At 32.8% G+C, this 72,089-nt stretch overlaps 4 protein-coding genes across 5 annotated transcripts in view; 1 reads left to right on the forward strand and 3 right to left on the reverse strand.

The window, feature by feature from the left end:
- The window catches only part of LOC133198246 (uncharacterized), a 1,014-nt gene extending 785 nt beyond the window's left edge, over positions 1-229 (reverse strand). The window contains exon 1 of the mRNA XM_061334368.1: positions 1-229. This exon is cut by the window's left edge and continues 785 nt beyond it. Coding sequence (XP_061190352.1) covers positions 1-229 — 229 coding nt within the window.
- A 20,434-nt stretch (positions 230-20,663) lies between these two features.
- Positions 20,664-21,568, reverse strand: LOC133198247 (uncharacterized). Its single transcript, XM_061334370.1, has one exon. The coding sequence runs from the start codon at positions 21,168-21,170 to the stop codon at positions 20,664-20,666; it is 507 nt and encodes a 168-aa protein (XP_061190354.1). The 5' UTR covers positions 21,171-21,568.
- A 2,882-nt stretch (positions 21,569-24,450) lies between these two features.
- On the forward strand, positions 24,451-26,344 carry LOC133198734 (E3 ubiquitin-protein ligase TRIM45-like; the record flags this gene model as incomplete). Its single annotated transcript, XM_061334745.1, has 1 exon — positions 24,451-26,344. A coding segment is annotated over one exon (1,878 nt), but the record flags the coding sequence as incomplete, so codon positions are not given.
- Positions 26,345-30,920: 4,576 nt separating this feature from the next.
- LOC133199039 (coronin-2B-like) lies at positions 30,921-60,264 on the reverse strand. 2 transcript variants are annotated; one of them, XM_061334925.1, is made up of 14 exons: positions 60,070-60,264; positions 59,516-59,632; positions 58,900-59,049; positions 55,537-55,701; positions 55,066-55,191; positions 54,221-54,325; positions 52,931-53,027; positions 52,441-52,553; positions 51,479-51,592; positions 50,777-50,833; positions 50,141-50,328; positions 48,455-48,584; positions 37,049-37,138; positions 30,921-34,598 (listed from the first exon to the last, which is right to left on the reverse strand). In XM_061334925.1, exons 1-14 carry the CDS (start codon positions 60,262-60,264, stop codon positions 34,440-34,442), a joined length of 1,806 nt encoding a protein of 601 aa, XP_061190909.1. In that variant the 3' UTR covers positions 30,921-34,439. The 2 variants fall into 2 exon arrangements, with proteins under 2 accessions (XP_061190909.1, XP_061190910.1); XM_061334926.1 differs by lacking the exon at positions 37,049-37,138.
- Between the last annotated feature and the right edge of the window lie 11,825 nt (positions 60,265-72,089).

Below are 72,089 nucleotides of genomic sequence, written 5' to 3' on the forward strand. Positions count from 1 at the left end.
TAACACGTGCCTCCCCTAGACTTTTCAAATTCATGAGTAGGTTCAAAATAGGTAGTTTTCTTTCCACAATATTAACCTCTATCTGATAAAATTTGCAGCGGTTTAGTTCATTAAATGTCTTCCTGCCTTTGTAATACCTCATCACCAATTCAGTGTCATTATCTCCATTTTTAGCTCCATAGATATTTTTGGCACAGAACACCTTCCATTTTAACTTGATCAATTCCATTTGATCAAAAGCTCTGTATGGTTGTTAAGTACAAAAAAGACAACTGAAATCTATGCATACCTTAAACACTTTATTTTCCAATTCTTACCAAATGCTTGTTAAAGAAACCATTATATATCTGGCATGTCTTAACAACTGTTTGTTAAGAACACGAAAAATAAGCTGAAGGAATTCTTAAGTAAATGCTTGATAAATAAAATTAAGTAAAACTGTTACACTTTTATACAGAGTTTTAACAACTGTTTGTTAAGACTACCCAAAGAATTCCACAAGATATATTCTTAACAACTGGTTGTTAGAAAAGCAAAGGAAGACAAACAGAATAAAGTCTTAACAACTGCTTGTTAAGAATACCAAAAGAATTTCACAAGGTATATTCTTAACAACTGGTTGTTAGGAATGGATAGGAAGTCAAACAGAATAAAGTCTTAACAACTGCTTGTTAAGAATACAAAAAGAATTTCACAAGATATATTCTTAACAACTGGTTGTTAGAAATGGAAAGGAAGTCAAACGGAATAAAGTCTTAACAACTGCTTGTTAAGAATACAAAAAGAATTTCACAAGATATATTCTTAACAACTGGTCGTTAGAAATGGAAAGGAAGTCAAACCGAATAAAGCCTTAACAACTGCTTGTTAAGAATACCAAAAGAATTTCACAAGATATATTCTTAACAACTGGTTGTTAGAAATGGAAAGGAAGTCAAATAGAATAAAGTCTTAACAACTGCTTGTTAAGAATACCAAAAGAATTTCACAAGGTATATTCTTAACAACTGGTTGTTAGAAATGCAAAGGAAGACAAACAATAAAGTCTTAACAACTGCTTGTTAAGGATGCTAGAAGTAGGTTCCTGGAATCCTTTTAAAATTTGTTAGAGACCAGGACAAAAATTGATGATGAATGAAAATGAATGAAGAATAGCACATACAAGTTTAAAGAAATATTCTTAACAACCAGTTGTTAGAGGAATAAGGTTAGGCAACTCAGGAAACATAAGAAAAATGTCTTAACTTTAAAAAAAAAGATTCCTGATTCCTGAGTAAGTCTAAACCCTAACAACTGCTTGTTTAGAATCTAAGATAGCTTCACGAAAAGTCTTAACCCTAACAACTGCTTGTTAAATATAGCTTCATGAAGAAGTCTAAACAAACAGTTGTTAGAATACAAAGGGAAGTCAATTCAGAAAACTGAAAGACAAATGTCTTAACAACTGTTTGTTAAGAATTTCACAATTAAGTTAATATGTTTAATCAGTTATTTGCAAAGAAAATAAGTCTGAAAACAATTGATTGCTAAGAATAGAATATAAAGGTAATTATTCTTAATGATTGTTAGAGAGCCAAGGGAAAAAAATTTAGAAAACAAATTAGAAACAAGTCTTGATAACTGCTTGTCAAGAAAATCAGTTTTAGAAATATCGATTAACTGTTTTTAATTTAATTTAAAAACAAAACAGTCTTTAAAAATATGGCTGAAATATGGCTGAAATAAAAAAAAACCAATAAGATAAAAATAAACATATTCATATCTAAAATAACCATTTGTTATGGGTATCATTAACATTAGGTGAAAAGAATCTTTAAAAACTATTTGTTCAGAATATCAGAAATTAGTTCACGATATCCTCTTAATTTATTGGTCTAGAAAACCGAGATAAAAATTGTAAATTAATTACAATTTCTAGCAAGTGTCTGTTGAAAACATGATATACAAATTAAAGATGTATTCTAAACAACTCATAGGAGAAACTAGGTAAAGATCAGGAAACATAAGAGTATGAGGGCTGTTCGAAAATTATTGAGACAATTTCTTTTACTCCACAAAGGACAGTGATAAATTCATAAAAATTCGTCAACATTTTATAAAGAACAAATAAAAGAATTGTGCAAAATTTCTTATTTATAGGATAATTAAATAAGTTCCGGTGAAATTATAAATAAGTATATGTCTATTGACCTGGAGCAGCATCGCTACGTCACTTTAACGTCAGGTCTGCCGATATTTTCTTATTTTGAAATGATCGGGAAGCGTTTAATCTACTTTCTCTGTCATTGCATATAACATTCAAAAATTCAAACTGTCTCTTATAATTCTAAAACGATTCCTTAAAAAAATAAAATAAAACGTGTGCTGTTGCTACCCCAGTGTAAAATATACACGAAGTGTCATATACAGGTTGACTTAGTATCATGCAGTACCGAGTTATGCAACGCGGGTCAATGTTATTTAGTCCGTAATAATTGATGGTCGGCCGGAGCCTTTGTTTTTACTCTGGTTGAATTATTTGTAAGAAAAAAATATACCAATGAAAAAAAATAAAACCTTAGACATGTTTTATTGCGTTGTTATTGTTTTAGCAGGTCGTTTAGTCTGGACAAGAGTTCTCAATACCGCTACACAAAATTTTAGGTATGCTCGCTGCTCCGCTTTGATGTCAAAATCCGTTTTGTCGTCATTATCAGATTGCTATATCGCGCCTAAATTTTTTGTATGATCACCGTATTTCTGATCGAAATTCAAGAAAACTTGCACGAAATGAAGTCAAAATAAAAATGAAAAATTATATACATAATTTGAATTATTTTCTCTCTTACTATGGGTCCACTGGGAGTTTTAACGTTGGTGTTACATATTTTCAATATCGGATCTCGTGACTGCGCCGGGTACCCCTACCACTGACACATTTATATACCAATGAAAAGAGGAAATAAAATATTTTTAAAATGTTTCTTGCTTTTATTAATTCTTAGTGTTTGTCAAACGTATATGCAAATTTTCACCGAAAAACGTTCATTAGAAAGAAGAATATACACATTGTCTCAATAATTTCCGAACAGCCCTCGTAGCTTTATACAAGTCCTAACAACTTCATATTTGCTTCTTATTACGAATATCAAAGGCCACTTTATAAAAAAAAAGAAAAAAAAAAAAACAAGTAAGTGAACCAAGCCTATTCAGAAAACATTTTAACAAGTATTTGTTAAGTTAAATATACAGCTTAACAAATCATTGTCTTAATTTTTAATGTACATATCTTACCAAATAATTCTGTCAATAAAAGTTTCTGTCTGTGTTTCAGATTCATATTTTATGGTCAGGGATGGAACAATTTTTAAAGATAGATTCAATAGTAAAATAAGCCTTTTCTTGCTTCTAGGTATGCTTTGATCAATAAGGATTTATTTGAATAATTTTGTATTAAATTATATTTTTATAGACTGTTTTAATCATTGCAATCTTTCTCTTCTTTAGATGAATTAATATGAATAAAAAACACTGGAAAATTAATATAAAATTCAAGTTATTCGATTACTTCACTGAAACAACAAAACACATTCTTTTGTAATTTGTGCTTCACAATTCTTCTTAAAAGACTTCTTTCAGGAGTGCAACACAAATGTTCGAATTACCTATTATCAAATATGAATTAATAAAAAAAGTGAAGAGTAGAATGCTTCTGGATGACTTTTGATTGCATACAGTGCTTTCCAAATGATCGAAGTAATATACTGGTATCCTATAAAATATACTTTCAACTTCTAATTACAGTTTATTTAATACTTTTAGTTAGTTTGTGACATTAAAAGGGAACATCTTGTTTTTAAACTTGGTGTTGACAGAACTTTGAAATTTGGGGGTTTTATTTTAAATTTTACTATTATCAGGAGTGTAACAAAACAATTTTATATTTATCAATGATCTTTATCTCTCTTCTCCAAAAAGTAATTGCAGAAAAAGTTTGAGTATTTGTAGTTGAAATTGTTTTATCTATCAACAAATGAAAGATAGTTTTTGATATTTAAGGGCTAATTCACTGAAAAAAAACCCAACTTAAAACCATAGCTTAGATATATATAAAAAAGCAAATAATCATTTTTTGAACTCAAGAAACTATAAAGAACTTCTAATCATTTACAAAAAATATCAAAACAACGTATCCATTTACAAACTTTAATTTGAAACTGTAACTGACCTGTGTTATAAGACTTAAAACAAAATTTAGATATGAGGGGAAAAAATATCAGATATCAGGAGTACCAAAAAAGGTATAAATGTATAAGAATCACTGCAAAGTATTTTCTAAAAGAAAACTTGAATACCATACTCTTCTTTGTTTTGACTTAGATTTGAAACGTTTACTAAAAAGACAGGATGTTAATTAAAGAAATCATATGTGTATGATATTTCTTTCATATTAAAACTTTTCAAATCATAAAGGAAACAATAAATGTAAATTAAAAATCAAAAAATTAAATTTTTGCACACATACAGACAAAAATCAAGGTTTAAAGAATAAGAAAAAGAAAACTATAATTATAATACATAAATTTCAATTATCTGGTAATTTTTTTAAAAATATTTTTTGGAAACAATGCATCAAACAATCGATATTTTTTCTTGAGTGGATTTTTTTTATCATCGACGGAATGTTTTTGTTGTTTGTTAATTTGAACGCATATACCAAGCAAGGTCTAACATCGACATTGATTACTTGTCCAGTGCTCTGAAAGGAATTCTTTTTTCTTCTGAATATTGCTAGTTCCATTTTCTTCTCCACAGAGGTTGCGGATTTTGCAAACAGAAAGCTTTGTGGTAGATATCTTTGATAGGACCATGCCGTCTTTGTCATATTTTCGCCAATCTTCTCCAAGTTGTTTTGTGAAAACCTGTAAATAGTGTGAAATAAAAAAGTTTCACTTAAACTGAACTGTTTTTTTCACTATATGTGTCATTTAAATTTTTGTCAAAATGAAATGTCTGATGGAATAAATATAAATGAATGATTTCATTTTTTATGTTTATTTATACGAGTATATATAAAAAAGGTCTTGTTAAAAAATAAACTCGAAAAAAAGTAAAACCATTTGTCTGCATATATAAATTTGTAATTATTGCATGCAGATCAATAAACTCAAGCCCATTATCCGGCACATAGGAAATCGTCTAAAATCACTACACATTCATCTACATTGCTTCTGCTCTCTCTCATACTTTTGATAACTCTTCAGGCAAGCAAATAACGCTGACGTAAAGCATGTATCATTTGCTTTTATTTTTTCAGCCCCAGTAGTAGGCTGCCTTGTGGGTCTAGTCTTTAATACAATGAAAATTAAAAAAAAAAAAAAAAAAGCTTTCAGCTTTTGAAATAGGCATGTGGTTTGTTGTCGTCTTTAAATTTGTGGTATTTCAAAGCAAAAAAGGAGGGATGAGGGCGTTTCATCAATAGAAAAAACTGACCCATCAAATTGGAAAACAATTGGCAAAAATCCTATTCTATCAAGATGGAGGGGGGGGGGGGGTCATTCACATTTTCAGGAAAAGATTTAGAACAAAATCATGAGGAATTTCGTCATTGCTAAACAAAAAGAAAAGGGGGATACCAGTCTATGAATGAAGACCTTTATATCACAAAGACAAGAACTTTATTCTCATAAAACTAGTTACAGATGTAGAGAACAATAATTTAGACAAAAATATAGATGACAATGCACATTGCGTGGAAAAAATTAACCAGAACAGCGAACTCTCGAGATATTTTTTTGTATAAATTTACAGACCCTTATCAACTGTTTCTTTTTGCGATTTTAAACAGATTCGGATTCACAGTATAATGATAAGATAAATATAATGACCTTGCTTGTTTTAATATTGCATCAGTACAATTTAATAAATAATGAAACTCATCACCAATTTCATTACAATTACATAGGTCTCAGAGTCTTAATTCTCTAGGAACACCGTGCCATCTGCTTGTTTAAATAGGGAACCTAGTGTTATTAATTCTAAATTTCCAAAAAAAAATATCTCAGTAATTTCAATGGTAAAATGTCAAAATATTTCTCAAAGGATAATGCACTTTTAAATAACCTGTAAGTAAGTGTTTTTGGTGTTGGACATTTCACTAGACCATGATTGTTTAAATTGATCTATAAGAGTATGATATAATCTATTTTTTAACCATTTGACATTTATCATATATTTCCACATATATGATAAACCACATTCATTTAAGATTTGTTGTACAAATTTATTCGATGGTGTTTCATTTATATTATTTGACAATGGATATCTTCCCAATCACCGTATACCATTCAATTAGGAGTAGATTACTTCCACAATTAAGACATATTTACAAGATTTAAGATGTAGTTTTTCAATTAAAAAAGAAAACCCCATATTTTACAACCGTATTGCAAAATTGGTTTAAAAGCTTTATCGAAGAGGTCAAGCTTGCATTTTATAGATAAATCTTGTCCTTTACATTTACTAATTACTCCAGACTTTGCTCTTCTTGCTTTGTCATACTACTCTTTTATATTCATATTAAATGGCACAATTTTACAAAATATAACATCAAGATATCTGTATTGACTAGCGACTTCCAATTATGGTACTTCATTATATCAAAAAACAATACTGTGATTCACTTTACCTCTACCAAAAATAACAATTTTATTTTTGTTAATATTCACCTTTAAATGCCTTTTTAACAATATTTAGAAAAAAAATTCTAACTGATGCTGAAAATCATATTGGTCTAACAAGATATACAGTTTCATCAATAAGCTAGTATTCTATTCCATTTTATCTGACAATGTTGTTAAACCATTGACATCACTTACAACAAGAAATTCTTCTAAATCATTGAGATACAGTGAAAACAGAATATGTGACAAGTTATCACTCTGTCTTACCCCATTAGTACAAGGGAAAAAAATTTGAACTCTATTCATTACAAAATTCTTCAGACGTGATATTTTTGTACATATTTTTAATTATTCTAAAACACTTTCCATCTATATTACAAAATCTTCTTCCATAAACCTATATGCCAGAAAGAATCCAAAGCTTTTTCAAAGTCAATAAATGCACAATATAATTTCTTCAATAATTTGTAAATTTCTATTTTAGAATACAAATATAAATGATCCTGAGTGGAAAAATATTTGCAGAAGCCAGCTTGATTTCCCAATAAAAGAGAAATGTTTCTGTAGTAGTAGTAGTAGTAGTAGTAGTTTATTTATTATAGTGACATGTGTTACATGTAGTTCTTCAGAAGTAGATATTTTCCTATACATTTTTATTTATTGCAGTTCTCCAGAAGTAGATATTTTCCTATATATTTCTATATAAGACTTTGATCCTCCATTGTGGCGCCGCCCTACCCCCGGGGGTCATGATTTGAACAAAATAGAATCTACACTACCTGAGGATGCTTCCACATAAATATGATCAATCAGGGCTTTGCTTTTCCTGAGAAGATTTTTAAAATTTTTCCTATATATTTTTATGTAAAACTTTGATCCTCCATAGTGGCCCCACCTTACCCCCGGGGGTCATGATTTGAATAAATTTGAATCTACACTACCTGAGGATGCTTCCATATAAGTATGACCAATTAGGGCTTTGCTGTTCCTGAGAAGAAGATTTCTAAAGATTTTTTGTATATATTTCTATGTAAGACTTTGATCCTCCATTGTGGCCCCACCCTACCCCCGGGGGTCATGATTTGAACAGACTTGAATCTACACTACCTGAGGATGCTTCCTTATAAATATTACTTAACATGGCTTTGTTTTTCTTGAGAAAAAGTTTTTAAAAGTTTTTTTCCCTTTATATTTCTATGTAAAACTATGATCCTCCATTGTGGCCCCGCCCTACCCCCGGGGGTCATGATTTGAACAAACTTGAATCTACACTTCCTAGGATGCTTCCATATAAATATAACTCATCATGGCTTTGCTTTTCTTTAGAAGAAGATTTTTAAAGGTTTTTCCTATATATTTTTATGTAAAACTTTGATCCTCCAATGTGGCCCCGCCCTACCCCCAGGGGTATTGATTTGAAAAACCTTGAATCTACACTACCTGAGGATGCTTCCACATAAATATGATCAATCAGGGCTTTGCTGTTCCTGAGAAGAAGATTTTTTAAAATTTTTCCTATATATTTCTATGTAAAAATTTGATCCTCCATAGTGGCCCCATCCTACCCCCGGGGGTCATGATTTGAATAAATTTGAATCTACACTACCTGAGGATGCCTCCATATAAGTATGACCAATCAGGGCTTTGCTGCTCCTGAAAAGAAGATTTTTAAAGATTTTTCCTACATATTTCTATGTAAAATTTGATCCTCCATTGTGGCCCCGCCCTACCCCCGGGGGTCATGATTTGAACAAACTTGAATCTACACTACCTGAGGATGCTTCCTTATAAATATTACTCATCATGGCTTTGCTTTTCTTGAGAAAAAGATTTTTAAATTTTTTTTCCTTTATATTTCTATGAAACCTATGATCCTTCATTGTGGCCCCGCCCTACCTCCGGGGGTCATGATTTGAACAGACTTGAATCTACACTACCTGAGGATGCTTCCTTATAAATATTAATCATCATGGCTTTGCTTTTCTTGAGAAAAAGATTTTTAAAGTTTTTTTCCTATATATTTCTATGAAACATATGATCCTTCATTGTGGCCCCGCCCTACCCCCGGGGGTCATGATTTGAACAAACTTGAATCTACACTACCTGAGGATGCTTCCATATGAGTTTCATCTTTCCTGGTCCTGTGGTTCTTGAGAAGAAGATTTTTAAAAGATGCTATTAATTTTTCACTAATTCTTTATTATCTCCCCTTGAAAGAGGACGTGGCCCTTCATTTGAACAAATTTGAATCCCCTTCCCCCAAGGATACTCTGTGCCAAGTTTTGTTGAAATTGGCCCAGTAGTTCTAGAGAAGAAGATGAAAATGTGAAAAGTTTACAACAACGACGACAACGACAGACAACGGACAAATTTCGATCAGAACTCACTTGAGCCTTCGGCTCAGGTGAGCTAAAAAACCACTAATGTAAGTTAATATGATATAAAGAATTAAATAAAAAGGAATAAATAAAGGGGAAAATATATTTCGGTGTTTATTTTAGAGTGAAACGATAAACACCATGCGATTTTATGAACATTTATTTTATGAACAGTATGTCGGCACGATCTTAATGCCGTCAGCTAAAGTAACCGTATGCGTCTCTTTAAAGCACAAATCTGAATAATATTGGTATAATTTTATTTTACAGACATGAAATATTCTAAATAAAAAGAAATTAAAAGAGATAAGAATGTTCGCTAAACACGCTGAATTTCTTCTCTCGTGCATTTGACGGGTCAATAGATTACATGTTTAAGTATACTGTTAATTGCATCATGTGGGTGAATCGTAACTTATTTTTAGTGAAAAGGTAATTCGCTTTGCCGAAACGTGGTGTGCCAGTTTACATGCATGCATCACTTAAGAAATTGAAAACATTTCATGTATTTTTTTTTCTTCTGACAATTTCATTACCCGTAGATAAAATATTATATAAATGCTACGTTTGATTTAGTTTAAAAAATTGCAGGATTTTCCGATTTGTTTAGTTAATTTTCAATTTTTCATAAGCGTTTTAGCCATTTGCTTTCAACAATGCACGTTTAGTGGTTATTCACTACTAAATGTCAATATTTCAATATAATTTATTTATTTTATAATTTATTGTTTTACATAAAGACTATTTTCTGGAAAACTCTTAAAGAGAACTCAATATCTCTATTTCGTTACATTTTACTATTAACTTTCCAGTCTTTACAGAAGAAAGTGTTATTTGATAGACTGGACGTAATTTATAGTCTTTCGGGGGAGAAGCACCACGCACGTTTACAACAGTCATCACGAGAAGAAAGAACAGGATTTCATTAAACCACTTTGTGTTTGAAATGCCTCATTATTTCACTTTCACATGGGACCGTACGCGAAAGCGCATCGGTATGATAGGATTTTTCACCCGAACTGTAGTAAATGTTTCTTGATAAGAGTTCACAGTGAGATAGATATTTAGAGCATTGTGATCTTGCAATCTAAATAACAACTTTACAACAATTTAGTATAATGAAAAGTACACTTTGCATCTCATGATCTAATGCTGCACCAGAGAAATACATCTATTTCAAAATGTGCTTCTATTTAATCGCATTTACGTGTGTTCTGTTGAGATTTGCAAAATTAGCACTTGTTATTTTTACAAGTAAAGATGCGAAATTAATTAACATGATGAATATATATATATATATACATGTATAACATGATAAAATTGCTATTCATATTACGAGATATACATTTAACTTTTCAACAACGGATTTTGAATTTTGAATTTTAAAAACAGTGTGAAGGAGAGAGAGAGAGAGAGAGAGAGAGAGATGAAAATACTCGTCAACTCTCCGGGCCCATGAAATACACTAAATACAGATACATTCGAAGTTTGTTTTTAAATTAAAATTCAGAAGAGATTCGAGACCTATGGTGGGTAGATCAAAACATTTGTTTCTGTAACATTGATACACATAAATACAGTAATTGTCCATCTCTGGTAAAGGTATCACGAATCATGACTTAAAAGTGAATGGAGGGCAGGAAGGGGGGGGGGGGCTGTTAATCAAAACTTGCATACTAATTATTATTCAGTGAATTTATTATCATTAGAGGTCATGTCTCCATTAGAATAGACTGTTTAATTCTACTTTTAACACAAGATTTTCTCCTTGTTTGACTTCATTGTTCATATTTTAAAAGATTATCAATATATCAACGGCATCGTAGCATTGTATAAATTAAATGTTATTGTGTATGAACTAACGTTTTTTTTCTTTTAAACTGATTCCTATGTATTAAATTATCCAACAAATATTCCCCTCTCCCCCACTTTTTTTTCCAAACATACAAATTTGAAAAATGCGCATATCATGGAAACGGAAAAATCTAGACACTTTGAGAATGTAATTTTTTTAATTGGAATTATATAATGCATATGTGATCTTTGAAAGGAACTCTTCAGATTTCGCCGGTACAAAATAAAATATCGTGCATATGTTGAACTTTTGAATCGTTATATCAATCAATTCACATTTTTTTTAAATATATATAATTATATATATTTTCATAACAAATGTACAGATACTAGTATTTTTTGTTTGGTCAAATTAAAACATGCTTATTTTATGTGGGTGTCATGTCATTTCATGACTTTTTATGCCGGGTAAATAAAGAAATATATGTTAAGAAAAGTCTTCGATCCAAAGATACTTCACTATTACCCATCCCATAGCAACAGCAAGGAAATTAGAAAGTTGGTACAGTGAATATTTATCAGCCGTAGAAAATGAACCCTTTCAACTTGCTCCCACTCGGGAAAACACCGTGTATTTGATACTATCAGTAGAGCTATAAAACGAATAGATGATCCATTATTTTCATTCACTTAGGTAATTTGAGAGAATTTATCAATGAGTATGGAACTTTGAAAGTAATTGACTAGAAACTTGCAAGAATGCTGAAATTGCATGATCATTAAATTCTCAGTTGCTTTGACGTGGCATGTAACATTAATAAAGAAACTTTAAGTTGTATGTAACGAACGTCACAAAAATTATAGATCTTTCACGCTACTGTATTCTCGGGTGTCGCAAAATGCATGTACATGTTTTGTTAGAAGACGTAAGTATAAAGGATCTTGTTTAAACTCGTGTTTAATAATGAATAAATCATTAAAATAATACATTCATTAATTCTGTAGAAATTCCTCACATCAAACAGTAACATGTATATATTTTACAGTTATCAAAACTTTACATGTTATATATTTTAACCTATCCCTTTTACATGTAAAAAAAAGTTTCAACATATTTTATCAGTAATTAGTTGAGATTTTTATAAGTTAGATTGTCCTCTCCTATATACAAAGAATATAAACAAAAATGCGCGTTACACAAAAAATGTAAATAAATATCTTTAGAGTGCGGGGTATGAAATGGTTTATAAGAACAGAAAAATATTGCAGAGGGAAGAGGGTTGTAGAAGAAAGAGAAATGATCATCAAAATCATCAAAATCTTTTCATTTTATTTTAGATTTACTTGTGCAAAGCTTTAAAATGTTTGTTATTTAGGCGGCCCACAAATGGGTCCTCATGGAGGATAATATCAAGGGCTAATATTCATTTATTACATGTATTTCTTATGGTGTGAAATAAAGCGGATCTTAACTCATTGTACATTTTAAAATGCAGAAAATAAATCTCAGTGTTTTCGTTAATTAACCCACAGGAAGACTGCGTTTATCTAAAGGACTTATTTTAGATAAATCTGATCTTATATTTATACACTGATGGTAAATGATAAAGTTTTAGCGTAACAAGATTTCCTATTCCTTGAGAAATCGTTTATTTAAACCCAAATATATTTTTATTAAAATATTTTAAGTACGTCTTTCAGATTCTAGCATTTTATGCGATGTCAATTATGCGAGGAAAAAGTAACAGTTATTGGCGGAGTACCAGGCTATTCAATGTTAGGAAAATCTGACCCTTTGATGTCTGTGATGAGTGTTTCGGACATCTGTCTAAACAAGTTAAAGGCGACCGTCGAAATGATTGTAGTGCTGCCATTGGTAGAAATTAATGACAGGCTTCAGCCAGCCCATCGTATGCAAAATAAGATTAACATGGTAACATTTCCCGCGAAAACTTACACTCTTTCAGAAATTCTATTATCCTGTGTTCTGTTGAAATCTCCGAACGTTCTCTATACATTAAGGTAAGATATCTTTTAATTTCTATTTTTTTTTATGTAAAAGTAAATTAGATAGTTCATCGATTCATTAAAATCTCTTTAGTTCATGAGGGATCAAGCTTAAATAATTTTGAGGCTTCAGGTTGTACCACATTATCAAAATTTAGGACATCGTCTTAGCAAAATTGTAGAGCTTTAGATGTTAATTTATCATTTTAAATAGATAATTTAAAACAAACGTCGTGGAAGAAGTACTCCTGTTTACATTTTTTTAAAAACATTACTTTATATATAGATTTGTAGTATATCTCTATGATATATACATGCAGATAGCAAAATGTTCATTTTCACAGGCCACAGGTCATTACTTGACCTAATCACACTGCGCAATCATGCACGGATCTAGAAGGGGGGGGGGGCCCTGGAATTTGCAGAGTTATTAAATATATATACTATACCAAGTAAAATTGACCTTGGACCCCCCCCCCAAAAAAAAAAGATCCCTCCTCGAAAACGCGGATCTATGTGAAATTGGTATGAAAAGTCATAGCTATCTATGTGAAATGGGTATGAAAAGTCATAGGTATGAAGCTTTAAATGTCAACGACCCCCCCCCCCCCCCTTCACGAAATAGGTTTTTCACGTTTGGGAAAAGAGTTGAGTTTTTTCTTTTTCTTTTTTTTTGTCTGTTTGTTTGTCTGTTTTTTTAAAAATATATTTCTTGGATGGAAAAGGTTTTTTTTGAATGGGGTGGACGGGGGGTCCACCCCCCGGAAAAAATTCCTGGATCCGCGCCTGGCAATAATATCTACCAGTACATATAATGACTTGTTTTAGTTAACAATGAGCATGCTTTTCATGTATAAAAAATAGGAATGGGTATAGCAAAAAATTTCATATCGCGATATATCACTTCAATCCTTATCATGAACTACCATTTTTTTTACACAAGAAATTTGAAAATCTGTTGGAAAAATCAATGCATTGCAATCACCCCAGGAACAGCTGACAAACACTTCTGTCCCTGTTTCGGGCTGACACGCCATTGATTCAAAGGGGAATTCGTAAGGTATTTTGCTTCAGCCTTGTTTCGACGTAAAACTAGGGGAAAATTCTGGTGATTAGTGTTTTACATGTATCTGCACATTTAGAGTAAGATGGGGAGGTTTTCTGAAAAGGGAGAAGTAAGTTTAGACGTTTGAAAAATAATAAAGTCGTCATGTTACGTGGTAATTAGATTCTTGATTTTTCGGCGGTGGGTGGGGTGGGGTCAAGTAATAAATTTGAAATCATGTTCAACTCAGTAGGCAAAAAAGGTGTCGAGGCTCATAAAAAGTCTGTGGTGCTTAGTGCCAATACATGTATATAATTTCATAGGAAACTTGAACTGTGCACTTCGAATTAAAATGGACTTATATGTTAAGGTGATAGAAAAGGAATAACTTTACTGGTATTTTTTTGTGTGCAATTCTTTTAAGCTTTAATGAAAAAAAAAACTGTAGAATTTCAAGTTGACACACACACACACACACCTAAGCAACCTCCCACACAATCCCACACCCTCTCTCTCACACACACAGACACCCTCACACCCACACACCCACACTCGCAAACATTAAAATACCATCTACTGGCCGTTTATAGTACAACCATCTTCACATTAGGTAATATGTAATTATTGTATGTAAATAGATTAGATTCACTTACTTTGATCGTCAACAGTAACTTCTATGTCCTTGTCATCAGTATCACTGCTTCCTACAAAGAGGGAGTCTACTTTGCGTCGCAATTTGTGGGATCTTCTTTATAATAAAAAAAAAATTAACAAAAAATCCGTCGGCATAATTGTAGAATGGCTGAAACATATCACTGGAAATCGAAATATTTGCCCTCAATAGCGTATTCGAATTCGATTGGCTATATCCCCAAAAATCACCAATCAAATTAAGAATAACTGTTTGACATGCGCAGAAATAAAGGAGCGGAAGTTAAATACTCATTCAAACATTTTGTTGCAGATCGAGAAAAACATGTATTGAAGATGAAGATCTTTTGCATTCAAGTGAAACTGTCAATTCAGGACTAAGTAAGATATATGATTTTGACTTAAAAAGCATGTGCCATTTGTACAAAGTATTTAAGTTTTAAAGAATGATTGAATGTTAAAAAGTTAAATGTTCAGCATACATGTATTAAACAAATGAGAAATAATGATAAAAAAAAACCTGTAAAAGGGTGAATATATATACATATTTTTGGTCCTTTAATACTGGAAAATCGTAACGTTAAGACTAACAGGACCGGCATTTCTTCTAAATTATACCAACATTGTATGTACTTAATGAATTTTTTTAATCGAAAATTTATTTTCCTGTAAGTTTTAATTGATTAATTATCAACTGAATTGAATTTTTAAAATCCTATAGTATGCCGTTTTATTTAAATCTCTGAGCTTCCACATTATGAAGATATCTAGACTGAATGTGTGACGAGAATTTTTGATTGCGCATTCGATAACTTCGGATAATTCCCGGCGTTACTGACATGAAACAGCCGAGATGTGTCGAATGAGCAATTGTTAATCCATTCCTTACCCTTGAGGTTATTTTTATCAGTGTCCATATAACAAGAAGTAGTAAGGCTGATTTTTCCCATTAATATAATTTAATCCGCAACCATCGTTCTGTTCGCATCACGGAGTACACACATGTAATGAATAATGGTTCAAGGGATAATAACAACTGTGTAGATAGAAAAGACACTGCTAACTGCCCTGTTTTAAAATTATTTTCACAAATGCCGCTTTTCTAATTTTAAATTGACAAAATGTCAGAAATACTCAAGCTGTAGAAAGTAGTTACAAAGAAGTGTCATTAATATTCAAAATCTAAAGTAAGAAATAGGCTAATAAGTATTTTCACGTGCTTGATAAATATAAGAAAGAGTTAAGAATTTTTAGTAACCTTTTAACATCATACAAAACTTAAAATTTCATCAATTATTCTTTTACGGACACACGTCTTTTAAAAGTTATTTTTATTCAGTATATTTCAGGAATATCCATGGAAGCATTATTTTCTGTTGAACCCGCCCGTTTTAAGCAGATCGCTTTTCCATGAACGTATTTTTATATGCTACATGTATTTATATTATTCAATTCACTTACATTTAATATGTATATCCTAAAGACATGCATAGCAAAATTTGATCTATTACACCAGTATTAAGTTTCTTTCTGAAATGAGACACCCCCCCCCCCCCCGAAAAAAATCCGTCAAATCGATTAAAATTGGTACATCAAATTCCAGTCATTTGTTCTTTTTTTCATCATCTTCGCTTTTCTATTATTTCCTTTAAAATAGAAATTTACCAAAAAATCGGCATGCGATGATAATCCGTAAAACTTATGAATTATGTTTTATCGAATACAGCCCGAGTAATTAATAATAGTTCTATGACAGGGAAAGAATTTACGACTTTGTAATATTAAAATATAACCAAAATTGTTGTTATATGTAAACTGGAATAGAGTAGTCAGATCAATACACTGTGTTACCGACGAAAGATTAACCTGTTTCACCTTTCAACAGTAACCAATGAACTCGTCCGTTGACGGTTGTGGGAAATTCTACGAAAAGGAAAAGCAATCGTCGGTAACCAACGGGTGAATCACGTCGAATTTCTCTATCTTGTGGACTGGTTTTGATAATTTGAAATTTTGTTTTTGTTTCATTGATACCTAACAAACGTGTGAATATGTATTCAATATGCCCGGAATAGGTACTCAGAATAATCACCGTGTGTGTTGTGTGTGTGTGTTTAAATAATTGATGTGTAAAGTTTTTTTTTCATAAATAGATAAATTATTCAGTATGCTAACTATGCTTTCAAGTAAACATCATCTGTCTCCCTCAGCCGCGCTTACTCTTTCCTCGCATATTTAATAAGGCCACCTAAAAAATAATATTCGTTGGACTTCTCCTCACTCAAAATGAAATCGAAGTACCGATATTCTTCACTGTCAACCGGAACTAATCCATTTACTAAATAACAATGAAATGTAATGATTCATTGATATATCTCGTAATAAATGTATAATTTTGGTTACAGATTCTGATACCCTAAAAGAATATGAAGCAGTGAATGAAAGAATGGGATTGTCTTGTAGAGTTTTAAAAAAACGATCGAATTTATGTTATACTAGATGGCATCGACTAAGATTAAAAACCTAAGGTAATCTCTCTCTCTCTCTCGATATTAGGTAATCTTTATATATAACGGACTCTTAGATCTGTTATCATGACACAGAGAAAAGATAGGACTGGACAAATATTTCCTCATATTAAACAATACAAGTTTTTAAAGAAAAATCTGCCAAATCAAGTCTCATTGTCATAATATAATAATAGGAAGTGGTGCCATATAAATCTATGCTTTGATTTTTAAAACATATTAACAAATTACGTTCATATGAAAAATGATTGGTCTTTGTGAGGTAAAGCATTTCAACGCATCATGTAATTAATCTACAGTGTATTTCATACCCTATAAATGGAATTCGTTACAGGAACTATTATACAAAGTGACTTTACGCCCTAAAGTGGTAAAGAAACAATATTAAACTGCTATTTCTATTGACTTCTTCAAAATTGTCAAATGGACGATTTTTTACGCAGCAACTGGTTCACTAAGATGTCATAATTCTTTTCTTCTGCTGTAATAAAGCTTTCATTTTGTCAATTGAATGAGGATATTTGAAATAATAATCTGCCTGAGAATTATAATTTTATACGCTCATCTTAAGGCAGGGCATATTTTGTTATGGCGTTCATGTTTGTCCATATGTCTGTCTGTTTACTTTTTCGTGTCCGGCTCATAATTTTTATACTATGAGCATAAAATTAACAAACTTTGTCAGCTGGTACATCTTGTGTAAAAGGTGTGTTTCACTCTAAAAATAGGTCATTGTGACCTTTAATTAAGATGTTATTGTCAAGAAAGGGGAAAATCCTGTCCGTCTCATTACTAGATAACTATTAGACCAAGAACCGTAATACATGTACTCGACCATTTGATGCATCTTAAATAGAGGGTTTGTCGCATCCTATTTAAAGGGCACTTTGACCTTCATTTAAGGCAAAATTTAAATATATATATATGTATGTCTTTACATTTTAAATTATACAGTCCAAAAAGATGTAAGAATATTGCAGATATTTAAAAAATGTTTCATCAAGAAAATACACAGTTTTTTCTCATTGCTAACTTTACAACAATTTTTAACAAATATAATAATGTTTTGTTTGTGTCAAAAACGAGAGAGAAATTCCACATTGGTGTAATTATCAAGCAGTAGTCAAGAAGAATTTTAATAACAAATTAGATGTTGAATTAGAGATAAATTAATGAGTTTCCTGTGAGGAATTAACTGGTAGAGCATCTCTGATCAGGCAGATGTTATCTAGATCTCTTGGGAATTAAGCAAAGGAATTTAATTGCTCAGTCTTGGATAAAATTATCCTTTTGTCTAGCCTCTTTCAAAATAAATCCGGTATAAAGTAATGAAAACTAATTTGAAATTGTACAATGTGAATTTTTTTTAATATTGTCCAGCAAATGACAATGGTATTAATTGCTTAGATAAAGACTTTTTGCAATACACAAAGTCTGGAAAAGGGAACAAATCTGATGGCAATTATGGCTGCTTAACGTCTATGAGAAATATTTGGGGGGGGGATATCCTGCAGGGTCTTGGTTTACTCATCTCTGGGACTTGTCCTAACCTCTTTTATTGGATATGTTTCCATTAGGAAGTACTGGCTCATTTTGCCACATTTTTAGAAAAAAATAAAGATACCAAAATGCAGTTTATTATTCATAGTTCTTACCTTTTTTTTAAGTATCTGAGGTCAAATTTCATGTTTACCCCATCACACTTCTCTGCCTAAATCTGTCCAGTATTATGCACAAATGTAATAAATTTGTTTGGTGAATGTAAAAATTCAATTAATGGTTTATTTGACAATATATAGAAAAAATATCAAAGAATATGAATTTTACCACTCAAATGATGTATATTTTTTACAGGGTATTACAGAAGAGGAATAGAATATTACACTGTGGCAGTTGTTGAATACTTGGGAGTAATAGAGAAGAACAAGTAAACCTACTGCAAGACTTTTTTAGGAAAACTCGATGAACAATTTATGTCTAATATTAATATGAATTTATTAATACTAAACTAAAAAGACACACAGAAAATTGCCAAAATTTCTTTAAATTTATCTGAATTGCCTTCTCTTAGCTCTCTAACAACCACTTGTTAAAGATATTTACTTTTTATATTACCGGTATAATTTAAGCAATGGGCGTTTAAGACTTGCAAATAAATCTTTTTTCAGACTTATTTTCTTAGCAAGTAACTGTTATCACATGTTATAAACATATAAATTTAATAATGAATTTCTTATCAAACTGTTGTTAAAAAGTTGTTTTCCTTTAAAGTTTTCTGAATTAACTTCCCTTGTTATTCTAACAACTAGTTGCTAAGACATTTTCAGGAAGCTATCTAAGATATTCTTAATTAGCAATTGTTAAGGTTAAGACTTTCTAGAAGCTATTTAAGATTTTCTTAACAAGCAGTTGTTAGGGTTTAGACTTATTCAGGAATCTACGATATTCTTAACAACCATTTATTAGGGTTTTAAAAGAATTGCATTAATTGAAACATAGCTTTCTTAACAAGCAGTTTTTAAGAAAATATCTTGAACATACTCCTAATCTTTTTATTAAAAAGTTAAATTAAGACATTTTTCCCAATGTTTCCTGAGTTGTCTAGCCTTGGTCCTCTAACAACTAGTTGTTAAGAAAAGAATATTTCATTAAACCTGTATGTGCTATATTTGCTTAATAATTTTAATTGATTGTCAATTGTCAATTTTTATCCCGGTTTTCTAGCAAATTTTAAAAGGATTCCATGGACCTACTTCTAGCACCCTTAACAAGCAGTTGTTAAGACTTTATTCCGTTTGACTTCCTTTCCATTTCTAACAACCAGTTGTTAAGAATATATCTTGTGAAATTCTTTTGGTATTCTTAACAAGCAGTTGTTAAGACTTTATTCCGTTTGACTTCCTTTCCATTTCTAACAACCAGTTGTTAAGAATATATCTTGTGAAATTCTTTTGGTATTCTTAACAAGCAGTTGTTAAGACTTTATTCTGTTTGTCTTCCATTGCATTTCTAACAACCAGTTGTTAAGAATATATCTTGTGAAATTCTTTTGGTATTCTTAACAAGCAGTTGTTAAGACTTTATTCTGTTTGACTTCTTATCCATTCCTAACAACCAGTTGTTAAGAATATACCTTGTGAAATTCTTTTGGTATTCTTAACAAGCAGTTGTTAAGACTTTATTCCGTTTGACTTCCTTTCCATTCCTAACAACCAGTTGTTAAGAATATACCTTGTGAAATTCTTTTGGTATTCTTAACAAGCAATTGTTAAGACTTTATTCTGTTTGTCTTCCATTGCATTTCTAACAACCAGTTGTTAAGAATATATCTTGTGGAATTCTTTGGGTAGTCTTAACAAACAGTTGTTAAAACTCTGTATAAAAGTGTAACAGTTTTACTTAATTTTATTTAACAAGCAATTACTTAAGAATTCCTTCAGCTTATTTTTCGTGTTCTTAACAAACAGTTGTTAAGACATGCCAGATATATAATGGTTTCTTTATCAAGCATTTGGTAAGAATTGGAAAATAAAGTGTTTAAAGTATGCATAGATTTCAGTTGTCTTTTTTGTACTTAACAACCATACAGAGCTTTTGATCAAATGGAATTGATCAAGTTAAAATGGAAGGTGTTACAGAAATTTGCGCACTGAATGCCATCCGTGAAAGCTTCTAAGCATTTTTCACATTCCTCTTTGCTTTTCTTTACAGCTTTGGACATTTTTGTTAGATAATCATTCTTTAAGCATTGCAGGTGATCAATAGCATCGTTGAAGGTTTTTTCAGTGTTCTCCGTACTGCGATCTGCACTGGCGTCTAGTTGTATGACAAACCTTTCTTGCTCCCATTTTGCATCAGATAATTTGTTTTCTAGAATTTGCACATCCTCCAATAATTTATCAGCCTTATCATTCAGTAATTTCCTTACAGTTTCTGCAGTTTTGTCCACGGTGTCAAAACTGTCACATTTCCTATGTTCCAAGCTAACACACATCGTGCAGCACAGCTTTTCGTGATCATTACAGAATAACTCTAACTTCTTATCTCCATGTTTTGCACAAATGTTCTCATGGACAGCTTTTGGTGTAAGATTCATCCCATTCATCTCTTTCAGTGGAATTATCACGTGATCACGCGTTGTCAAACCTCTTCTATGACTTTTTGTACATATTTTGCACAACTGTTCCACGCAGTATAAACAAAAATCGGTCGCATTCTCCTCTTCGTTCTCCCGCAAACATGCCTGACAAAATGTAATTTCTGAATTAACTGATAATTTTTCCAAAACATCATTCTCAGGAAAAAGTTCCGCCCACTCCTCAGGCCTATTAGTTTGGCCAATACAAGGAATGTAAGTACGACATAATGGGCAATTAAAACCCAGACGAGGTTCCGTAGCCTTGCACGCGCTAAGGATATTGGATGATAAACAACCATGACAAAACGAATGTGTGCATGGTAGATAACGCGGAATTTTGAACTTTTCAAAACAGATTGAACACACTGTCATTTCGTCGAAGTTGATACCCGAAGCCATCACTTAACACCCTGCAATCATGTAGCTTTTTTTCACAACGAGGCAAATGCAAACGTTCCTTCACTTTGGAAAGCTGTTCATGTATTAAGTACACTGTAAAAATTGTGTTTAGGAAATAAACACTTCTATTACATGTTTAGATCTAAACGTGTTTAGTATTGTGTTTAACAACTAAACACTTATGTCTAAAGATGTTTTATATCTAAACGCGTTTAGAAATTAAACACGTTTTACTGTAAAGTACAGAGTTATCGTCCCGGAAATGACACACCTATATTTGAATGTTAATTTGAGCGGCTATGTAAACAAAGAAAACGCAACAAGCTATGGTGATGTATCAATGAGAGTTATGACAACCCAATTCAAGGGATAACCATGATGAAATAGTGAAATACGTGAAAGGGCATCTTGTTGCTGCAATACATTAAAGGTTTGTTTTCTTCTTCTTTGCATTAATTAACCACGATGAGCAACGCAAATAAAGTTGACTTGGGATATTTTGAATTCGTTCATAGACTTGAAGGAGAAGAAATAATATTAAATGTCATTAAAAACATCTATATTTATATCTGTGTAGTTTCACTAAAATTTGAAGTTTTGTTTTTCTAAGTAATGTAAAATATCAGTGATAGTGTACTTTTTCTAAAATCTGGCTTTCTTTCCTACAGGCACCGTACGTAGTCCAGATCGAACTCAAAATACACGTATCAGAGTACCTGGTCTCATCTTCAAGTGCAATGTTGTTGTTCCATAATCAACACTTTGAAACTTCATTTGTTGAAGACTACTGTGCTAATTCGACAGTGTTTACAATTATCCTCGTGCATTCGAAATGGGTTACTTTCTGGCAGTTATTGATGGGATATAGATTATAATATGAGGTGCTTTGGGACTTGCTGAAAGTTCATAAAATTTGATATTTTGTTATTGACATGAGGAAAACTCTGCAGCCGATTCAAAATATAATGATTATAATAAATATATACATGTATATAAATATATATTTTGTATTTTTAGTTTAACAATTCTGTAATAAAGCCTTTTAGAAATATTCAATGAAGTTTTGATATTAAATTGTTAGCTTAATATTATTTTCTTAATAATTTTGAAGATTAAAAGTTTGTTATCTATGTGTACGTTATAAATTATGTGTCATTCTGATTGAATTGTTGAGACTAATCAAATCTATTCAGTTCTATCTCCTACATTATTTGTGTAAATTAAGTACATGTACATCGCACAGTGACCATTGCATTGTATAATTAAATACATATCCCAACGTTCAATGGCTTTATGGAAAATAATTAATATTGGTTACATATTTTGAAAATTTTGACAATTATGCGCATTTAAAAAAACATATGCTTTTTCTGCAGGTACAAATTAAACTTATGATGTGTTTAGATTTTAAACACATCTGCTGTTATGTGTTTAGAATTTAAACACTTGTGTTTATGTGTTTAGATATGTTTAAATTCTAAACACTTTCTAAGACATGTTTAGGAATTTTACATGTTTAGAAATTAAACATATAAAAAAGGAGGTGACAAGAAAGTGTTTAGAAAAGTGTTTGAATTGTAAACACATTTTTTACAGTGTATAGACTTGGTGAACATACTTGCCCAAAGTATTACACAAGCATTATAATATTTGAAATACGATTTTGTAATTGTAAGTCCGTAATGAGCGCTGTTATTTCAAATGCATGCGTTTTACCTTTTCTTGTCTTTCATAAAGATATAACATTATATAATTATTGCATGCAGTTGAGTGTAACATTGAAAATTTTCACCCCAAGAAAACCATTTTCGAGGGGTGAAAATTTTTAATGTTACACCCAACTACAATATTTATTATATTATACTGAATGTTTATACAAATACACATAACAGTAACCTTGCGCGCATAAATTCTATTTTTGGAACATCACCCGTCGTAAAGCAATGTTAACTGTTGCTACGCTGGAGGGCGTGGCTTCATCATTCAGCGGGTAAAAGTGTTTTTCAACAAATGTTTCTCCACGAATCAGATTCAACTAATTTACATGAAAGTATAATTATTCTGGAATATCGTAAGACTCCTTTGAAGATTGAATTCACGGAAAGTAATTAATGCTTGATATAAATATTAAGTTAAGAAAGGTCAATCATTTTAATGTTTGTAATTAAAAAAAAATTAAGTTTGCAATCCTGTATACATATACATATGATTACTAAGTATCTAACATTTCATTTCTTTAAGGAAAAAATTGAAGATCAGAAACATTGATCAAATTCATAACGTTTGTAAAGTGTAGCAGATAGTATATATGGAACTTATTCTGCCTCGCTAGTGAACTAGCTTTTTTGATTGGTGAGGTATTAAAGGCTAGAAATTTTTGGTATTTATGTGTAATATTCATCAAATTAAGAAATTAAATCTTTCAAGGTTATTCAATTTATTACTTTTAGTACGCATATCTATAGCTAAATAAATGTCTTGTCAATCGCACCAAACGCATCAAGGATATTAATTATTATCAGCTAGATCTGAGCTTCAGATCTCTGAAATAAATAATATAAACCAGCGCAATATTTCTTTAACAAGGTGTACAATTCTGTTCTGATATGCATATGTACATGACATGTATCATGCTTTGTTTCTACTGGTGGTGGGGGTGTTCAGGCAAAATAACGGATAGTTCGCACTCGCTACAAATTCAGTGTCCTCAGAATAAACCTATGCATCATTAGTGACTGTTTAAATGTTGGCCGACATCAGGATGAAATACTCAGAACACGCGTTCCCATACTATATAGGATTCGCTTCCTGTTCGACTGTTTCTAAACATACGATTTGATTTCAACGTATTCAAACTATGGCAACGCCGCTAAAAGACATTCCAATCGTTGAGGATGTGACTCTTTGCTCAATATGCTTCGAGAAGTTTAAAAAACCCAGGTACCTTCCTTGTTCTCATTCGTTTTGTCAAAGTTGTTTATCGTCCTATATTGTCAGCATTTGCGCGTCTACGGAACCACGTTTGGGATTTAACTGTCCATTATGCCGTGAGTACATTCCTTGTAAAGGCACTTTTGATAAGCCCGAAGAATTGGTAAACTTGTTCCCTGTGAATAACCTTTTGGAAAAAATTATTGAGAAAGGCGATCAGCTGAATTGCGAGTCCTGTCTTAGGGATAACGAGGAAGAAGAAGCTTCCGCCTATTGTGCCACGTGTATGGAAAATTTATGTCAAGTTTGTACAAAATGTCATAAGAAAGGTTTGGTCACGAAGGACCATAGACTGTACCTTCTCAGTGAAATAAAGTCATCAAGCATTGTTCCCGAATCGGTTTCAAACTTAACCTGTTCAAATCACAAAAACAGAGAGATAGAATTATTTTGCAACGATCACGAAAAACTATGCTGTACAATGTGTGTAAGCACGGAGCACAGAAAATGTGAAAGTGTTGATACTGTTGAAATAGCTGCATCAAATTTAAGAGAAAGTGGTAAACTTGGCGGTCTGTTAAATGACGTGAGGAATCTGGAGAAGAAACTCATAGGTTCCAAGGCTAGGCAAGAGAAAAACGTTACTGAAATAGAAGATACTGTGGATGACATCACGGAAAAAGCAGAAAAGGAGTTCAATACTATAGTTGATCATTTGGAGAAGCTTAAAAATGAGCTTTTACAAGACATTTCTGTAATAGGAAAACAAAATAAAGAAAAATTAAGGAAAAGTATAGAGATTGTTGCTGACGGAGTTCAATGTTCAAAGTCTTGTGGTGATAAGATTGAAAGAGCCATTGTGAAGGGTGGTGATGTTGAATTATTGATGGAATATTACTCAGCAAGGGCCACTCAAGACCAGATGAATTGTTTTCATTTTAAAGAGAAAAATATCAGCATATTAGAAAATAGATCCGAATTGTTGAAACAAATTAAAGACTTGAAAAGTCTATCACAGATAGAAACCCTTGAATTTGAACCAGATGTCTTTCCTGGGTACGAAAAGGAACTGTCTTTGAAAAGAGAATTTAGCCCGTCCAATGTTAATATTTGCAGCGGAACTTTTCTTTCAAATGGTTCATTTATTGTTGCAAATCATCTCTCAAATGGTGGGTGTAATATTTATGATAATGGTTTGACATGCATAAAAACTATTGCAGGACTTAGTGATCCTTTTGCAGCAGCTGAATATGGAACTGAGTTGTTTATTACTTGCCTTGGCACAAAATCTATTAAGGTTTTCTCTTCTTCTGATTACTCAGAAAAAAGAAGCATTAAATTAAATATTGACGTTTATGGAATAACTTGCAGAAATGGGGTGTTCTATTTGGCATGTGGAGACAAAATTATAAAGATCGATTCAAGTGGGGAAAGACTTAAAGAATACAAAACAGGGAAACGTGTTGTACACCTTCTTGGGTTGAATCGTGTTAATCTTATATACAGCAACAAGGAAAAGCACACAGTTACTGCGATAAATGAAGAGGGTGATGCTCTTTGGGAATACAAAGCATCTAATCTGAAACTTCCATATGGACTAGAAAGGGATAGTGATGATAACATTTTTGTTGCTGGTACAGAGAGTGAAAACATCCACATACTGTCCTACACTGGAGAGGCTATTAGAATTTTCGATTGTGTGCAGAAACCAATCTTTTTAGCCATAAATAAACAGATGCAGGTTTACTATGTTTGTAGTGAATATAAGAAAATTAAGGTTTATGAATTGAAATAAAGCTATAAAAACTTTATGAAGTTGTCAAAAACTGTTTGACTTAACGTTTTTTTTTTTCAAGTAAGATATATTCTGTGTACAAAATAACGAATTAAAATGCTCATTGCAATAGCAGAATTTTAACCAAAAAAACTAGACCCTTTTATCAACAAGTATTCGGAGACAAAATGATATAAAATGCTCTTTGCCATAGAATAAACACTCAATTACTTCATTGACTGATAAGGGTGATATTCTACGGGAATACAAAGCATCCAATCAAAAACAACTATATGGATTAGAAAAGAATAATGTTGAAAATATATTTGTTGCTGGTACAAAGATAACAAGCTAATTCAGAGGATTTGCTTAAGGAAAAAAGAAGAGGGTGGAAGAAATGGAAAAAAAAAAAACAAAAAAAAACTTGCAAATTGAGGAAGAAAAAGGTCAACCTTGACCTTACAAATTTTGTCCTTAAGACCACATAAATTTAAAGTGTAGATTTTCATCCTAATTTTTTTTTCTATTACTGTAAACACCTAAATAGCAATCTTCTAATACATTTTTTTTCATTGTAAATAGCAATACGGATATATAGATTTGATTTCTTATTCTTTGAAATGGTACAGAAGATTCTTTTTTTATATGAAATATTTATCACACTGTAATAATGATTTTATGAAAACGTTTGTTCACGACACCTATAACAGCTTGTATGAGATTGGGCGCGGATCCAAATACTTCGTGCATATTGGTGCTTTACGAGTTATTCATCACTTCTCATTGGCCTTTTTCTAAATATTTATTTTTCGTTTGACCAACAAATACTTGTTTTGTCTGAAAATATCAGATTTCCACTGTCCTTATAACGTCCAAGATTCGTTCTTGACCCATTCAATATTGACAAAATATTACACAACACATGGTGCCTAATTTAGCCTTTACTAAACAGCTCAAATGTTATCATGTAAAGTCCGCCGACAACCTCTGATATATGTAATAAACTAAATTATTACATTTTCAACAGTGAAATACTGCATGTAATTTATTTACTGAATAAAAGTGATATTCTGACACATTGTGAAAGGATATCAAAATGGTATTCTCACAGTGTGAGAATATCAGAAGTGCGGCAAAACTTACGATTTTCCTTCTCTTCATGAAAAGTGCTTTTAAAAAAAATTCCCGGCCTGTTATAAGATAGAGTTAATGAGCCATCATGACAGAGACTAATAGTTATACTGCCGAAGTTTTTCCAAATATGTCGTTAAAAATCCATGCTTACAACGTTTTTCAATCTCGCAATCACTTAATCAGACGTTTCAACCGCTCAACTATGACGTCTCAGCCTATGTAACACACTGTATTACGAAAAGACAGAGGTAAAGGGAAATCTAAGAAAATGTAATAAACAGGAAATTTTCAGAAAAACACTCGTGAGACAGGTTTTTTCCTTATATTTTCACTCGTGCTTCGCACTCATGAAAATATCAAACAATCCGTCCTGTCCCACTCGTGAAATAAATTCCAACATCATCTACAAAACATTGAATATCCTCTATCTCTTGCTCCTGTGCTAAAAATATTGCCACGAGACTTTTAATATAAACAGAGAGTAACTCTTTAACTTTTACCGTGATCGATGCCAACAAAACTTCCAGTTGACATTTGATGACGTTTCGTCGATGGAACAACTTGACCATTTAAAAAAAACAACAACAACAACAAAAAAAAAAAAACAACAAAAAACAAAAAAACGGGCGGGACACTTTGGGAGGGGCGGGCGGGGTCATAGGGTGTTGTGTTGTAAAATTTTATTGCAAACGACTCAAACGCTTCTTGAAATATTGTCCGGAAACGAAAGTGTTACAGATAGAATGTATGAATTTATGACCTTGACTTTGATCTCAAAATCAATAGGGTATTCTTGAGGCCATTGGGAGTTATGATATAAAATTTCATTGCAAAAGCTTAAAGGCTTCTTAAGATATCGTCTGGAAAGGGAAGTGTTACATAGAAATAAAGACAACTAGAATGCAGCTAGACGGACAGACAAACAGACCCTAAGAACCATAGCACATTTGATAGGCATTTTCGCCTAATCTAGTATTGATTTCTTAAATACATTTTTAGACCAAATTTTGTCATACAATCTTAGGTTACACATGAGTGAAATCAAATTACACAATTATAATATTTAAATGTTAATAGTTCCCTTATATGATAAATATAAAAATGATCCAGTTTGTACGGAGTACGAGATATAGTAAATATAGAGGTATCCACCTATATGATGACAAACTGTTGCCGAACACCACCCTTTACCAGAAAAAAAGAACAATTTTTTAATAATTTGGATATGATTGCACTTCATTACATTTAGATAATTTTGGTTAAAGGTGATCGTAATAATAATGAAAATGATGAAAATACGTATTTATTTTTTCTTCTCATATTATATCTTAAAGATTTAGTAATCTGTCTTAAATTTATTTGACATCAGTGACTTTATGACGCAGTGGTATGATCGCTGAAATGTAAATGAGGTGATTCAGAGTTCGAGCCCAACATTTTCCATTTGTGCCTTTTTAATTTTTTCTTTGTGTATCTTTTCTTTATTATGTTTCATAATAACATAATTTCAAAAATGTTATAATATACATATTACATTTCGAAAGAGACAGTCCAAAACTACATGTATTTCATTAAATTTTGCAAATTCATATCTACTTGTTTTATTTTATTGATTTTCTAAATCTTTTGTCTCAAAATAAGAGTATTGAACATGTAAACCGATTGTCAGGTGACATATTTACAACTAGAAAATATAAACTAGTCCACATATGATTAAACATACATACATGTAGGTTGATTTTCAATTGAAAAGGTATATCCATAAATAGAAACAGGTGATTTGATTTTCCTTTTAAAGTTTCGTCGGTAAGGCAACTATGATTCTTTATACCCCACTCTCTACATTCGTATCTGAGAGAGGAAGGAACGACAACTCTGCAAAGGAGAGTGTTTATATCCCTTTCAGGGGACGCGGGGACAAAAACATACATGTATTGACTTACAGAGTATTCAGTAATGTGGAGAAACCTATCTTTTTGGAAATCGATAAACAGAAGCATATTTGCGGTGTATGAAGGGAATATAAGAACATCAACAGCGTGATCAAGGTTTACGCCCTGAAAACTTTACATGTATGCATGTATAGCGATGAGTAGTCTGTATAATATGAAATGATCACCAAGTTTTATTATGTTATAATTATATAATTTGTTTGTATGTTTATTCAGGAAATGGCACATAGAACATAAGATGACACATGACATCTAGACAAATTATAAAATACAAGTTAAAATTACATAGTAAGTAATCATAAATAACTTCGTACGTTTGCTTTGGAAATATCTCAACTTCCTTTTATTACAGCATTAAAAGCTGATGTCTTTATTTTGTACACACTGTTGAGATTTTTAATTGAAACATTAAGATTTTTTTTTCCTTCGCCTATTTTCTATATATAGAAAATAGTATGCATCTTCTGCATTGCTAAAATTTTAAGTAATGTTCATGAGGCCATTACTAATTTACTCCTAGTCTTTGTCTAATTTAACATTAATTACAGTACTGTTATGGAAAGTAAATGTTTATAGAAAAATACCTATATATAAAATAAATCAAGTATGTTTCACTTGAAGGTCAGTATTGCTTGCTTAACATAAAACGTGCCTTACTAAATGAAGACATCGAAATACGTCCTTATTTTTGACGTGCATTTTGAACATTAGTAAATTGCAATATCAAGTTCTGTGAAAATCGTTGTTATACAAAGTCAATGTTTATAAGACCTTGTGTAAACATTCGCCTCTGTTACGCTTCTAAATACATGTACAGTGGAACCTCACTATCTCGAACATGCAATAGATATGTCGAAGTGAGTAATATCAATCGTATTTTCTTTCTCATAGATCTTAATTTCAATATCTCCAATCCTCACATATTTTGAAGTTTTTTCCCACTGCCAATAAAGTTTGGGACAACAAGGTTTGACCCTACTTTAACAACCAGTTATTATATAGATAAGAAAATCACTGCCTTTATTAGTTTTATTGTCATAAACAATGATGAAGCAAAACACTTTAAACAATATTGTGTAAAATATACATGTATTCATTAATCATTTATTAAGAAATAAGTCAGTGTAAATCAAGTTTTGTTTCTACAGTAACATCTACCACCTTCGAAGGCAATTAAATAAATGCACTGTTGTACACTTAGAAGTAACTGAGCACTGGAATTCGTTTATATGAATTCGGATAGGGCATATTTTCTGACATTTTTTACAGATTCAATAATTCCAGAAATGCACATTTGGTCTAGTTTTCCCCCTACAATAAGATCACATCCCTCTTTTACAAGCAAAACACCGAAAAGCAGTGTACAAATGCACATCTTATATCTTGAATGATGAAATTTACATGTAATTCTAGGGATATCGGTATAATTTTGCGTAAATATATTAATACTTCGATGTTTACAAAAGAAAAAAAGAAGAAGAAAAACACTTTTTGTACTCACAAACACAAAATAATGATAATTTTTTTTTCTGGTCAATATTTTGATTGTAGTTCAATTATATAAAAGATAAAAATTGCATAAAATGTTTTCCATGATAAATTCATGAAATCAAGTTCCAACTTCATACTTTCGTGGAAAAGACTGAAATTAATGTACATGTAAGAATAAAGAAAAATATGACATCTTAACTAATATAAAAATCTATTCTTTGAATACGGATAAAATCAATGTTTAAGATAGAGGAATGAAAAATGAGGAAATTATCAAGATTTTTAGAAATTGATACTCCACTTTGCTACAGATATTTTGCTAATTGACTAATTGAGACAGATCTAATATTACAGAAAGAGATTCTGTTACATGTAGTAATATATTACAGTTTCTTATGTAAAGTACAATTAAAACCTTTATAGTGAACAGTGATATATAGAGAATAATATTTTATTCTGAAGTTAAAAAAAAATTCACAAACAGTTATAAATATCTTTGCTACAAGTGAATTTATTGAAATGCCAGCTAGATAAAACAGATTATAGTTTACAATATAGCTACTTTTTAGGTTAATTTGTTGACCATACAGAAGCAGAACTTACATAAGTAAATTACTATAAATGAAAAAGACAAAACAAATTTGAAGAATCTGTAAATATTATTCATTGAAAAAAGTTTAAGCACTTTTTAATGTATCACCAAAAATAATTGTTTACCTTTTAGAAACATCATAAATATAGGAATAAAGTCCTGTGTATAGGTGTCATAACAATATCTCATCAAAATTACTAGATGATAGTAAAAATTCAGGGTGTATTTTGTTCCAGACCTGTTTACCCATTGTTGTTGTTTCTCAGTATTTTTCGTTAGATTTGTCAGTGAGATTTGGCATTTTTCAGTAAGATATTACTTTCCATCCATTTTACATATATTATTAGAGAACAACTACATTTCTGATTACCAAAACTTGGTAACACCCTGACATCACTTAATTGTTTGAAATCTTTCTCTTTTTTTAGCATTCGGAGACAGATCATATCGAAAACTAACTGCTTAAATCGAAAGAACGGATTTCCGATTTCGGTATTCATAATAGCAAAACGTGAGACGTATTTTGGATTTAAAATCCGTACAAAATACGGCAAAATCGTATGAGTAAACAGGTCTGTTGTTGTCAAAGTATAAAAGTTTGAGGAAAAAGAGCTGAAGACAAAACTATGATGCTGATATGATCTTATGGTACAAAAACTCAGTTGATCACAATATCTACATTTCTATCTTTTTAAACATGTGAAAAAAGTATCTTAACAATTTGATATTAATTTTATTCTGACTCTGCATGCTTTAAAAAAGTGCTTCAATCAAAATTCTATATTTCTACATTGTAAACCTGACAAAAGCCACATTTTCTAACTGTGACAACTACTAGAAATGCCCAAAATATATCACCATTAGCTTGAACACGTTTAAAATGAACCTGCAAATCAAATTGTCATAGCTTTCCTAACTAAACTGCATTGATTTAAATTAATTGGAAGCCTTGATCACCATCATTCAGACAAGCAAAGGACAAGCTGAAATAATTTTATAATACTAACCTGATGTTGAAAATCAGAACTACTGTATACAGGGAAATTTTCACCCTCGTCTGAAGTGGAGCAAATTCAAAGTAAACAGTATTATGTCTTAAACAAATCTGTTTCTGGGCGAATTTAAAACGACTGGCAAAATTGTTTGCAAATGTGAAAGGGCGAAAACAACACGGAGCGAAAATAACCCTGTATACAGTATATTTAGATAATATATTGGTGCAAAATTAATTTAAAAATTGCAAGTAAATACACATATACATGACTGCATGTATGTTATATTTTCATATTCATGATCATTTCATGTACAATGTGAATTCTCTATAGTGAAAAAAATATTCCGATGAACACTTAAGGAGAAACTCTGACAGAGGATAAGTGAATTACTGTCTGTATATCTTGATGGCTTGCTTTAATTGTTTTGATCGACTGTTGTCAGACTATTTCACTGTCTGTCCATAATAAGACATAAAAATTGTGCTTATATACACTGTACAGCACTGGTCTTTTAAAAAATACTGTTTTAAAAAAGCACATTACCAGTGTATAAAACTATATACAGTGTATAATCATATAAATCACAGGTTAAGTACAATGTAGCACTGCTTACACAACCAACTACTGCAGCTTGTGTTATATGTAATTACAGTTGAACTTCAGTATCTCGAACACTGATATCTTGATACCATGGATATATGTTATACAGAATTGGGAGTCCCAATCATTTGTTCTTTTATTTTTTTTAACAATAGATATCTCGAATTCTCAATCCCTTCTAGTTTAAGATATCAGGGTTTGACTGTATTTTGAAATGCTGTGGTCATGTGTGTGGGTTATACAGATACATGCAGCTTTACTGAAATTGAAACCAGTGTTATTGTCATATTGATACATTATTACAATTCCTAAATGTCTCAGTGATTTGAAATTCTCAAACACTTTTTCTCCAATGCATATTTTCACCTTATTAACTTGTCTCCCTGGTTATCTCATAATTCATTCCTTTGCATGCTGACTTTAAAATAACAAGATTGGACTGTATTTCTGAAAGGTTTCTAAATTTTTTTTCCGCAGAACACATCTGGGGACTTTAGCACTAAAAGGTGTTTATATGTATTGTGTTACTTTACTGGAATGACTGATTCTGAGCAATACATAAACACATGCTTCTTATTTGATAAAAATGAATGATACATAAAAATATTACTATGAATAACAAAAATAGGCATCTGCACTTTCCAAATGCAGTAATAAACATCTTAAAATAAAAAAAAGAAACAGATTTAAAAACTATACAAAAAGTATATGGAATGCATATGAATATATTTAAACAATACATGTGTATCAAATGTTCTACAAATGAACAATTGATTTTTTTGAATTTTGTCATATTGTGTGCAAGATCAACCTGGCACTTGGAATCACTCATCATTTGATGTTGATTTTATGTAACATAAATCAAACCATTCTCATGTAGCCTAATCCCATTTCTTATATCATGCCATCTAAAACTTTCAGCTGTATTGTAGAGTTAGTTCACCCAGTATTCACTGAAGCCATTTTTAATTTTATAATTACTACACTCAGTGTTAACTAATCTATGTAATTGCACAGATTCCAAAAAATATCAAGTAACACTCAACAGCTCGACATATTTTTTCCATGACATGACTACTCAAATAAATGCTATATAGTGTCATTTTAAAATGATTGTCCCTTTTTTCTGCAAAAATTGAACACAATCCAGCCTAAAAAGAGACTTCAATAATTCATCTGAAAACTAGATCTCTGTCAACTCTGCAGCTCTACTGCACATTATGCTCAGTAAAATCAAGCCCCATTGCTTTCAACATTACATAACTAAGCCTTGATCCTGAAAAGAATTGCACACACTTGAACTGGCAGGAGTAAATAATGCAGAATTACAAGACTAGCATATTTGGAAAACTTAAGTGATCATTGTAATCAACAGTCACTTTGGCCAGGTCCTGTGTCATCTCTGGCGACAGGTAACTTTAACATAGATATCTCCTCCTCTAACTGCCTAATCCTTTTGTCCTTCAGTGATATCTGCTCCTTTAGGCTGGATATCTCCTCCAGCTGTTTGAAATAGGCTTTTCGCAGCTAAAAATAAACATTGGCAATATGAGTTTATGCATCTATGACCTATGAGAATGGCAAAGGTTTCTATACATTGTATTTCTAAAGTTAATTTGCATAATGTACACAGACTGAAATATTCTTCTAACTAATGACATAAAAACATGCTTAATCTATATCAAGATGTCCCTTTCCTGATTTAATTAAATGTTCAACTCATCCATTGTGAAAATCTCCTTCCACTGAAACAAACCTATATGGAAATACCAATTTGTTGGCAAAGTTTCATTCTTATGGTGCAGGACATGACACACAATAACATATATCAACAGTTAACATACATGTAAATGCACATTCATTGTCATTCATTGTTAGTAAATCTTGGTTATATACAAATGAGCTTTAACCACACCCTCTTAATATGCCCTTCACATTAAAGTATTTGCTGTTTCTTGGAGACTAGATTAATTCATGGACTTTGAAGGAGTTAACTTTCAATCATACGCACACTTTTTCTCCTTCAAAAATTTGCCTGATGTATAGGAGCTCTTTTGTATTGGAAACACATTAAGGGTATAAGTTGGGGTCAATAACATACTGATACCCACATAATAGCCAAAGTACTTTGTAAACTTGATTTTGATGGTAAAAAGGAGCTTGACGTAAGGGAGTCTTAGCATAAAACAAGGTATTGATCACTTTGATCAAAAATAAAAATGAATTGTGATAGCCATAGCTGTATGAGGTAGCATTACTTAATTGTTAAATTTAAAAATATTTTACCCAAAACTTTTGTGAGAACCGGACTACATGTAAATCAAACTTCCATGAGAAAGAGTCCATCTAAGGGATGATACTCTTAAAAGTATCAAATGAATAAAGCCTATTTGCCTGATTTCTTACCTTTAACATGTTTAATTATTATCAACTGTAGTCAATTCACTTGCTTTTAGGAAAGTCCTCGGGACATGAATTCTTAGTGCCTTATAACCCTTTTCTTTATTGACTGTGAAATCATTTATTTGGGGGGGGGGGGTGTAATTTTTTTATTGTTTCTGTGGTATGAAATGTCCTCAAAGAAGTGTTATGTCCCCTAAGAAGTGTTAATAATAAGTAAATTTCAAGTAAACTGCATACTTCTTCAACCATGAAATCAAATCTACTTGAACCAATGTTTTTTCCTCAGATCTTGAAAATTTGAACCCATGAAAATAAGTGATTTTACAATATACCATAGAAAATAGTGTACTATCCACTTTCCTAATTCTTGAGGTTTAATGCACCCTGATATGGATCTTAGCAAAGCCATTGAATGTGTTTTCTATGGTTTATATGAGAAAAGGTTTTGATAGGCCATGGATTCTGTAAGGAAAATCATCCTGCAGATTCTTAATTTAGTCCATTTTATTTTCAAGCCGATTGAATTCTTTTAAAATCTTGTGGTGATCAAATGCTGAGGATCCTGACTGAAAGTACAAGTCTAAGACAGCTAGGTCAATAAAACTGAATATATTTATCTTTCAATACTGAATCACATTATTTTTAGACAATCCGGTAGGTAATAGTTCAACCAAGTTATTTTGCTTTTCCTGCAGCTACACTAAAATTTGTTAATTCGGACAATCCGGACACAACTGGTTCAATAGAAATTGGCCATATTAGACAACATTCTGGATTAGAAAACATTTTCAACAATTGAAATTAAAGAAAGGGATTTAAAGTTTACATTGAATTTATGCAAGATTTTGGAATACAACACATCCAGATTAGACAAGTTTCACTGTATATCATCAAATAATTTTAAGTCAGTTTTTGTTCTTATTTTATTGAAAAGGAATATCTCTTTAATAAACCAGCATTAACAGATATGAAGATGTATATATACTCCAGACTTACTAATTAATATATGAGTTAAAATATCTTTAAAAGCTATCATGCAGTGATATCAAGACTCTATTATTATTATATAAATGCAAATACAAAGACATGCATTAAGGGATCAAAAATTTAAATTTTCATGTTTGTGACACTGCATTCACATTGATTATGTATTAACTGATTGTTCCTTCTAGCTTGCAATTCACTGCACACACTATCATTCATAATCATCAACAAAGCCTGTTTTAAGTACACAGATATTTTTGTTCCGGTTGAATAAAAATTCCTAAATGATGATTAGAAATCAGGGGCTTTTTTTTTTAAAATTCTATCACAGATTATCTGAAGAATATTTTGTCAAAAATGAAAATAATTTTGTTGATCCAATACAACATGGACTATCCTATACCCAGTATCTCTGAGTATGTTTCTCCTAAGGGTGTGGTGAAAGGGGGGAGGAAAAGAGACAGAATGGTGAAAAGCCAGGCTTTGTTGCTAAAAAAAAACTACTGTTTGATGTGTCACACTCCATTCATTGCAGGAAGAAGAGGAAAAGGCATGAAAATTTGACACACTGTTAATTACCAACTACCCACCTCTGCTTCGTTGGGTGGGGAATCCCCAAACCACAGTGGTGATGCGGGGGTTTGTGGGGCGGACCACACCTTTTTCACGTGAGTTACACTCTACAAAGCACAGAAAACAGTTGCCATGGCAACCAAAGCAAATTGAGTAAATAATGGTGTACACACAGAAGCAGAAGACAATTATAATTAAACAGAAACAGAGAAAAAAGACAAATAATGATACGAGTTTTGTGAATTTTTTTCCCTTATTTAATTTCCAATACATGTTAACTAGTAAAGAGAATAATAAATGTATAAAGGAAAAGCTTGTTTTTCTTACAATTTAAATATAATAGTAAAGTGATCCTAAAATGTATAAAGGGAGAGCTAAACTTGCTTGATTATAATATTAGAAAATTAATTCCCAATTAACATTTTCAGTGGCGGATCCAGGAATCTTGAAAAGGGGGGGGGGAGGGGCGACCAGTTTGGGGTCGGGGTATTGGCCCACGGCCACACCCCAAAAAATTGATTTACCGGTATTAAATCTTATGTATTTATGTATATTTTGGATGCAAAAGGGGGGCCCGGGCCCCCTAAGCCCCCCTTCTAAATCCGCCAGTTTGATTTTTTTTACTTACAGTATTTTTGCTGACAAAATACAAATTTGATGAAAGTAAGAAATGCTTTGTGTACATGCTGTGTTTCTGAGTTGCAAAATATTTACCTGTCCTTTATACATTTAAAATCACTTTTATCACTTTTAATTTCTTTAATAATTAAGTTTCAGCAATAGAATTTTTAAGCGCTAAGCGCAGCGCAAAGTGCTTTCTGTCATCTTAAATCTATTTCCGTTCGCGATCCAGCGCCACTAAGCAAGTTAGATAACTCCACTGGGTTTTCTAAAAATATGCAACTGGAAATCCCCGACTCTCTTTCGGCTATTTCAGTGTAATACTGCGTTACATACAGTTCTAATAATAGGAGTCAATTAGTAAGGTAAAGAGTATGCATGTACATTGTACGAAAATCCACTGTTAGTAGATAGGGGTGGTTCTTATCTCTATACACTGTAGTTCATTTAAAATCGTGTCGGCACATTCCACTCGTGTACCAAGTAGCTAACAATTGCTGCATCTATGGCGCAGATACCTTAAAAACGGTTAATTATATGTCATGTACATATTATTTAGTGATTGAATAAGTACATATTTTTAAAACTCAGATGGGATTTTAATAAGTATTTAAAACTCAAACTGGAATTAAGTTATTTAGTAGAAAATTTCGCATAAAATTGATTTACTATGTACCTACATATGTACGTTCTATATAATTTATATCCATATTAACAAATATTTCTTCTTCTAGACCCTTATTTCAGACAATGTAACTAAAAACAAGTCTTCCTATTATCACCCTTGCACCATGCAGAGAGCTATCAATGAAGTTGATTTTTGCATCTCAGTGTCAATTAGTAACAGACTGGAATGCATTCATGAACTGTCTTTACTTGTGTTGTATTCTATACTTGTAATATGGGTATAAAAATATGATGTAAATAATTCGCAAAGAAAGGCAGTTTGCGTCACGTACACGTAGGGAACGTGGAGGCTGTGTTTTCAACGAATCCACTTAGATAGGAAAACTATTTTCTCTGAAATATTGATGACAAATATTGTGCAATTGTGTGTGCAGTGCGCAAGATCTGGCGGAAAATGCTAAAACCTTAATCAAACGTTCTTAGCAATGGACAGGAATAGCGCTGATGAAATGTTAAGCATACTTGTGTTAGGAACCTAAGAAGAAATAGTTTGGGTAAAGGTGTGCGTGTGTTGCTGATTTGTCTACTTAATCATAGGACTAAGTAAAAACAGAATAAAACAATGTTGCATACTTTCATAAAGATTTATTCATACTTGAGATTAATATAATGTCTTTTCTTTCTTGGGCTGTTGAATTATTTATCATGGAATTAGCAGAAAAATTACGGGTCAATTATTTTCAGTACTAGTATTCCTTTTTAACACACCAGTGCTGTGGATATTTTTTCCCTCTCAACATGTTTTGTGTGGTAGTTTATTTCATACATAAACAAGTAAAGATTGGTGTAAAGTATCAAATATCCGTAAAAAAAAAAATACTGAAGCATTTTAAGTATTTCAACAAGAGTCCAAAAATTACTTTTGGGGTTTTAATGACATAGTTTTATTCCGAAGAAGAAAAGTATAAAAATTTTATTTTAAAAAAGTAAAATTTACAAATCAGATACATATATTGTAGATCAACAGAAAAGACTAATTTTTTGATGCAAATACATTATAAATCATGTACATGTATATGAAAATCAGATGTAAAGGATAGCTTTGAATGTGTTATCATCAAACGAAGAAGACAAATATAATATCCTTAAAATCAAAATGTATATTTACCAATTATCTCTGACAAAATGACGTAAACTCTACGGGTGCTCATTTAATAGATTTTTTTCACATGATGATGCCGATATGCTGCACAGCACGATGAATGTGAAGTGTAAAAATTGTATAATGCACAGCTGTAGCACATTCAAAACAAAATGAAATATATAGTCTAAGTTTTATTTATCATTAATAAATACCGGACGCTCGTAGCGATTGTGTAAATATCTTACACACTCCATTAATGTTTTTCTTGTAAAATCCTTTCTATAGATTCGTAAATTTAAAAATCGCTCATGAATATGAAAAAAAAGAGATATATATACTAAAAAACAATTAAGTGAGAATACTAGTATTCGATAGTTTTTAGATCTTTAATTCATAACTTTAATAAAATATGATATCAATAAGGAAATATTTTATTTCTAACATTTTTATTTTTTTTGGAGCACTTTCTAAAATTAATTCACAATCATAAACAGCCATCTTCAATTTGAAACACTCGTGAACATGGAATGAATTATTAAAAATTATCACCAGAACATTTTAGCTATCAGTGTTGCACATTAATGAGAGGAATATCAGCGACATTTTCAAGTGTTCAAAATTATTTAAAAATATACATTTTCCAGCAAATGTATAGCTACATTTATAGTCTAAATTTGGTTGGAAAACTCGTCGAGCAACCCCCCCCCCCCCCTCCAATGAATTGCGATTTATACGCAAACCTACCTCTTATAGACTCCTATAAGGTGATGGAGAACAAAATATTTTTACATGTTCTTTTTTTTCCTTTCTTTCTTTTTTTTATTAGGTTTGAGAAATACATTACTGTTTGGACTACATGTAGATATCTGTTATTTAAGGCAGATTAATTTGCCCTTATACCAAATTAATCTCATTTAATTGACGGAAGCACATTACAATGTCGTTAAAACTAATAGTGGAACGAATTGGTTATAATCCAAAAGGCAAAAGACTCGTATTGGTACGAGTTGATTAATTGATGGCACTTCCTTTTCCCGCCATCCAGCAACAGGGTGAGGCAGGAGATCCACATCAAAATTATTATCGCAATCATCCGACGGAAGTCAAACCCATTTTACACGCTACCTGGACTCAACTATGCCGCCAGTTAGACAGACGATCACCTCACGCTCCAGAAAGGAGCGCGATCGTAATTTTGTTTCGCCGGGCAGAGGGTGAGGAAGGAGATCCAAGCGGTCCACACACGAGGCGGGACATCCCACCTACACAAGACCACGACTTAGGGGAAACCGGACCAGTACTGCAACATCAACGTCCCCAGCCACAGTAACGGTGGCGGAATCAACCCACGAGGCTTACGAATACGAACCCACAGGACGTCGGGAGGGCCAAGACGAGGAGACGTTGAGCAACATCTCGGGTGAGTGTGACATTTTGCTCCCCACAGTAGATGCCTTAACACACCATACAAACAATAGTGAATTCGGTGGCCCCCCATTTAGCATTGCGGATTACCAACCTGCTCAAACCCCCAGTTCTTTAGATCCCATTAGCGCCCATGTTCCACTAAAAATTAAACAAAAAATTTGGGAGGGAAAATTTGTCGATCTATCCATACTTCTAAAATCGGCGCGGGAAATCTCAGATCACTTAGATACACAAGGCCAAATACAAATACGCAACGGCACAATGTGCCTTGTGAAGCATAAACCCCGCACCTTTTTGTCAATTGAAAAATGGACTTCAGCCTTCATCATCTTCACAAGTATTATGTTAGAAAAATATAGATCTAGAGCCCAAGAATTTTTGAAATATATGAGGGATGTAAGAATGGCAGCAGACAGATCGGGGAATGGTTGGTTCACATATGATGAACAATTTCGGCTTCGCAAAGTGTCAGACCCACACTCGTCCTGGGGAATCATAAACTCTGAACTCTGGTTGATCCATGTCACCAACAATTACACCATGCAGGCCCAAGAAAAGCCCATATCTCCCACACAAAATTTTTTCCCCCAACATAAACAGCCCAATATACCAGCAGCTAAGAAAAATGTAAATTCAGCACCCAATCGTTACTGTTATGATTTTAATTCAGGCAAGTCATGCAAATTCTACCCAAATTGCAGGTTTGTCCACTCGTGCAATTCATGTGGCGGATCACACCCCTCAATCAAATGCAGGAATAGAAATACACGATTCTAACGAGGATATCAACAGTTTAGGAAAAACTCCAATTGATGTCTACAATTTGTCTACTTATCTACAAGGTTACAGTGCTAAATCTTTTCTCATAAACGGTTTCCTACATGGTTTTCAACTCCAGTACAATGGCCCAAGAATTTACAGGGAATCAAAAAATTTAAAAAAAAGTGCTATAGTAAACCCCAGTATAGTGGAACACAAAATACATAAAGAACTCCTGCTCCAGAGGGTAGGGGGACCATTTGAATACCCACCATTCCCATCCCTTCAAATTTCACCATTAGGACTTGTCCCCGAAAAAGATGGAGATTTTAGACTCATCCATCACCTGTCCTTCCCAGAACATCAATCGATCAATTCCTTTATAGATCCAGCTGCATGTTCAGTACACAACGCATCAGTGGACGACGCAGCAGCCATCATCTCGACACTGGGGGCAGGTACTTTATTGGCTAAATCCGACATAAAATCTGCATTCCGGCTCATTCCTGTGGCCAAAAATGATTTTGATCTATTGGGGTTTAAATTCCAGGGTAAATACTTTTTTGACAAAATGATGCCATTCGGTGCATCCATTAGCTGCGCAATCTGGGAGAAGTTCGCAACTGCATTACATTGGATCATTCAATCTAGCTCACGTAACCCCCATATTCTACACTATTTAGATGATTTTCTCTTCACGGGACCACCAAATTCTAATCAGTGCCAATCTACCCTCGACCTTTTCAAAAAATATCTGTAGCCATATCGGAATACCAATAGCTCTTGACAAAACCACCGAGCCTAGCACAACAATAATTTTTCTAGGAATTGAATTTGACACAATCCACATGGTAATGCTACTTCCGCAAGACAAGTTAGTTTCTCTCCGACAAAGCATTCAAACAGTCATGATAAGTAAAAAGGTCTCCTTAAAGGCCTTACAATCACTGATTGGCTTCCTCAATTTTGCCTGCAAAACAGTAGCACCTGGCAGAGCCTTTTTGCAGGCGACTAGTTGATGCCACTATTGGCATCAAAAAATCATATCACATGATAAGAGTTAATCAAGGTATGAAAGCAGACCTTGCAGTATGGCAGCAATTTTTGAAACACTTTAATGGGGTCACAGTCATATGCTCCGGTATTTGGTCATCAGATAACAGTCTACAGCTATTCACAGATAGTGCAGGGGGGTTTAATGGGGGGTTTGGAATCTTTTTTGCTGGCCGCTGGGCTCACTCAAAATGGCCTACCCACTGGGTGTTTTCTGACGTTATTCGTGACATGACATTCTTAGAACTATTTCCAGTATATGTTTCACTACTCCTGTTATGGCACCCATGGTTATCAAACAAACGCATACTTTTCCACATTGACAACATGGCAGTTGTACAAGTCATTAACACATTGACATCTAAGTCAACAAGGGTAATGAACACTGTCAGAAAACTTGTTCTCCTCACTTTGCAACATAACATTACAATTAAAGCCCAACACATCCCAACAAAACTGAACAAAATAGCTGACAGTATTTCTCGTTCACAGTGGGAAAAGTTTCGCAACCTGGCTCCAGAGGCAGAGATGTGGCCCACACAGCTCCCCAAGCAGATATGGGAAATCTAATTGCTGAGTCCAAACGCCTTATTCATAGCTCCTTGTCACAAAACACCTACAAAGCTTACCGGGCTGCACTGAATAAATTCCAATCATTTTTAAACATTTATGGCTTACAGCAAACCTGGCCCCTGCACAGCAACATATTACTATATTTTATAGCCTACCTATCCATCCAAAAAATGTCAGCCAATTCAGTGTCCCTTTACATTAGTGCATTGTCATACTTCCTCAAAATAAACCATCTTCCTGACCCTACCAAGTCCTTCCAAATTAACAAAGCACTTCAAGGCTTAAAGCGCAACAACAGAGTTGTTCCAGACAGCCGCCTCCCAATAACCCTACCAATTTTGGAAAAGCTTGTTATATCACTACAGTCAGTGTGTTGCTCCACTTACGAGGTCAAACTGTTCACATGTGCTTTTTCATTAGCATACTTTGCATTACTTCGCGTAGGGGAATTCACTTTAGTCAACTCAAACACACCGAATTCATCCCATTGCATACAACTCAAACACATTCAAGCACATCCACACAAGCCCTATTTAAGGTTAACCATACCACACTCCAAAACTGACCAGGTGGGTAAGAATACCACCTTTATTATCCATAGCCAGCCACTTGCTACCCTGTGCCCAGTTAAAGCTACCTTGGATTTTATCGAGTGTAGGCCCCATACCCCTGTTAACCACAGTTTTCTAATTCATCTTAATACAAAACCATTGATGAGATACCAATTCAACGCAGTCCTTCAAAAGGCTATTGAAAACATAATACCAACACCAGGCCATTTTGGCACACACAGCTTTCGAATTGGGAGGGCAACAGACCTTGCATTACAGGGCACATCCGATTCTGAAATTCAGAAGTTTGGTAGATGGAAATCAGTAGCTTTTCTTAAATACATAAGGATCATGTAACTTGGTTCACAACAACATTCCCATGCCTACTAGGACTACAGACATCTACCCATCGATGCCGGGGGGGGGGGGATATTTGGACATGTGTATAGTCAATTTAAAATCCAAAACTAACCAACCCAAAGCATTGCAGGTCTAAAAGTATGGATCATAGGATCATCCATTCCTTTTTGGGCAGGGGAAGCAGCCAAACACTGCCCAGGGGGACAAAGCCTGAACCTCCCTGCCACACTGCTATGGAGATCACGCAGGGGGATGCACTGGCAGGAATTAGACCCACAAATCCTACAGCTCATCAAGCATGAAGTACCCCCAAATTACTTAGTAATTCATCTAGGATCCAACGATTTGGTAACTCCAAACTTAACTAGCAAAAAATTCATACAAGAGATTCAATGCAGCTTCCTGCGATATAATGCTCTTCTCCCAAATACTAAACTGGTGTGGTCACACATTCTACCATGCCGTTATTGGCATGGAGCTCCATTGAACAGTGGAAAAAAGATAGACAAGAAACGTAAAAGAATTAACAAAAATATCTCAAAATTTGTCGCAGAAATGGGTGGGAGTGTAATTTCACATGCAAACATATCCGTTGCTAATCCGGAATTGTTTAGATTTGATGGTACACACCTCTCTGAGCTTGGCAACAGAACTTTCTTAAATAACATAAAAAGTGGATTGTGGTCCCTCATTCAAGGGAAGGGAAAAGTATCCCTTAATGTAAAGTAATGGAGGAACATCATATCGATGTCTGTGGCGGGTCCGGAGGGATGAGTGGGAGGGTTGCGAACACATCTGGCTCGTTGTTTCCCTGCCCAGCCATCAGACAAGTTGGTGGGCACATTGTTGGGTAGACAGGTTGTCTACAAAGTATCCAACCTATGGCAATGTGTAATAAAAGTCAAGTAAAAAGTCAAGTAAAAAGTTTTCGATTGGGGTCGTAGCCAAGTCTGCAGGCCTGGGGCCCCCTCCACCTCTTGTAACAGGAGGGGAGGCTTAGTGCTGGAGTACTTGGGTGTAAAAGTACTGCTGACCAGAAGCAATCTCCGGAAGCAGGGTATACAGATGTGCTCGCAAATCTCTCGGTCCCTAATGTCTAGTACCTAAATTTGGGATCTCGGGCATCTGTGACCAACACAGGGCCACTGGTTTTGCCCGGTACTTATTAGTCGGTATGCCAGCTATCCCTCTTGGACCCTATTTTTTGATTGTACATTTATGCAATGCGGCCATTTAATGCCAATTCCCGTATGTCCATCACAGTTATGAGTAATGCAAGATTGTATATGTTTTTGTTCAAGTCTTTAATAAATGTAATGAAAATTATGCAGCTGTTGTCTATTGTAAAGCTGGCAACAAGGAAAGGTCATGATGACCGTATGTGTGAAAAGAATCAAGTAACAAGGCATGTCAGGTCCTGCGGGGCAGTGATTACCTGACTGTTCAATTAACTTTCATATATTGTTTTTTTTTAAAAGAAACGGAGAATCTCGAACCTTCAAATGTTTCCAAGTCTGGTTTGAAAAGGCGGATATAAGTTTTATTTTAAATTAAGTGAATATGTATCGAAGAACTGTGCTTGCCCCAGGGCGGTTGCACTGTCAACATAATACTTCTTCCAATACAACAGGCAATTTAAATTCAAAATAATTCTGATGAATTTCAAACATTGCTTAGTGCTTCCCAGTACTTTCAGTACTTTGATTAGAGATAGTTTTGTTTATATCATCCTGGAAAAGAGATAAAATAAATGTCAGTTTTTATATAGCTATTTCAACAAATGCTAACTAACATCAAATCTACACATTCACAAAACTCATATCAAAATCAGGTGATGACATTTACATAATATTGAAGTGAATTCGAGGTCATGATATTTCTAAATACTATCACAAATACAATATTAATGCTATATTGCTAAGTTACTCAATTGTGATACATGTACTATAAATAAATATCTGAAATGGGGAAACCCTGCCAGGTGTCTTTATATTTCAGAATTGGACTTTTTTGGATGGTTTGGTGGGGGATAATCATATTTGTTTAGTAACAATAATAAAGATTTGATCGATTAAATCAGGGAAGATTTTTGGGGGGGGGGGGAGATTTTGTCAGTTGAACAAAAGAATATGGCATTACTCTCTTTACCAGACAACAAATGACAAAAATTAAATTATGTTTCATTTTCAAAATGAAGTTTCTTTAACTTTATACATGTCATGAATTTATTTACTTTATAATGGGTGTGAAGTGAGCGAAAATATTTGCAAAGAAAACATCCAGGATTTCCCCAATAGAATAGAAACACAGGAAGGATTAAAGAAACATTTACTAAATCATATAAATTAATACATAAATAATGGAATATTTATAAATGTATCAAAAGTGCTGAAAATAACAAAATTATTCACATAGATGGAATTGCTACTACATTCAGTATAAAAACATAAATCACATTACAATACATGGGTGAGTTCACTATACCTCCAGCTCAAATTAAAATGGTTTACTAAAGCATCGTGTTTTGCAAATATTTAAAGCAAATTATCATATAGTGATTTTTAATTGCATTTTTTCCCTTTAAAATATAGTATTTCTGATTTGCAGAAAATTGAATGAAAAATTGAAAACTAATTTTCATTAATTTAAAAATCCAAGTAAGTAGTAAGTCATCTAGCTTTTATAAATGTTTATGCATCATTCTTTTAATATGACAGTCTTAATCATTGATACATGTATATCAGAAAAGAAAAACTAAATAAGAGTATTTAAATACATTTTTTATGTTAGAAAACAATTTAGAAGTAGAATTTACTAATTGCTATAATACACAGCATTGGTTATTTAGATATATATGCAGCTTAGAATAGAATGGAAATTTTAATCTACGTAATTCCACAAAGTCAGCACAGAAGTTAGTTGGCTCTAATTAAGTAGAACTGGCAGGGTAGTATGCTACACATATTTTTTTTTCTGGGTCACCAGAAATAATTAATGCAATAGATAGCAACAAAAACCAGGTTTTATTTTAGATATTAAAAACATTTATTTTGTAATTTGGTTTTTCTACAATTAATTTATTGCCCTTTGATTGAGTTCTGTATAGTTTTTATCTTTAAAGACTCTTGCAATGTTAGATCAATGCGCAGACATTTAATTTTTTTTAATTTTGCCCCAGTAACTGCCCTGTCCATTTTTCATGTCCTCTTCCAAATGTCTTGATTTTTTTTTCTTCAACAGCTGTTAAATCAATCTTAATTCAAGTTGAACTTTGATTTCCCCTCTTTTCAAACAATCTGAGCAGTTCTTGGGGCAAATATATCATTTTTTGAGTTCCAAACATATATATCGTTTAGAATATATTTTTTTTTAGGTTTAAGCCATGAAGCCCGAACTCACATGACTACTATTGTTTCTATGACAACCATCTGCGGTTGCATTCTGGACGTCCCGCTTAATCAGGTATGCTTCAAAAAAATCTCGGCCAAATCGGCACTGGTACATCTGTGTATATATATTCATATGTTAGAATTTCCTGTATTCTGTTACCCCTTATCATTGTAGATGCATGCATTTACATTTTTTGCTTGTCAAATATGCATACATGCATTAAATAATAATAATTATAAATGTGCACATTAGTATGTACTGAATGAAATAATGCACTGAATAACGGGTATTTGGTTTTTAAATAAAAATAATTTATTATCCATCTTATCAAGTCCAGATTTCAGATCAAGATAGTACATTTAAGGTTAAATGCCTACGATTCATCTCACTTAACTGAAAAATAGATTTCTTTTTAAGACCTTCTTTGTGCATCTAACCTAACTGTCTAATAATAGTATTGTGCTGATAATAACTGATCTCAGCTAAATTCAATTTCCAAATCACATGAACTGTTTTCGTATACCATCAATATATTCTCTTATGAATTCAAACCTCTGAATGACACACATTACATTATTTCTTTGTCATTTACAGTACTTGTGAACTTATAAGTTTCTCCAACATTTATACACCACTGGATATTTCAAAGTAAGTTGGAAGTCCCAACCACTTTAACCTCAACCCCTGGATATCTAAGCTTTTAAATTATTTCTCTGTCCCACTGATTTTGACATAATAAGGATTGACTGTATACTTATGTATTCTTGGCTAACATAACAGTATATTCAATACACTATGATACAACATTCCTGTTAACAACACGGTAAAGACACTGTTCCATTGTCTGAGCCCACCACATCTTATCATGCTTCCTAACACTGACTGAAGAGTTCCACTAAAAAGGGGAGATAACTTACATCACTCTCTCCTCCAGAGAAGCCATTAGTGGTAGCTTTAGGTGAGGTTGGGGACCAGACTTTCTTAATGGTGCTTTGTTCTGGGGGACTGATAGAATCTGCAGAGTCCACGCCATTGGGCTTATTATCACTGTAAGAGAAAATATATACAGTAAAACGTGTATAACAAAGTGCCAGGGACGGACGTTTCTGTTTCACTATGAACATAATTTGTTATATCTTTTAAGTTTACAATATATTATAAATCCACAGGGAATGGAAATCACTTTGCTGTAAGCATCAGTTCATTATAAGTGTCTTTGCTATTAAGCATGTTTTACTGTACTTGCATATCCTTAAGCTAAAAGTACTGTAAATCACTTTTTATTTGCCAATTTATTTGGGGGGGGGGGGGGGGGGGCATATCAACATGAGATCATCTGATCGCCAAATTTTCACTCTTTCCTAAATTTGTTTTATCAAAGATTTTATGTGTGAATTTCAAAAAATTGTGAAGATTTAAGTTTCACTTCTAAATACCAAATAACCATTTTGTGAAAATAAGGGGTCACAAAAATAAGGTGATTTACATAATATAATGCTTACATAAACTTTACTTAATGTAAAAGCAAAACTCTGCTGCCTGAGAGAAATTTTTAAGAGCAACAAGATATGTTTGTAAAACACAAATACCCCCATATGGCAGCTAATGGTGAAGGTTAAAGTTTCTCAAATGCAAGTCAAAATCCAGGCCAAAAGATAAAAAATGTTGGTACCCAAAGAAAGGTCTTGTCTCGAGGAATATACCTGTGAAATTTGAAAGACCTAGCTGCAACTGTTCAAAAGTTATGGCGTAGGTTAAAGTTTTTTAAAAGTAACTAAAACATCAAGGTCAAGGTCAAAGTGGTTGGTATCCACTTGTCTTGTCACAAGGATTACATATGTGAAGTATGAAAGCCCTAGCACCAACCATTCAAAAGTTATGACCAAGGTTAAGTTTTACGAAAGTAGGTCAAACTCCTATGGCAAGGTCAAAGGATCAAAGTGGTTTGTATCCAAAGGAAGGTGATGTCACAAGGATGACATATGTGAAGTATGAAATCTCTAGCATCAACCATTCAAAAGTTATGGCCAAGGTTAAAGTTTTTCAAAAGAGGGTCAAACTCCTAGGTCAAGGTCAAAAGGCCAAAGTGGTTGGTATCCTAAAAAAGGTCTTGTCACAAGGATTACATATGTGAAGTATGAAAGCCCTAGCTCCAACTATTCAAAAGTTATGGCCAAGGTTAAAGTTTTTCAAAAGTAGGTCAAACTCCTAGGTCAAGATCAAAGGGTCAAAAAGGTTAATATCCAGAGCAAGGTCTTGTCACAAGGAATACACATGTGAAGTTTGAAACCCCAAGCAGCAACTGTTCAAAAGTTATGGACAAATAAAAGTTTTTCAAAAGTAGGTCAAACTCCAAGGTCAAAGTCAAAAGGTCAAAGTTGTTGGTATCCAAAGGAAGGCCTTGTCACAAAGAATACACATGTGAAATATGAAAGTCATAGCTCCAACCAATCAAAAGTTATGGGCAAGGTTAAAGTTGACAACAAACAGACAGACAAACAGAAAAACAGACAGACAGGACAAAAACAATATACCCCTGGGATCTTTCGATCCGGGGGCATAAAAATAATTTGAATTTTGTACATTATTTTTATGCAAATTACTTGATTGAGACAAATTCCTCATTGGTGCTGAGCTGTTTGATGTTCCGCAGTGAAGCTGGGATATTCCTGTGATTTGTCACACCAGCAGTTTCTCCTGCGTAGGGCTGAGTGGAGACACTCCCCTCTGGGCGGGGCCTGTTTACTGCTTTGTATGTTGTGATGGTCGGAGCCTGAGATAAACTGCTGTCCTGGAAAATGGGGGGAAAAAGGATAAAAAGTGTACATTTCCTTTACTAAAAGAAAACTATGAATTACAGTCCTTGGCTTTTTCAAAACTGCTCATGTTTTGATTTGTATACCTATATTCATCATTTAGTTCAGACCATTGACAATGGAGTCATAATCTACTATCAAAGATAGGCAACAGAGGGGCTGGCTTTGTTATTCAAAATGATTTACAATTAAGTTTTAGTAAATGTAAAATAATGAAAGAGGAATAATCAAATTTAAGAGACTATTTTCCTTTTCTCAAGACAAAGAAATCAATAAAAATTCATATCACTGAAACACAGATAAATTATGTATACTGTAACAGTTGATTAATCTTCACAGCAAACAGTATGGTTATGTCTGTATGGTATTTCTCTGATGCAGATAATAATTTAAGGTGTCTTTCACCATTCTATCACTAGATACCTTGTTCTGGGCTGCTTTGGCTGTGGTTACTTTGGGTGAGTTTGTTACATGTCCATCCTGCAAAATCATAAACAAATACAAGAATCTGATACATACTATGTATACTTAAGTCAGTGCATGTTAGCTTATTCAAGAAAGAGAGAATACAGATCAAAACTTTCACACCACTGTGTTCAGCAGATCCACCCCTGAGATTTATCATTAGATCTACCCCTGAGGCAAATTACCAGCAGATCCACCATCTAAACCTTGCCAGCAGATTCACCACCTAAGACTTACATGTGTGATTCTCAAGTCTGTTCAGAGATCCACCCCTGAGACTTATAAACAGATCCACACCCAACTTATAAACAGATCCACCCCTCAGACCTACCAGCAGATCCACCCCTGAGACTAACCAGCAGATCCACCCCTGAGATTTATCATCAGGTCTACCCCTGTGGCAAATTACCAGCAGATCCACCATCTAAACCTTGCCAGCAGATTCACCACCTGAGACTTACATGACTGTGTGATTCTCAATTCTGTTCAGAGATCCACCCCTGAGACTTATAAACAGATCCGCCCCTAAGTCTTATAAACAGATCCACCCCTGAGACTTATAAACAGATCCACGCCAAGACTTATAAACAGATCCACCCCTCAGACCTACCAGCAGATCCACCCCTGAGACTTACCAGCAGATGCACCCCTTAGACTTACCAGCATAGACATAAGTATGGGTCCCCGGGTCTGTCCTGAGATCCACTCATCAGCTGATAGGGAGGGAATAAGACTAGCTGTGGGGGGATAAATGTCTTCATGGAAAACAGAGGACTGTAACAAAAATAAAAATTGTTACAAGAAAAAGAACTTGTTTCTTACAATACATACCTAAAAAAATAATCATAGAACTCTAAATTTATTACATGTATGCATATGATATTTGGTGGAAATTGATTTTTAACAGATTAGTAGATTTGATTTAGCACATTTCTGAATGGACTAGACATACCAAATATATGCACAAGCTATTTAGCGATGTATTTGTTTTAGCTGAAGATGCTTTCTGTCAGAGGTGCTAAACAGGATACACAACCAAATGTAATGCGTTTACAGTATTTTTTTTTACTTTATATGCATTCAAAAAAATTAAATTAACTTATTTTATTCACACCATGAACATCTGATGACTTTATTTCAACCAAGTATTCTCAAAACTGTTTTTTGAAATCCATTTTTTTTTTTTGCAGAAATTTCTTATTCAGAATCTGTAGATTTTAACTTGACAATGTGTCTCATTACGTCTGATGATCCCGGCCCATCAACTTGACTTTAAAGAATATTTACCTTTCTAGGTACAATCATGGATAGAGGTTCTGTGAGGTTCTCTGTAGGTACACAGTTATAATTATATCTATATTTACCTTTCTAGGTACAATCATGGATAGAGGTTCTGTGAGGTTCTCTGTAGGTACACAGTTATAATTACATCTATACCGTATATACTCGCCTATAAGTCAGTCCGCCTATAAGTCGGTTGTATTTTTTAGGCTTACTTTAGAGGGACTAACCCACTAAAATACCAATCATTTTATAACTCGCGTATAAGTCAGATAAAGAGTTTTGGACCAAAGTTTAACTCCAAAAAAACCGACTTATAGGCGAGTATATACGGTATTTACCTTTCTAGGTACAATCATGGATAAAGGCTCTATGAGGTTCTTTGAGGCGTGGAGCTTGTAGAACCTCATTACTTCACACTTCTCTGTGTTACAGCCTCGCTTTGGCATCACACCTACAAATAAATAAAACACATATTTTCATCAGTGTACTCATTCCTCCATGGCACCTGATCCCACCTCTGAAGTTTTAGAGGTCAGTGTTTGCTCTGCTCTTATTTTGCAATGTTTAATGGACTTTTGAGCTTGAATACTGTTTGTTATCTCCATATATTTCATTTCATGAAAAATATGTAAATTACAGTTACGGTTGTAATGAACTCTGACAGGATGAAACTTGGTTAGAAGGAAAAAAGGGAACAATATTGAAATCCTAATAACTGCCATACTCTGACTTTAACTGATCTAAAAATCTTTATATCTCTATTTCTAATATGTACATGTAATATCAAAGTGCATATACATAGCATTAGGTTAAGTATTAAGGGCTTACCAAATCCTCTTTGGGGAAAAGATGTGATGAAAGAGTTGAGATAATGTGTGTATGGGTCCTCATCGTCTATCTCAAAGTAACGAATATTGCTATCCCCCTGTAAAACAATGAAAAATGTCTCTCAAAATTTACAAAAGAAATGTAGAAATTAAATGTTTAAAAAATAAATTTAGAACATGAAAATGAAATACTGTTGAAATGTACATGTATACCTCAAATATCAAGTGATTCAGCTTTCCTGTTCTTATTCATGAATGCATGTACAAATCTAAGATTTCTCAAACTCTTAAATAATAAGCCAGGGTTCGCCACTAACTTTTTAAGGCTTTAGTCCAGCCGTACTAGTGCTTCATCACTTTTACTAGTCCGCACGCGATTTTATTAGTCAGTCAAAAAAAAAAAAGAAAAAAAGAAACATCAATGGTTTTTAACATTAATTTAACGTGACAATTAATATACATATAATTTTTGGTAATAAACAAAGTATTTACGTGAAATATATTATTCCACTGATTCATTGAAATCTCGCAATCAGCAAGTACGATCGTGTTCCCGATCTCGGTTTTTTTTTTGGTCTTTACATTACATCCAAAACGTCCAACATCTTTCTTAAAAGTGTCATACTAAATCATGATCGCTAAAACATTATACTTCATATCGATCAGTCAAAAAATTAATCACTGAATTGACCTGGCATTGCGTATAACTACCCGCCAAAAGCTAGAAATCTAAAAATACACGCAGGGTTTTCCAGTAAAAGTTGTCGAGAATCAGAGATCGGTAATTTATTCATATTGTTTTTCCAAAATTTTTATTGGTCCTTTCGAACCCTGTAAGCTCTTAATTTCTCAAGCTTTGATATCACAAACACTTTAATAATTCAAACTTTATGATGTTTGAAACTCTGAGACACATGAAACCTTTAGATATCTTAAACTCTTAGATGTCTCAAATTCTTAGATATCTCAAACTCCTATATATCTCAATTAAACTCTTACGTATCTCAAACCCTTACATCTCATTTTTTTAGCATTCCTAACATATAGAAATATAGGGGTTTGCCTTTATCATGAACACAATTCAGTGTTCATTCTCTGTCTGTTCTAGGTACAATGATTTTGGAATGCATCAAGAAAATAATACATTGTTGATTCTAATGTGTACATACTTTGCCTGCTATAGTTACATAATTTTGGTAAGTTGTACATACTTTGCCTGCTAGTTACATAATTTTGGTAAGTTGTACATACTCTGCCTGCTAGGTACATAATTTTGGTAAGTTGTACATACTTTGCCTGCGAGGTACATGATTTTGGTGTCTTGGTCGTAGTAGGGCAGGATTATACTACTGGAGTTATCCATTCCCTCTGTCCTCATAGGACAAGATAAGTTTTTCTGTCACAAAAGAAATATATGCAATGCTTTATTACAAAATACCCTTACATGTATTTATAAAAGTATCCATTACAAAAACTTATCAAAACTTATTGTAAAATACACATGAATATGAGCAAATCTTATGCTAATGTGGTAGGCTTAATATTTTTATCTTCTATATGTATGAAGTATGTATTAATCATGTATGAATTAAGTAACATTGAATATGCTGATCCTATCCATACTGTACTGAGGTTGTGTACCAAGCTTCCCTAGAGTTGTTTCCCTTTCATTTCAGTGAAATATTTTACTGCTAAATGTGACATGACAAAAAAATATATGGTGGATCAATTAAAAATGAAATGGCTATGGAAAACATATCATCTATAATTCATTCATGAATTTCAAATTAATAACAAAGTTATTGACAGATCTGTTCAATACGGGTGATATTTTTTTTTTTTGTAATGACTAATTATAGTAAAATATTCACATTTTACAGGTGCAATAATACTGTCCTCTGAGAAATACTACTGCATTAATTTGAGCTCTATAAAGGTTTCATGGGCATTGTAAATTTTGTTGTTTCGAAAGTAACCATATTCAATATATAGTCATATAAAAATTTTGTATAGGATTTATTTCAATTTGTTGATAATTGTTAACAATGAAATAAACAAAATACCCAATGAATATTTCTGGTTTTGGAGTAATAAATTTCATATAAATATCTAAAATCAGTTCTCTGATAAACTTACAATGTCCCACACAGCGATTTCTCTGTCACAATATCTGCTGTGGTAGGACGTGAAAACTCGCCCTGAGTCACCGAGATACACAGCCTTCCATGCTCGCGAGCCGAGATTGTCCAGAGTAGGAGTCTCCTGAATAATAAATGAAATATTTTGAAAATTTAATGTAATTAATAGAAAATTTAAAGTAACAGAAAAACTTGTGGTCAACAAAACTATATTCTCTGAATGGAATATATTTGAATTTGTTCAATAATTGATTAAATCAATAAATGTCTCCTTAGTTTTACGAGAAAGCTAGATTACATCACATTAAAGATATGTGAACATGAAAACTTGATCTCTTAAATTCAAATTTACTGATGTCTCAAATTAACAAATCACCTGTTAGATTATTAAACCATGATCTAAGACATATTGACCCACATTTCCCAGAATTATTGTCAAAATAAAGTATTATTAAATACATGTACTTACAGCTGCAACCCGGGCCATTCTTGGGTCAATGACCCGTAACTTTTTGTCTTTACAGGACGTGGCGAACAGACTTCCTTCCTGGTTCCAGGACATGGAGAAAATCGTGTTCTCATGGCAACTGATCACGTTCACAGGCTCTGCTTGTTCAACATTCCACAAAACACACTAAAATTTGACAAACTACAAGATGTATATTACTCATTTACAAAAAAAAATTACTTGAGTGTTGTCAGTATGTTTAAAGTATATATTTTCAAAGTACAGGAGTTTTACATTAATTCATTACAGTCATAGTATACTTCTCCATTTATTATATAATTATATAGGTTTCCTGTTGCAGCAAGTAGTTCAAATTAATTAAAATGACAAGTAATTTAACATATCAATCTTAATTTCTTATATGTTGTACACTGTATATGCTAATACTGAGTACCATAATGAAAACAAGAGGCCCATGGGCCACATCGCTCACCTGAGTAGCTTTGGCAATGCTGTTCTTTACCAGATTTCCCCCTTGTAATACCTATTGTGGCCCCGCCCAACCCCCGGGGGTCATGATTTGAACAATTTAGAATCTTTACTACCCCAGGATGCTTCCACATAAGTTTCAACTTTTCTGGCCCAGTGGTTCTTGAGAAGAAGATTTTTAAAGATTTTTCTAACATATTTCAATGTAAAACTTGGGATTCCCTATTGTGGCCCCACCCTACTCCCGGGAGTCATGATTTGAACAATTCAGAATCTACACTCCCAGAGGATGCTTCCACATAAGCTTCAGCTTTTCTGGCCGGGGATAGGGCGGGTCCACAATAGGGAATCCAAGTTTTACATTGAAATATATAGGAAAAATCTTTAAAAATCTTCTTCTGATTTTTAAAGATTTTTCCTATATATTTCAATGTAAAACTTGGATTCCCTATTGTGGACCTGCCCTATCCCCTGGAGTCCTGGTTTGAATAATTTAGAATCTACACTACTCCAGGATGCTTCCACATAAGCTTCAGCTTTTCTGGCCTAGTGGTTCTTGAGAAGAAGATTTGTAAAGATTTTTCTAACATATTTCAATGTAAAACTTGGATTCCCTATTGTGGCCCCGCCCTACCCAAGGGGGGTCATGATTTGAACAATTAAGAATCTACACTATCCCAGAATGCTTCCACATAAGTTTCAGCTTTTCTGGCCTAGTTGTTCTTCAGAAGAAGATTATTAAAGATTTTTCCTATATATTTCAATGTAAAACTTGGATTCCCTATTGTGGCCCCGCCTTACCCCTGGGGGTCATGATTTGAACAATTTAGAATCTACACTATCCCAGAATGCTTCCACTTAAGTTTCAGCTTCTCTGGCCCAGTGGTTCTTGAGAAGAAGATTTTTTAATGACCCCTCCATATTTTTGTCTTTTCCTGATTATCTCCCCTTGTAAGGGGATTTGGCCCTTTATTGTAACAATTTAAACTCCCATTCACCCAAGTAAACTCTGTACCAAGTTTGGTTACAATTGGCCCAGTGGTTCTTGAGAAGAAGTTGAAAATGTGAAAAGTTTACAGACGGACGGAAGGACAGACAGCTAGACAGACGGACGATGGACAATGGGTGATCAGAAAAGCTCACTTGAGCTTTCAGCTCAGGTGAGCTAAAAAATAAACATCACAAAAATACTTTTGAGCAATCTGTAATTTTTCTCATTCTCTATTTAAATAAGAAGATATCTTTGTGTGTATTCCATTATGTTACAGGGTTTAACTGTTTTTAAGTAATTAAATTAAATATTAGTTTAGGTAACAAATTCTGATGAAATTTAAACATATCTTGACAACTAAATTCTTATACTTTGAACTTGTAATGAATAAATACTTGTGTATGAAGTCTAGTTTTGTGGTTATTGGAACATACTGAAAAAAAATCTTAATTGACAGGAAAGATTTCAAAGTTCACTGTGCATATTTCATCTTTTTTGAACTAATACTCAATCATAAAAATAAACCTGATGCACAGCAACAAAAATTTGGCCCTTTATCCATCAAAAACCAGGGAAATTTCAATGACATAGGAAAGCATGTTCCTGGACTGTCATTGATTATAAAAGCCTAAGAAATGACTGATATTCATTAACCATTCATCATTATAAAGCTTCAACATGGAACATACATCAATAATTCAATGCACTGGGTCAAATGAGAAATCTTGTTTATCTACTTATATTTGGTATATCTTGTTTAGTTTGAACTCTAGGACTTTAATGTACTTTGTCAAATTCTCATCATGAGGTATCTTGTGTATCTATTTATTTTTGGAAAAGTCATGTTTTGGACTCTTAAGACTTTCCAGTTACTGTGAAGTCACCAATTTCTGTGGGTGTTTAATTTTGGTATTATTTTCAAGGTTTGAAAAGACCCACAAACTCTTGCCCTCATTAAAATGTAAAATTTCATATGTGATAGCTACTCAACACTATTCATCCACAAAATCAATCATTAAACTTTTTCAATCATGATACACAACCCTAGCCCTAATATTAGCAATAACTGTTGAAGGGGAATTCAACTCTGTGATTGACTACCATGTAAAAGTTCTCTGACTGCATGCATGGTTACTTTGTATATGCTCTCTGATGGGCTACATTATGAAAGCTCTCTGATAAGTTACCTTATATTAGCTCTCTGATTGGTTACCTTGTATTAGCTCTCTGATTGGTTACTTATATTACCTTGTATTAGCTCTCTGATTGGTTACCTTGTATAAGCTCTCTGACTGGTTACCTTGTATTATAGCTCTCTGATTGGTTACCTTGTATTAGCTCTCTGATTAGCTACCTTGTATAAGCTCTCTGATTGGTTACCTTGTACAAGCTCTCTGATTGGTTACCTTTTATTAGCTCTCTGATTGGTTACCTTGTATAAAGCTCTCTGATTGGTTACTTTGCATTAGCTCTCTGATTGGTTACCTTGTATAAGCTTTCTGATTGTTTACCTTGTATAAGCTCTCTGATTGGTTACCTTGTATTAGCACTCTGATTAGTTACCTTGTATTAGCTCTCTGATTAGTTACCTTGTATAAGCTCTCTGATTAGTTACTTTGTATTAGCTCTCTGATTGGTTACCTTCTATTAGCTCTCTGATTAGTTACCTTGTATAAGCTCTCTGATTGGTTACCTTCTATTATCTCCCTGATTGGTAACCTTGTATAAAGCTCTCTGATTAGTTACCTTGTATAAGCTCTCTGATTGGTTACCTTATATTAGCTCTCCGATTGGTAACCTTGTATAAAGCACTCTGATTGGTTACCTTGTATAAAGCTCTCTCATTGTTTACCTTGTATAAGCTCTCTGATTGGTTATCTTGTATAAACTCTCTGATTGGTTACCTTGTAGTCAAAGCCAGCACTGAGCAGTATATTTTCAGCTGTAGGATGCCACTCAATGTACCCCACCCGCCTCTTGTGGCCATGGAGATCCACCAGCCATTCTGTTAAGTTTGTCTTCAAACCATCCTCTGGAATGCTCCATAATTTAACCTACAAGACAGTAGAAACATGACTGAAATATTTTCACTGTTACTGAGAATTGATTGATCATATCCAACATCTTGGTGGCTCAAATTCTCATTATTTCTAAAATTGTTCACATACAATGTATAAGGGTCAATCTTTGCATTAGAAAAATATAACATGCAACATCTCATTCAGTATCAACAGCAGTATATGCATCATACATGTATCAATTTTTGAAATATACTGACAAATACATTGTAACAGGAAGCAATTTCAGTTTAGGGGGGCACAGCCAAACATTTTCAGAAGGGGGGGGGGGGGGGGCACCACTAAGCACAAAAATTAATTGACTACCAAAATATATAGGAGGTCATTAGACATTATTATTGAGGGGGCACTAGCATAATGTAGCTACATGTATGTTTTCAACATTTCAAGCAAGGGGTATAAAAATGTTGTGTATAAACAGATGATTACAACAGTAACTCACTGTACAGTCCTCTGATGAGCTGGCTATAATGTTATCATTAAATGGGTTGAATTTGACATCCAGCACCACCCCAGCATGTCCACAGATGTGTGGCGTCTTGGGGTCCACTCGACCACTCTACAAAATACAAACTTCTCCCTTTATCACAATGCACAAAATGTAATTACTTGTATGGTGAACAATTTAAGCTCTTAAAATCAAGTTTGTTCAAACTGTTGTTTGATGCTGCATTCAGAATCTTGTAAAGAAAAAACCATTACAAAGTAGCATTTTCCTTAATAAATCCATTATCATGATTAAAAAAGCATTGACTTCAAGCATTAAGCTTCAATATTGATTCTATGTTTTTACCAAAATATTATCAACAAATGGCATTCTTTATTTAAAACAGTCATTAACCTGCCTAGAGGAAACCCAATCCCTCTGAGAAAAAAAAATATTATAATAGTACAACAATTAACCTTCAATTCTTATAACTAAGATATATATGTCCCTGACTGTAAAGTATGTAATCATTGATGACTCAAATTGCAACCAGGTCAAAGGTCACTTACTGATTTTAATGGAATGCAAAGAAAAGATCCACCTCCACCGGTTTCTGTGACAACAGCAAGGAACTTGGGATTGACGGCACAGAAATTACTGTCGTGGGTGTTTCTCGTGATTTTAACATTTTCGTAACACAGTTCTTTCTTTGGAATGGAGCCATAGATGTGACGGTATTTGGAAGAACGGATCTTAAATGCCATCTGAAAAATAACAACAAACTTTCTTAGTTTCTTTAGTATCAGTTTCCTCTTGAAGTAATTCTGTATTATAAATTCTTAATTATTATCTCTGTATCATCAAGTGTTTGAGCTCACAACTTTAAATTTATATTGTCCATCCACCTTGCCACTCTTTCACTCTCTGAACCAAGATTTTTAAAACCACAAATCAATCTTTTCATGTTTTGATTCCTAAAGCAAGCACTTTAATATATGTGTTATATTTTAGTCATAACTGATACTTCAAGCTTAAACATCTTAAAAACTCCAAGCAACACTAACAACATACAGTATATGCTTCAGTCTTTTCAATCATGCTTAATATTATACGACTGCATCAGCATTAGCATGTTTCGTATCAGAATTGTATTTGAATGACAGTTCACCTATAAGTTATATTCCTTGATCAGTTTTCTAGAAAGCTTAACCTGGATATAACTGTTGTAAAACTTCACTATATTTAAATCCATCTTTCTTTTCCTAATTATAACTTCAAGCTTCATCAGAGATTTGAAGTTACTCCAATAATTTGTCATTCATTGTCATTTACAAGGTACATGCTGTATACAGAAATACATACACTTAGATTATTGAAATTTGATCACTGATAATGCTTATTTATCGAGATTTCTTTACAATCATATATCTTTTGATGGTTTGTATAAATTATCTTTTCACTATCTATAATAAATATTCCTAATGTGTCACTCTTTACATTTAAGCTAAATTATAATCAACATTTTATATAGCCATACATAATTACAAATTATTGTTTATTATACATTTATTCACAATTCATATTAATTAAAACTTTGTCTGACACATACATGTATACGACTAAATTATAAACTAAAAAGGCAACTGGTGCAATTTAATTAGCCAGATCATAAAAACGTCAGGAAGATTTTGGAGCTATTAAGCATTGTCAAAGATTCAAAACAGATCTGTATCATAATGAATTTAAATCCATAAAAAGATTTTTTTTTTGTTCACTATGAATCAGGAAGTTTACAACACATGTATTGAGACCTATATGACATGAACAGGTAAATTAAACAATGCATTCATTTCCCATGCTTTAAGACTGGAAGCAGAAACCTATCACAACATTTATTAGACAAGTTCAATTGAACTTAAAATTCTCCAAGACTATGACAAGCAGAAGCAAAAATATTTTCTTTTAAAAATATTGTCTTAAGACCTTTCTGGCAATGATGCATACAACATATATCATGCATCTCTGTCATAACCACACATTAATTAAAGAGAAAAAAAATTAATTAAAAAGCCTGCATATCGTTAATTATGTCTACCTGTCTATTATCGGTGTTAGGACTAACGGGACAGGAACTGGTATCCATGACGATTCACAACTAGAATAATCCCAACAAAGAAGAATTTAAATCCAATAGCGATTGATTTTAAAACCACCGGCAGAAACAATTTTGTTAATTCAGTGACATAACATTTTATTTTGAAAATCCATATAAAATCTACATATTAAAGTTGAGAAGAAAATTTGCACGCCACAGCACAGGATCAAAGGATCTGTATGTTAATTCTAATCCAAGCCACTAAAATTCATCTTTTTCTCTCTGTAAATCAAAGGTGTTTGGGTCCAATTAAATTTGTCAAACCCTTATCCGAAACACAATGAAATCCATGAACAATGTGTCACAGTGTTTATTTAGCTCCAATATTGCATGCACTTAAGTCTGTCATGATGAACATTTCCATGAATCCGATTTTCAAATCTCAACTTCCGCAGTAATGAATTCCTTAGTCCAAATTCTAGAGTTTAATTTTCAAACACTGAGGGGGGGAAAAATGCTTAAATAAATGAGTGCTTCCTTATGCAATAACTGAAAGAATTGTCCTAAACAATTAAGTTTTCACACTTCCTGTAACATGGTAGCATGGAGTTACGACATACGTAATTGCTCGTCTTCATGCATCAAGGTTTGTATCTCATTATGCTGTGTTATGACAGGTGAAAAAAAAAAGACTGACAAAGATTGACAAACCAAATACATACAGCCCTGATTGTCTATCTATCACAACTGATCGAAATCACCGACAACAAACACAAGGAACTGAGGATCCCCCGTTTATAAAAATTATATCTCTATGACGAGGAAACTATGTCAGATAGTTAGAGATAATGATATAATGAACATTTTCAAGCACTTTATAAAGTATTTCAATTGCATTCACTTAAAAGCACTAAATTTGGTAAGTGCATCTCAATGGATTTATGCATTCAAAGTCTATATATGCCCCTTCCACAATTTAGCACAACTTATAAGTGGACTAAGTGTTTGGTACAACACTACCTGGTACTTTTAACTGGTGTCTCCATTGAGTTTATATAAGAGAGGATGAGCAGGATATATTTAGCTCACCTGAAATGCTACATGTGACTCTAGAAGAAAAATGAACATTTGACCTTGACACACACCCCCCTTCCCAACCTTTATTACAATAGCATAATTGATCTAAATTCGACAAAAATTATGACAAAATATTATTGATTATCATTGATGGAAGCTTTAATTAGAAAAATCTTTTTTTTCCCCAGTTTTATCTGAAATACATCTTTGCATAAATCTTGTGTTGTTACAGTTTCATTGTGGCAAGGCTTTGGAGGTTGGTTGGTTTGTGTGTGTGTGTGTGTTTGGGGGGGGGGGGGGGGGGGGGGGTTGGCATGTTGAAAAAAAAATAGAATATTAACTGTTGTCATAACTTTTCCACACAAAAAGGCTAAGGGAGATATTTTTCCAAATATTGCCTTGTAATATAAGCACTAAGGTACTTTTAGTGTTTTATTAAAATGTACCTTCTAGAATAGTCATATCATATAAATTTCCTGATAATCCACCATTACAAAAGATCTATATTGGTGTAATCTTACACAGGGAAAATAAACAAACAGTATTTAAGTGAGATGGAAAATGGAACAAACCGAAAACAAAGCCTTTAGCTCATAAGAATTAAACCTCCATTAAGGTGCTAAATCTTCAATTCTTTATTCAAACACAATTTTCTCATGTACAATTTAAAATAGTTGAATGACAGTCTTGTAGTCAATAGGTCTAACAGATTATATATTAAGTCAATACCACAGAGATCAGTGGAAAGATTTGTCTTAATGTATTGAATCTTTTCTATTTCAATTACGTGTTTAGTATGGTTTAATTTCAGCAATTTATAACTTAAGGGTTGAGAACAATTTTCACTGTGACAAAAAAATTTGTGCGTGTAATTTTTTTGGTCCAGTAACCATGTATTGTTAAAAGCCACAAGTAGTCTCAATTGACTTGATTTTATTACATTAAGTTCATTCAAGAAGATGCTAAATGTTACTTTAAATAGGACATAAACTTTATCTAAGCCATAAAAAGCTAGGTAAATCTTTATACTTTAATGATACAGTAATATCTAAGTCTTAGAATAAGGTTTATTTTGCTGAATCCATTGCTTCATGGAAGGAAAAACTGTGTGTGTGTGTGGGGGGGGGGGGGGGGGATGGGGTGTAAAGGGGGTGGGCTGAGGAAAAGTTACAGGTCTGGAGTGGTAGTTGGAGGGTTATATGTTATTTAATAAGTGTTTTCCATTTGATAACTTACATTGTCCTGGTTGCAGACATAGAGTCCCCTTACATCCTAGACCTGTTTATTAATTAATGACTATAGGTTAATTATGAGCTAAGTAAGTACAGAGGAGTTTAAAGCTCAAGCCTAAATGTTAAATATTTACATCTCCCATTCATTGATCTCAATTCCTCTTCCCCTTCTGACTTAAGTCAGGCTCTGAAATTTGTTCATGATCAGTTCTTGATATAAAATTGTTAGATCAGTTGCTGAAGAGAATGCTACATTATATGTTCTAAAGAAAGTTATAGAATAGCAGACTTCACTTAAAACTTGAACTTAGAGCTGCCTCATCAATGCTAAATTTCCAGTTAAATGCAATAAGGTGATGCACTATTGAAAAGCATTAATTTTCATTTTGGACTGATTTGCTTCTACATCATTTCAAAAGAATAGATTCTGGCTTATTAATAAGCTTAAAATGTTTGATCATGATCCTGGGGACAGCTGCCAGCACCAGGTACTTTTACCAGGCTGAAATAATGTACCAGCCAAAATATTCATTGAAAAAAAATGATAACACATCACTTCCACAAGGCGCATGTACCTCCAATTTTTGACATACATTTCTAAGGCTCTCAAAAGGGCATAATCAGGAAAAACACAGAAAGTGAAGATCTATATATTGACAAAGAACTTCCTTTGCCATCTGAAATTGCATCTGGTGATATACATCTGGGGCAGGGATCTTTTCAACCACAATAAATAATTCCTTCTCCTCAATTCAGGCATCTGTTTGTGGTTTGTTGATAAAATTTCTATTTATTTTCTTTCCATGCTTAAACAAACATTAGCATCCCCATTCAAATGGAAAATCTGTTTATTCAGGCTCATAATGTTAAATTACTTCTAGTATATTATACAATTAAACTGTAAAAGAAACAAGATTACCTATTCATTTGTTAAATCTATCGCTCCTATTTAACAAAATCTTATGGAGATTATAAGTCAACGTGTCCATTAATAGTTTTAAAGTCCTGGCAGATTCAAAAAGTTTCAATGTGACTTAAAGTATTCCAAATATGTCTGTTGGATCAGTTGTATTCAATTCTCTCTTTGTATATATGTATAACACACGTACACAAACTCTGTCAGTGACTTACTTAATTGGGTTTTTACTATTAGTGATCTTTAGACAGGCTTGAAAAACAATGACCTCATTTAATATGTTTAATTAGACAACTTTAAAAAATATATCCTTTCAGTATAGAAGGAGATTAAGAGAGAGAGTGAGCTAGGTCAAATTTTATAATTTGATCTATTCAATCATTGAGTGATTAATGGATTCAACAACTTGCTAGATGGATCCTGTGGTATTATAATTTATAATATCATAATATGATTTTCCTTTAAATATTTTTTTTGAATTTTAATTCACAAGGAATACATTGTTGATGTGTGCTCAAAGAATAATTTATGCTAGGAGACAAATAAAATAAAACAAATAAAAATAAGACAAATAAAAATATCCTTGGACCTGCAGGGGAAGGAGGGGGGTCCACAAGCACTGTGCATGAATGCACTTAGACTAGGTTGGAGACAATTTGATGAAAAAATGCAAGGTGTAATAATTAATAGATCTGTAACAGCAATCTCTTCATTACCCAATAAAATTTTTTTCTCTTACCGGCATTTTAATTTCTGTCAATGCATAAACTAATTCGGCAAAAGGAACACAAAAGTACTCAGGCAGCCTTTGGGTTCTTCACTGTTCACAGACTTGTCATGTGTGATGATTTGCCTGTAAAGATATCCTAATTAAACAATACCTGCATAAATACATTTTATGAATGATCCATACATACAATAACCACTTTTACAATTTTGACCATTAGTTTTTGCAATCTTGTTTTTAAATTGTAGATTAATGCAGTCACTTTTTTGGCAAAAACATTCATTATTGTTTTTAAAAAAATGAGAGACATGCAGAGCTGCATACAGCATATAATGACAAATTGTAAGGTAGGGGAGGCCACTCAGGACCCTGCATGGCCACTGGCGATTTTTTTAAGAAACGATTTTCCATTTACCATAGATCATGTAGATTGCAAGTCTGCAAAGGAGGACATGCAATGACAATAAGAGAGTGCTGAGGACCATGACTTTTTAATACTATTATTATTATTTTTATTGATGCATGTTTTAAATGTTCAATTCACAAGTCTTATATGCCAAATGTGTAAGGGTTGGCAGCTCTAATTATGGGCCCTTTGGATGAGTTTTTGAAATGCTTTCTTTGCAAGTGAAATGTCAAAATTGTGCATGTGTTCCCCATTTACATTTTAACACCGTCAAAATAAATTTCTCAAAAGATTTAAAAATTAATGACTGTCAATTACATCTAATAATATTTAATATAGCACTTTTACAGTAAAACTTGATTTATTGATAAGAAAGTCACAGGGCCCTAATAGAAATTTTGCTTACTTATAACCAAGATTTGATCCCTGTATCCATATAAAGAACATAATTATTGTAAAGTCTACTTAGGTGATTCAGAAAAAGTGTCCTTAAAACTGAGATTTCCTTATATTTGGGTCCTTATAACTGAGTTTTACGGTATACTATGGAATCGTTCAAATTAGTGGCAGCCAATTTTTGTGGATTGCCTAAATACAGGTTTAAGGGGACATAACTTTGCGCATTCCCTAATATCTACAAATTTTTAAAGGAAAATTTACTTAAAAAAAAAAAAAACAATAATTATTTCGTTGAGGATGTGAATTCATGGATGCAGGGTATACCCATGAATTCAACAAATATTAAATGAGCCACCACAAAATCTAATGATTCCACAGTAACTATGACATTCATGATATGTTCAGCAGGTTTTTTTCTTTTAAATTTTCATCAATGCACAAAAATAAGACATAAAAACATTACAGACTGCATCCATTTACAAAATTACTTCACCAAACCTTTTAGAAATGAAATAAACCTGATTGATCCATGCAAAAAATCCATCAACTGAACTTCAAAGCATCAAAGGGAGAGGGTGTTACATTCTGTCCAACTCTATGTTGTGTACCTGAAATGAAATCCTAAATCATTTACTTTGTAAAGCTTTGTTATATCCTCTGCAACAAAAATTTGTAAAGGCAGGAAAACACCTTAATGTCCACTGTGACAGTCTTATATTGAAGTCTCACTGAAGATGATGTTAAATAAACATTCTGACTTACACACTTATGCATGAACTTCACAGCATTTGACATAAAAAAAACCCCCATATTTTTGTAAACAGAACAACTGTATGCCCATTCATGCTCTTATCTAATATATACCAAGTAACTTTATACATTGAGAAATTTAAACCCTTTATGAAGTTTCAAATGGTGACACTTGAAATAAATGCATTCTAATAAAACACACACCTCAAAAATGTGTGCCGTGATACTTTTTTTTTCTGAACAGCGGGCAGCATATGGCCCACTTCCTTTACAGCTGATTTTTCTTTTCTTTTTTAACCATGTATTTAAAATAATTAAAAAAGTCCTTGTGTGCATGCAACAAAACTTGAGAACAGCAGAGACATGGGTCTAAAAAGTCAGGAAATTGGTTCATTGTTTCCTAAAACCCCACTAACCCAATTTTTAACGTTTTTTTTTTAAATTTTGCTAAGTTATGGGGTAAAAATCTGCTTTACATCATATATTATTTTCTTCCCAGTCTGGATACAATACTTCTCGTGGTAACACTGATGTACATTACTGGATCAACAGGGATTTATCAGTACCTTTTCAGGGGCCAAAATTCGGCCCCTGATTCCCAATTGAAAATAAGTTAAATTTTTCCCAATTTGGCAGTATTTTTTCCCAATTGGTGAACAATGCTTTTATACTTAATTAACTTGGAAAAACACTAAGTAAAATTGTCAGATTGTCTGTAATTTTCCTCTTTTTAACTCATTTAGCAAAGCTACAGTCATAACACATTTTTAAAAACATTGTAAAAACATCGCTGACTTTTAATCCGAATTTCCTTCATTTTTCTGAAAATGGTGATATTGTGTGATAATGTAGATTTATTAAGTTATTTCCACCTATTCAATTGATCTATGAGTTAATGGTAAGAACTGTAGATATTATTTCAGATAGAAAAATATATTTTCAATGCATTTTTACATATTAAAATGGAACTTAGTATGATTTTTTGCAGGAAGTTTATAATCACCAGAAACAGATTCTAATGACCTAAATTGGAATCTCATACACACATAATTACTACCCTAAGTTGTATAAATACGTTATAATCATTGAAGTTATATTTAGTTTTTGTAGTCTATTATTCATAATTGATCTTGTATGATGCAGTTGGATCATATTTAATTGTCTGTTTGGTTGCTCAAATTAGAGTTCATGATGAAATGTTAAATGAATTAGGCCTACATCTGAATACATGATGTAAGCAAGATTTTTAAAAAATTTTCCCAATTTCATCAAATAGCCGATAATTTTTTCCATTCATTCATTCATTCATTTATTCTCTCAAAAACCATATGAATGGTACAAGAGGTACATATATACATATTTACAATAATTATGGACGAGCAGAGATTACAGGAGGACAGACAGTGTCAAAAATTTTGATGATAAATATACACAATTTTCTTAAGAATGCTGGGTCAGTATTTGTCATTAAATTACAGAATTTTATAATATTTGGATGTACATAGTATTTCTTTAACAGAAAATCTTTTCGAATATTACAAAATACATTACATTCCAGTAAGTAATGAAATTCGTCTCCAATTTGATTATTATTACATAAATAGCACACTCTTTCATTTCTTTCAACATTATTCCATCTACCCACCTCTATGGGAAGACGATGGTTACTTGTTCTGAATTTTGAAAAGATATTTCTAAATTTTCTTGGTAAAATAGTTAAGTATTTTTCACATTCAAACTTTGTTTTAAAAATTCTATATGTAATACCTTTACTGGAATTATTCATATCACTATACCATTTTTGTAAAAATTGGTCTTTAAGCTTTTGGTTTATTGCAGTCGCAATCCATTTAACACTATGAAAATTTTGATCATTCCAAACATTACATAGTCCTGCAGTGTTAAGAATATTCTGTATGCAAGATATCCATGGATTATTGATTCCATTTTTGGTATATTTATTATAAAGGTGTAAATAAATAATTCTACAAATCTTATTCTCATTTCCATGTAACAGTTTCCCCCAGAAAGATATCATTCTTGTATAAATGCGTACGTACATCGGGTAACGTCCAGTCTCCCCGTATACCATAAAACTCGGTGTACTAGATTTTAGGTTTAAAATATATTTCAAAAATCTTAAATGTAAACGTTCAATAATATCAATATTTTCAAATCCCCATATTTCGCACCCATATAACAAAACAGGAACAACAACTTTATCAAATAGATCTAGCTGACAATCAAAAGGTAGATTATATAAACGAATTTTTCTTATAATTCCGTACATTGCCTTTTGTGCTTGATTACATAAGTGTTTCTTAGCCTTTGAAAATGACCCTGATCTTGAGAATAAAATACTTAAGTAATTGAAATCTTTTACAGTTTCTAAAACATCGTTGTTGTATTTAAATGTATGTTTGGGTGATGGTCCTTTTGAAAAAATGACAATTTTTGTTTTATTGACATTAACATGGAGTTTCCATGTTTTACAATATGCAGAAAATTCATTTAATGCATGTTGTAGATCATTTGCAGTTTCAGACAAAATAACAGTATCATCTGCATAAAATAATATAAACAGTTTGATAAAAACGGTAAGATCATCTTCAATCTCTTTAGACAAATTCTGTAAGCCATTAACATTCCTTTCTGTAAGATAATTTTCTAAGTCATTGATATACAGAGAAAATAAAAAAGGTGATAGATTTTCGCCTTGTCTGACTCCGACATTGCAGGTGAAATATTCAGAAGACACACCATCCACATTTATTCTTGATTTTATACCTGCATACATATTTCTAATGTAAGTAAAACATTTCCCACTAACACCATTTGAAAATAATTTATACCAAAGACCACCTCTCCAAACAGTATCAAAAGCCTGTTTAAAGTCGATGAACGCACAATATAACTTTTTTTTGCTATTTATAAGTGCTTGTGACAGAAAATGCAAAATCAATATATTATCTAATGTAGAGTACCCTTTTCTGAAACCTGTTTGACTTTCGTTAATCAGACTGACATTTTCTGCATATATTTCTAATCGCTTTTTCAAAATACTAGTGAAAAGTTTCCCAAGGCAACTCAACAATGTGATCGGGCGATAGTTCTCGGGTTGTGTTGGATCTCCTTTATTTTTATAAATAGGTTTTACAATGCCTATAAGCCATTCTTCCGGTACTATCCCAGAGTTAAAAATGAGATTAAACAGTTTCTCGTATAAAGACAGAAACAGTGAAATAGTGGTACTAATATGTTCATTAAGAATATGGTCACTTCCGGGAGATTTGTTGTTTTTTAGGTCTTTTACGGCGGCCAAAATTTCATCTTGCGAAATTGGACAATCAAGTATTTCATTATATCTACTTTGTTCAGTGATGTTGATTTCAGAATCAGTTTCGTCTAAATCGGCTTCATTAATATTTTTGAAAAAAGTATACAGATTATTTAAATCAGCTGTACATTTGTTATTTTTATTTTGGCTATTTAATATTTTCCAGTATTCCTTTGTGTTGTTTGTTCGCAATCTTTTAAATTCCCAATTCCCGAAAAATGGTGTTTCCCATAACAGGCTGATAAATCCCTGATCAAAGTCAATGCTCGATCTGCTAGTTAACAAAACACAGTCAATCCTTATTGTGTCAAACCTTGAGGTACCCCCCAAAAAACTTCCTATATATCCAAGAATTCAAGATATTGAGGTTAAAATACAAAGAGAAAACACATATATGTATCTAAGTCTCCCCTCCTGCCTTCTACCCTCAAAAACAGCACCAAGCTAAACAATCAATAAATACATGCAACATGCATCCAACTGTTAGCCCAGTAATTCAGACAGAAAAATAAGGAAGAAAATGAAAGGAAAATTGACATGTCAAAGAAATGAATATAATGGCTTTATGATAGCCATTATAAAACAATAACCTTACCTAATGGCCTACATTTACTTCCTTTCTTCTATTACCCAGGAGTGAGTGTTGAATGATGAACAACAAGTGTCTTTAAATGGAATGGAATCCTATACACATGGCTGCTCAACTCAGTGCAGCATCATGATAAAGCAGAAAGACACAGTCTTAGTGACTGTGAGTCATTCATAATAAAATCCATATTCAGCATGAACTGTACATTAGTTCTTCAGGAGAATTCCTGTATGCATTCTGCGGGTAAGTGAGTCAACATCGATACATGTAGTATATATACAGACATGTTCCAACATTTGTGAAATTGATTCTACAGGAATACTGCTTCATTTTAATGCTTCATTTTTTACATAAAATGTTTTTCATAAAATTTTTATTATTGATATAAAGAGTTAATATTCTTTAATTTAGCAATGCCCTAGTTTAGAGATTTCTTCAATTAAAAGGGAGTTGATCCCATCAAGTCAATTTTGACTTTCCCTCAGTAACAGAATTATTTTTTGAGCACTGCTGCAACATTGTACTGTATTACTTGAACTTACAAATTCCATTCAATTGGTCATAATAAAAGTCTGTTGCCTCAACTGACAGAATTTATATTACATGTACATTTCCAATACATTTGCACAACATTAAAAGCAAACTGCAGTTGAACTCTGGTAACCTTGAACATCAACATCTCAAATACTACCCAATTTTCTTTCAAAATCTGCCGGTACGGGGTATATTGTACTTTTACCTGCCTGAAATTATGAATATACCGGCCAAATACTTGATTTAGAAAAATTCAATAACATATTTAATTATAATCACTTCCACAAGGTAAGTACTTCTAATTTCGTAAAAGTACCATTTGTTTCTAATCTTTGTGAAAGCGCCGACTACCACTATATGGATAATGTCAAAGCGAGTTGGAGGTCCTGAAATGCAACCATGTCCTCTTCATGCATTTTTACCTCAATATCTCAAATTCTTGATTATCTCAAATTCTTTTTCTAAGCCCCTCAAGTTTGGGATAACAAGATTCGGCTGTAGAACCATTTTCCTTCCTCCTTTCAACT

Source organism: Saccostrea echinata, unplaced genomic scaffold (assembly GCF_033153115.1).
Source record: "Saccostrea echinata isolate AGI-Se365-2 ecotype Australia unplaced genomic scaffold, CSIRO_AGI_Sech_v1 ptg000033l, whole genome shotgun sequence".
In the NCBI taxonomy this organism is placed as follows: Eukaryota; Metazoa; Mollusca; class Bivalvia; order Ostreida; family Ostreidae; genus Saccostrea; species Saccostrea echinata.

Bases quoted from the DNA above. Each gene is read 5' to 3' on its own strand.
- LOC133198247 (XM_061334370.1), bottom strand. From the start codon at position 21,170: ATGAATGGGATGAATCTTACACCAAAAGCTGTCCATGAGAACATTTGT.
- LOC133199039 (XM_061334925.1), bottom strand. From the start codon at position 60,264: ATGGCATTTAAGATCCGTTCTTCCAAATACCGTCACATCTATGGCTCC. The intron at 55,702-58,899 runs GTAACCAATCAG...GTCAAATTTTAG, and splicing joins GTGCTGGCTTTGACTACAAG to TGTGTTTTGTGGAATGTTGA. The intron at 37,139-48,454 runs GTAAGTTATCTC...TGTGCTTTGTAG, and splicing joins TCTCTGGAGGAGAGAGTGAT to AGTGTAACTCACGTGAAAAA.